Genomic DNA, 72089 nt, shown 5'->3' on the forward strand with positions numbered 1-72089 from the left:
TAATAAAAGCATTTTGATGTCTACTAATGAGCACATCAGAGTAAAGAGCCACCCTGTCGTTTAGAACCTTAGTAATTAGCTTATATGGGCAACGAAGCAGACAAATAGGTCTGTATTGTTGGATCTTTTTAGCTCCATCCAGCTTAGGAAGCAGAGTAATCACCCCATAGTTCAAACGAGCCACATCCAACGAATTATTATGGAACACATCAAACAGTCTCATCAGATCTTTCTTAACAAACCCCCAACAGTGTTTATAAAATTCGACAGGTATATTATCTGGACCTGGAGCTTTATTACTTTCCATAGAAAATAAGGCTTTCTTCACCTCCTCCTGCGTAAATTTACCAGTGATAAACTCATCATCTTCCATACCAATTTTTTCCCCACTGGACCAAGTATTAGGATCCAGGTGGAACATATTACCATTCGCAGGACCAAATAGCTCTTTGTAAAAGTCTGTTGCATGTCTCATTAGGTTTTGCGTCCCCTCAATCACCACATCTCCATTAACAAGAGAATGTATAGTATTTTTCCTCTTTCTACCATTAGCCACTCTATGAAAAAAAGTTGTATTACGATCCCCTTTTAACAACCATCTCTCATTAGATTGCTGGAGCCAAAAAATCTCATCATTATAAAGAATCTCATTATACTCAGCATATAATGCAGTTCTTTGCTCATAAACCTCAGGATCCAAAGGTCCAATCTCTTCCATCTTTTCAATCTCTTCCAATTCTTTCTTAATCTCATCTTTTCTTTTCCTACTATGACCAAATCTGTTTGATCCCCACCCATTAAAATATTTCTTGATACGCTTCAATTTAATATTGAGAATATCAATAGGATCATCTGCCCTAACCGCTTTATCCCAGATGCTCTTAGCCTTAGGAAAGAATTCCTCATTCTTAAGCCAAGAAAGCTCAAAATCTAAATTCTCTCTCCCCCGGAGCACTTCTCACCTCCATTCCAGTGGATAACAGCAAGGGATTATGATCCGAAACCTCCCTCACCAGCTTACGGACAGAAACCAAAGGATACATATCTTCCCAACTAAAACTCATCAAAACCCTATCTAATTTTTCCAAAGTAGGGTGATGTTGCTTATTAGTCCACGTATACTTCCCTCCTCCCATATCAATCTCTCTTAGGCCCAGGGAGTTGATAACATCATTAAATTTCGCCACAAACTTGAGATTACCATGTTTTTTATTCTTCTCCTGCACCCCTCTAATGATATTAAAATCTCCCCCAATAATGTAAGGGACATCAATATTACTACATGTGGCAAGCATTTCATCTAGGAAATCGTCTTTACGATCATCATGTGCCGCACCATACACCACAACCAACACCCAGATGCATTTGTTTCTTACATCAAAAACACGAGCCTGCATCATAAAGTTCCCCAACGTCCACGAAATCAATTCCAAGCTCTCTTTCTTAACCCCACAAAGGATACCTCCAGATCTTCCCACTGAGGGTAAAAAATTCCAAACAAAAAAACCACCAGGGTCCACTCTACTTAAGTATTTGACAGGAAACTCTTCTCTCTTGGTTTCTTGAAAACCAACAAAATCAAGAGAATGATCTTTAATAATATCAGCAAAACAGGAAGCCATCCCTTTTCTACCCGCCTCCCTACAATTCCAAAAGACCCCTTTCATATAACACCTTTAGAATTTTTCCTTCCTCTGGGGCCCCTCTTAGGAATCTCATTGGGGGCACCCATCTTCTGATCCAAGGATGTACCATTCTTCTGACTCCTAGTAACAGGTCTAGCTATCACCACGGGTTTCTTAATTCTATTCTTTTTTCTAGATCTCACAATAGTAAACTCATCCTCCTCCATATTGCCTTCTTCCATCCATCCCAACTCCAAAGGAGTAACTACCCCATTAGCATTGATCAAAGACATATTATTAACATCTTCCTCACCTTCCACTACATCCTCTCTTTTCACCCTAGCATTATTATTTCTAAATTTCTCCAATTCCCTAATAATATCAATATTAACAAAATCATTATCAGGAATAATCACCCCCATCTTAGAAGCAGCTAACATCATTTTTTGATTGGATAAAGCATCAAAAGAGTTGTGAGAATGTAGTGTACCTTCTGCATTCCTTTTCTTGACAGCAGCAACAGCCTTCAACTGCACATCCTCCATCTTGCTTTGCACATTACGAAGATTGAATCTCAAATTTTCCTCAGTAGCCAAGGGAGGAGTAGGAATCACCTCCACTTCCACAGCATTGTCAGGAGATTCCACCTTTCCAGTATCACATTCCCCCTTCTCAGCATCAACAGGAGTCACCTAAGGAGCAATTCTCACCACATCAGCAAAGGATTTTATTTCACTCACAGGAGATCTCATTTTTTTGTTCATATCACCATCAGGAATATTACCACTTACAAGTTTTTCATCTTCCATGAATTCCATAGCCATAGAATCAATTAACGGAGAAGTATGCAAGGATACATCAGATTCTATGCTCTCTTGAGATTCCTGGATTTGTTCTCTTTTACCCCCAAATTGCTCATTCTCATTTTTCTCCTCCACAAACTTCCTGGGACTAGTATCAATTCTAGGTTTTCTATTTTTATTATCATCTACATCCTCATTTTTTTCCTTATCCATGTGCTTACCAGCACTAAGGAGAGATTTACCACGATTAGGATCTCTCACCAGGATCTGATCCACTTCAAAGTAGAAATCATAAAAATGTTCCCCCAAAACAGCCTCAGCTACAGATGGGATCTCATCCACACTCCTGCAACCAATCTTCACCCTAGCAGAAGCAGGACGATGTAAGGTAGCATAGTCAATCTCCAAGGAGACACCAATCAAGGAAGCCACATAAGCCATGTTTCTCTCACTTCTCTTATCCAGAGGCACATTACTAACTTTAACCCATGCTACCTCCATCACTCCCTTAGATCCAACCGCAGAGGACCATTTAGTAACATTCACAACAGCACCACTAGTTTTAAGCACAATGCGACCCACATAACAAATTTGAGCAACAGCTCTAGGATTAGGAAATCTCACTACAAACACTCCTGGTCCGATGGCATGAGCAGAACACCGCCATCCAGTGGCAAGATAATCACTTAAATCTAGCTCCATCTGCCTAGTAGACGTCTCCCCCTCAACTATACTCACAACAATATTGTTGGATCTCTCTTTCATCAAATTCGCAGAGCATGAATCATGTATGTAATAAAATCCCTGTCCCCTTGTTTGGAACGCACACATAGATGCAGCACAACTCCAAGGAAGAAACTCACAGCAAACAGAAGCTAGATGTCCTAAGCGGCCACATCTCTCACAAAATTCTTGAGCACAGAACGCAGGAGCGTGTTCTCGAGACTTGCATATGGGGCATGGATCATGATTACTGGAAGGGTTCACCTGATTAGCTTTTGGGCCTTGATTCCGACGCAGAGGTGTGGAGATTTGTCGCTCTGTTCCCTCACCCGCAGATCCAGAGGACCCCTGGCTCTTGGGAACCCAAATCCCACCCTCAGCCGTCTGCTTCCCCATTGCAGCCTCCTCCCACCATGAGGTGTCATCAGATCCAGAGGCGACATTCGACGTAGAGGAGTTGTTGTTGCCGCCGTCATCCCGCTTCCAGGAGAACTTCCGGTCACCACCACGACCGCCGCCCCTTCCAGGAGCAGGACCAGGCCCGCGTGCCCCGCGACCGGGTTCCCCCCGTCGGCCACCACGGAATTCTAGGTCTCCATCTCCCATCGGCGAAGGAGACGTGGTCACCGCTGCGAAGGAGCGTGGGTCTCCCCCGACTTTCCCTCTCCACCAGCCAAAGGAATCACTCTCGCTCGATCTAGGGTTTCTCGACGGCGCCGACCAGAAGTGGGAGAACGCCTCCTCTAGGTCAAGCCGCGGTGTGGCTCGGGGTCTTATTGTAGGGGAACGTCGCATGGCAAACAAAAAAAATTCTACGCGCACGAAGACCTATCATGGTGATGTCCATCTACGAGAGGGGATGTGTGATCTACGTACCCTTGTAGAATGTACAGCAGAAGCGTTAGTGAACGCGGTTGATGTAGTGGAACGTCCTCACGTCCCTCGATCCGCCCCGCGAACCGTCCCGCGATCAGTCCCACGATCTAGTGCCGAACGGACGGCACCTCCGCGTTCAGCACACGTACAGCTCGACGATGATCTCGGCCTTCTTGATCCAGCAAGAGAGACGGAGAGGTAGATGAGTTCTCCGGCAGCGTGACGGTGCTCCGGAGGTTGGTGGTGATCTAATCTCAGCAGGGCTCCGCCCGAGCTCCGCAGAAACGCGACCTATAGGTAAAACCGTGGAGATATGTGGTCGGGCTGCCGTGGCAAAGTTGTCTCAAATCAGCCCTAAAACCTCCGTATATATAGGGGGAAGAGGGGGAGCCTTGCCTTGGGGTCCAAGGACCCCCAAGGGGTTCGGCCGAGCCAAGGGGGGCAACCCTCCCCTTCCAAACCGAGTCCAACTAGGTTTGGAAGGAGGAGTCCTTCCCCTTTTTCCCTCCTCCTCTTTTTTTTCTCTTTGATTTTCTTCCTATGGCGCATAGGGCCTTCTTGGGCTGTCCCACCAGCCCACTAAGGGCTGGTGCGCCACCCCAAAGGCCTATGGGCTTCCCCGGGGTGGGTTGCCCCCCCCCCTGGTGAACACCCGGAACCCATTCGTCATTCTCGGTACATTCCCGGTAACTCCGAAAACCTTCCGGTAATCAAATGAGGTCATCCTATATATCAATCTTCGTTTCCGGACCATTCCGGAAACCCTCGTGATGTCTGTGATCTCATCCGGGACTCCGAACAACATTCGGTAACCAACCATATAACTCAAATACGCATAAAACAACGTCGAACCTTAAGTGTGCACACCCTGCGGGTTCGAGAACTATGCAGACATGACCCGAGTGACTCCTCGGTCAATATCCAATAGCAGGACCTGGATGCCCATATTGGGTCCCACATATTCTACGAAGATCTTATTGTTTGAACCTCAGTGCCAAGGATTCATATAATCCTGTATGTCATTCCCTTTGTCCTTCGGAATGTTACTTGCCCGAGATTTGATCGTCAGTATCCGCATACCTATTTCAATCTCGTTTACCGGCAAGTCTCTTTACTCGTTCCGTAATACAAGATCCCGCAACTTACACTAAGTCACATTTCTTGCAAGGCTTGTGTGTGATGTTGTATTATCGAGTGGGCCCCGAGATACCTCTCTGTCACACGGAGTGACAAATCCCAGTCTCGATCCATACTAACTCAACGAACACCTTCGGATATACCTGTAGAGCATCTTTATAGTCACCCAGTTACGTTGCGACGTTTGATACACATAAAGCATTCCTCCGGTGTCACTGAGTTATATGATCTCATGGTCATAGGAACAAATACTTGACACGCAGAAAACAGTAGCAACAAAATGACACGATCAACATGCTACGTCTATTAGTTTGGGTCTAGTCCATCACGTGATTCTCCTAATGACGTGATCCAGTTATCAAGCAACAACACCTTGTTCATAATCAGAAGACACTCACTATCTTTGATCAACTGGCTAGACAACTAGAGGCTTGCTAGGGACAATGTTTTGTCTATGTATCCACACATGTATATAAGTCTTCATTCAATACAATTATAGCATGGATAATAAATGATTATCTTGATACAGGAATTATAATAATAACTATATTTAGTATTGCCTCTAGGGCATAATTCCAACAGTCTCCCACTTGCACTAGAGTCAATAATCTAGCCCTCACATCATCATGCGAATTACATTGTAATAAATCTAACACCCATACAGTTCTGGTGTTGATCATGCTTTGCCCGTGGAAGAGGTTTAGTCAGCGGGTCTGCTACATTCAGATCCGTGTGCACTTTGCATATATTCACGTCCTCCCCTTCGACGTAGTCACGGATGAGGTTGAACCGTCGTTTGATGTGTCTGGACTTCTTGTGAAACCGTGGTTCCTTTGCTAGGGCAATGGCACCCGTGTTGTTACAGAACAAGGTTATTGGATTCAGTGCGCTTGGGACCACTCCAAGATCCGTCATGAACTGCTTCATCGAGTCACCCTCCTTAGCCGCCTCCGAGGCAGCCATGTACTCCGCTTCACATGTAGAATCTGCTACGACGCTTTGCTTGGAACTGCACCAGCTTACCGCACCCCCATTAAGAATAAATACGTATCCGGTCTGCGACTTAGAGTCGTCCGGATCTGTGTCAAATCTTGCATCGACGTAACCCTTTACGGCGAGCTCTTCGTCACCTCCATACACGAGAAACATCTCCTTAGTCCTTTTCAGGTACTTCAGGACATTCTTGACCGCCGTCCAGTGATCCACTCCTGGATTACTCTGGAACCTACCTGCCATACTTATGGCCAGGCTAACGTCCGGTCTAGTGCACAACATTGCATACATGATAGAACCTATGGCTGAAGCATAGGGGACGGTGCTCATATGCTCTCTATCCTCATCAGTTGCTGGGCACTGAGTCTTACTCAATCTCGTACCTTGTAAAACTGGCAAGAACCCTTTCTTGGACTGTTCCATTTTGAACCTCTTCAAAACTTTATCAAGGTATGTGCTTTGTGAAAGTCCTATGAGGCGTTTTGATCTATCCCTGTAGATCTTAATGCCTAGAATGTAAGCAGCTTCTCCCAGGTCCTTCATAGAGAAACTTTTATTCAAGTAATCCTTTATGCTCTCCAAAAACTCTACGTTGTTTCCAATCAGCAATATGTCATCCACATATAATATTAGAAACGCCACAGAGCTCCCACTCACTTTCTTGTAAATACAAGATTCTCCAACCACTTGTATAAACCCAAATGCTTTGATCACCTCATCAAAGCGTTTGTTCCAACTCCGAGATGCTTGCACCAGTCCATAAATGGATCGCTGGAGCTTGCACACCTTGTTAGCATTCTTAGGATCGACAAAACCTTCGGGTTGCATCATATACAATTCTTCCTTAAGGAAACCGTTAAGGAACGCCGTTTTGACATCCATCTGCCAGATTTCATAATCGAAAAATGCAGCTATTGCTAACATGATTCTGACGGACTTAAGCATCGCTACGGGTGAGAATGTCTCATCGTAGTCAACTCCTTGAACTTGTGAAAAACCCTTTGCCACAAGTCGAGCTTTATAAACGGTCACATTGTCGTCAGCGTCCGTCTTCCTCTTAAAGATCCATTTGTTCTGAATAGCCTTGCGGCCCTCAGGCAGTTCCTCCAAAGTCCACACTTTGTTCTCATACATGGATCCTATCTCGGACTTCATGGCTTCTAGCCATTTGTTGGAATCTGGGCCCACCATTGCTTCTTCATAATTTGCAGGTTCATTGTTGTCCAACAACATGATTGACAAGACGGGATCACCATACCACTCTGGAGCAGCACGTGGTCTCGTCGACCTGCGTGGTTCGACAGAAACTTGAACCGGAGTTTCATGATCATCATCATTAACTTCCTCCTCAACCGGCGTCGCAACGACAGAGGTTTCCCCTTGCCCTGTGCCACCATCCAGAGGGATGAGAGGTTCGACAACCTCGTCAAGTTCTATCTTCCTCCCACTCAATTCTCTCGAGAGAAACTCCTTCTCGAGAAAAGCTCTGTTTTTAGCAACAAACACTTTGCCCTCGGATTTGAGATAGAAGGTGTACCCAACTGTCTCTTTTGGGTAACCTATGAAGATGCACTTCTCCGGTTTGGGTTCCAGCTTTTCAAGCTGAAGTTTTTTGACATAAGCATCACATCCCCAAACTTTAAGAAACGACAACTTTGGCCTTTTGCCATACCACAGTTCGTATGGTGTCGTCTCAACGGATTTTGATGGTGCCCTATTTAAAGTTAATGCAGCTGTTTCTAATGCATAACCCCAAAACGATAATGGCAAATCGGTAAGAGACATCATAGATAGCACCATCTCTAATAAAGTACGATTATGACGTTCGGACACACCATTACGCTGTGGTGTTCCAGGCGGTGTAAACTGTGAAACAATTCCACATTGTCTTAAGTGAGCACCAAACTCGAAACTCAGATATTCACCCCCACGATCAGACCGTAGGAACTTGATCTTCTTGTTATGATGATTTTCAACTTCACTCTGAAATTGCTTGAACTTTTCAAATGTTTCAGACTTGTGCTTCATTAAGTAGACATAACCATATCTACTCAAATCGTCAGTGAAGGTGAGAAAATAACGATATCCGCCGCGTGCCTCTACGCTCATCGAACCCCACACATCGGTATGTATGATTTCCAACAAGTCACTCGCACGCTCCATTGTTCCGGAGAACGGAGTTTTAGTCATCTTGCCCATGAGGCATGGTTCGCACGTGTCAAGTGAATCAAAGTCAAGTGACTCCAAAAGTCCATCGGCATGGAGTTTCTTCATGCACTTTACACCAATATGACCTAAGCGGCAGTGCCACAAAAATATGGCGCTATCATTGTTAACTCTAACTCTTTTGGTCTCAGTGTTATGTATGTGTGTATCACTATCAAGATTCAATATGAACAATCCTCTCACATTGGGTGCATGACCATAAAAGATGTTACTCATAGAAATAGAACAACCATTATTCTCTAACTTAAAAGAGTAACCGTCTCGCAATAAACAAGATCCAGATATAATGTTCATGCTCAACGCAGGCACTAAATAACAATGATTCAAGTTCATAACTAATCCTGATGGTAACTGAAGTGAAACTGTGCCGACGGCGATTGCATCAACCTTGGAACCATTTCCTACGCGCATCGTCACTTCATCTTTCGCCAACCTTCGTCTATTCCGCAGTTCCTGTTTCGAATTGCAAATATGAGCAACAGAACCGGTATCGAATACCCAGGCACTACTACGAGAGCCGGTTAAGTACACATCAATAACATGTATATCAAATATACCTGATTTTTCTTTGGCCGCCTTCTTATCAGCCAGATACTTGGGGCAATTGCGCTTCGAGTGACCCATACCCTTGCAATAGTAACACTCTGTTTCAGGCTTAGGTCCAGCTTTGGGTTTCTTCGTCGGATTGGCAACATGCTTGCCGCTCTTATTTGAATTACCCTTCTTGCCTTTGCCGTTTCTCTTGAAACTAGTGGTCTTATTCACCATCAACACTTGATGCTCTTTACGGAGTTCAGACTCTGGGACTTTCCGCATCGCAAACAACTCGCCGGGAGACTTGTTCATCCCTTGCATGTTGTAGTTCAACACAAAGCCTTTATAGCTTGGCGGCAGTGATTGAAGGATTCTGTCAGTGATAGCTTCTTGCGGGAGTTCAATCCCCAGCTCAGCTAGACGGTTTGAGTACCCAGACATTTTGAGCACATGTTCACTGACAGACGAGTTCTCCTCCATCTTGCAAGCATAGAATTTATCGGAGGTCTCATACCTCTCGATCCGGGCGTTCTTCTGAAAGATAAACTTCAACTCCTGGAACATCTCAAATGCTCCATGACGCTCAAAGCGACGTTGAAGTCCCGGTTCTAAGCCATACAAGACTGCACATTGAACTACTGAGTAGTTCTCCTTACGCGCTAACCAAGCGTTCTTAACATTCTGATCAGCCGTAGCGGGTGGTTCATCTCCTAGCGCAGCATTAAGGACATAATCCTTCTTCCCAGCTTGTAAGATTAGCTTAAGATTACGAGCCCAGTCTACAAAGTTGCTTCCATCATCTTTCAACTTAGCTTTCTCTAGGAACGTATTAAAATTCAGGGTGACTGTCGCGTGAGCCATGATCTACAACACAAATATATTCAAAGTGAACTTAGACTATGTTCAAGATAATTAGAGTTTAAGTTAATCAAATTACTCGCAAAACTCCCACTCAAAAAGTACATCTCTCTAGTCATTTGAGTGGTTCATGATCCACTTACACTAGCTCAAGTCCGATCATCACGTGAGTTGAGCATAGTTTCAGTGGTAAGCATCCCCATGCTAATCATATCATCTATATGATTCATGATCGACCTTTCGGTCTCATGTGTTCCGAGGCCATGTCTGCACATGCTAGGCTCGTCCAGCTTAACCCGAGTGTTCCGCGTGCGCAACTGTTTTGCACCCGTTGTATGTGAACGTTGAGTCTATCACACCCGATCATCACGTGGTGTCTCGAAATGACGAACTGTAGCAATGGTGCACAGTCGGGGAGAACACAATTTCGTCTTGAAATTTTAGTGAGAGATCACCTCATAATGCTACCGTCGTTCTAAGCAAAATAAGGTGCATAAAAGGATTAACATCACATGCAATTCATAAGTGACATGATATGGCCATGATCACGTGCTTCTTGATCTCCATCACCAAAGCACCGGCACGATCTTCTTGTCACCGGCGCCGCACCATGATCTCCATCAACGTGTCGCCATCGGGGTTGTCGTGCTACTCATGCTATTACTACTAAAGCTACATCCTAGCAAAATAGTAAACGCATCTGCAAGCACAAACATTAGTATAAAGACAACCCTATGGCTCCTGCCGGTTGCCGTACCATCGACGTGCAAGTCGATATTATCTATTACAACATGATCATCTCATACATCTAATATATCACATCACATCGTTGGCCATATCACATCACAAGCATACCCTGCAAAAACAAGTTAGACGTCCTCTAATTTTGTTGTTGCATGTTTTACGTGGTGACCATGGGTATCTAGTAGGATCGCATCTTACTTACGCAAACACCACAACGAAGATATATGAGTTGCTATTTAACCTCATCCAAGGACCTCCTCGGTCAAATCCGATTCAACTAAAGTTGGAGAAACTGACACCCGCCAGTCATCTTTGAGCAACGGAGTTACTCGTAGCGATGAAACCAGTCTCTCGTAAGCGTACGAGTAATGTCGGTCCGAGCCGCTTCGATCCAACAATACCGCGGAATCAAGAAAAGACTAAGGAGGGCAGCAAAACGCACATCACCGCCCACAAAAACTTTTGTGTTCTACTCGAGAAGACATCTACGCATGAACCTAGCTCATGATGCCACTGTAGGGGAACGTCACATGGGAAACAAAAAAAATTCTACGCGCATGAAGACCTATCATGGTGATGTCCATCTACGAGAGGGGATGTGTGATCTACGTACCCTTGTAGGCCGTACAGCAGAAGCGTTAGTAAATGCGGTTGATGTAGTGGAACGTCCTCACGTCCCTCGATCCGCCCCGCGAATCGTCCCGCGATCAGTCCCACGATCTAGTGCCGAACGGACGGCACCTCCGCGTTCAGCATACGTACAGCTCGACGATGATCTCGGCCTTCTTGATCCAGCAAGAGAGACGGAGAGGTAGAAGAGTTCTCCGGCAGCGTGACGGCGCTCCGGAGGTTGGTGATGATCTTGTCTCGGCAGGGCTCCGCCCGAGCTCCGCAGAAACGCGATCTAGAGGTAAAACCGTGGAGATATGTGGTCGGGCTGCCGTGGCAAAGTTATCTCAAATCAGCCCTAAAACCTCCGTATATATAGGGGGAGGAGGGGGAGCCTTGCCTTGGGGCGCAAGGACTTCCAAGGGGGTCGGCCGAGCCTAAGGGGGGAACCCTCCCCTTCCAAACCGAGTCCAACTAGGTTTGGAAGGAGGAGTCCTTCCCCCTTTTTCCACCTCCTCTTTTTTTTTCTTTTCTCTTTGATTTTCTTCCTATGGCGCATAGGGCCTTCTTGGGATGTCCCACCAGCCCACTAAGGGCTGGTGCGCCACCCCCAAGGCCTATGGGCTTCCCCGGGGTGGGTTGCCCCCCCCCCCCGGTTGAACACTCGGAACCCATTCGTCATTCCCGGTAACTCCGAAAACCTTCCGGTAATCAAATGAGGTCATCCTATATATCAATCTTCGTTTCCGGACCATTCCGGAAACCCTCGTGACGTCCGTGATCTCATCCGGGACTCCGAACAACATTCGGTAACCAACCATATAACTCAAATACGCATAAAACAACGTCGAACCTTAAGTGTGCAGACCCTGCGGGTTCGAGAACTATGCAGACATGACCCGAGTGACTCCTCGGTCAATATCCAATAGCAGGACCTGGATGCCCATATTGGGTCCCACATATTCTACGAAGATCTTATCGTTTGAACCTCAGTGCCAAGGATTCATATAATCCTGTATGTCATTCCCTTTGTCCTTCGGTATGTTACTTGCCCGAGATTCGATCGTCAGTATCCACATACCTATTTCAATCTCGTTTACCGGCAAGTCTCTTTACTCGTTCCGTAATACAAGATCCCGCAACTTACACTAAGTCACATTGCTTGCAAGGCTTGTGTGTGATGTTGTATTATCGAGTGGGCCCCGAGATACCTCTCTGTCACACGGAGTGACAAATCCCAGTCTCGATCCATACTAACTCAACGAACACCTTCGGATATACCTGTAGAGCATCTTTATAGTCACCCAGTTACGTTGCGACGTTTGATACACACAAAGCATTCCTCCGGTGTCAGTGAGTTATATGATCTCATGGTTATAGGAACAAATACTTGACACGCAGAAAACAGTAGCAACAAAATGACACGATCAACATGCTACGTCTATTAGTTTGGGTCTAGTCCATCACGTGATTCTCCTAATGACGTGATCCAGTTATCAAGCAACAACACCTTGTTCATAATCAGAAGACACTCACTATCTTTGATCAACTGGCTAGCCAACTAGAGGCTTGCTAGGGACAATGTTTTGTCTATGTATCCACACATGTATATAAGTCTTCATTCAATACAATTATAGCATGGGTAATAAACGATTATCTTGATACAGGAATTATAATAATAACTATATTTATTATTGCCTCTAGGGCATAATTCCAACACTTATACCCCCTTCCGAAATATGAGCGGCCCGATCTCTCCCCACGTGTCGGGCATCCGCCATTGATGCGCCGTGGGGCTCCGAGCCCACACCGGGCCCACCTGTCGGACCACCCGTCGTTCCTCTCGTCAGGCCCGACGCTACGTCCCCGGCCGCCCTCGTCGGAGCTCCAATCTCCGGCAACCGATCCCGAATCCACGCAAAAAACAAGGAAAGGCCACCATGTCACCGATATCTAGGGTTTCCCCTTCCCGAAGGCATCTCGCATCGATGGTTTCACCCCTCTCATCCTGAAGGACTAACCTGAGTTCCTCTCGACGAAGGAGTAGCTCGCCGTCGGCGAATCGAAGGTGCCGCGAGCCGATGTCTGCAGCGAAGGAAACACGCCATCTCGTGTCCCCTTCATCCTTTGGTCCTCTCGAGCTCGCCATCCGCGTATGTCTGATCTGAATCCGGCGACGCCAACGTCCCGTGAAGCGCGCGCGTTGCGGCGGGGAGGATCGTCGAGGCAGCGCGATGGCGGCGTTGCGGGAGAAGGGCAGTGGCACGGGCACGCCGGTGCGCCCGCCGTCCTCGTCTTGCAACAGTCCGTGTCGCGGGAGAAGGGATTTTCTAAAGGAACCTATTTAGGTATTCATCCACGGTAATGTAATGCACATCCAATATATTCAAATGTCAAAAGGGGGGGTGCTGCCATGAAGAATAGAGGAGGGGGTGATAGGGATCCTTGGGAATCAAAATAGCAATGCCATGGTCCGTGGAGAAGATGGGAAGCAAAGGGGCGCTACGATGGGGAAGAAGAAACGGAGCGTTGCGGCGGGGAAGAAGAAACGAAGCGGTGGTGTCGGTTTCCAGAAGAGAGGAGTCCTCTACGATTCTTTAAAATAGAAAAAGAAATTACATCAGGAGGTGACGTGGCAGCACTACAATCCAGGAAAAATCAATAGTGGGAGATAGCTATTTAGAAATAGAGGATATAGGAAAAGAGAGTGTCAAGTGAAGTCTTTGGGCCAAGCCTAAATTATGACAAAAAATCCCTCCCTTAGGTCAATCCCTCCCTCCAATCATAAATTATTGTTCCTTTGGTCAATCCCTCCCTCCCCCACGCCGCTCGCGCGTCTCTGCGCCCACCAGCCACGCCGACGGCGGGGAGGAGCCACGTCGACCGCCGGCAACGCCGTCACGCCACCGCGCCGCGCGAGTCCCCCTTCTCCTTCCTCTTTTACTCGTGCTGTCAACGGCTCTGTCGTTCTCTCTCGCTCGGCAACGGTGGCCTAGCCGCTCTGCGTTCTCTCTCGCTCGGCAACGGCGGCCTAGCCGCCTCGACGCGCCAATCGCTGGCGACCGCGTTAGGCCACCGCGTCGCGCGAGCCGAGCTAGCCCTTTTCCCCTTCCCTTCTTTCTCTGTTTCTCCACCACCCACGTCTCCTTTCTATGTCATCGAGGACAACGACGGCAGTGATTGAGCACACGACGACGTGAAGCAGCGGTGCCCCCTCTGTCCTCCTTGCCGGTGTGCGCGAGCTCCCGAGGGGGAGCGCGCCGCCGTCAAGCGGTGCGGTGGTGGTGCCGTTTTGCCCCCTTGGGGAGGTTGTGTTCTTCTTCCCCGCACCCCGGCTTGCCGATGCGTGTGGGGATCGAGAGGAACTCGTGCGGCCTTGCGGCGGCGCTCTTTGCCGGCGAGGCCTGAAGCCCTCTCCGGTGAGCTTTTGTTGTTTTTGTTATCTTTGCCCTGCTAGGGTTCTTTGGGGATGGGGAGTACTTTTCTGTTTTGTATCGAAAATCCTAAACCAATCTATGGCTGATACCATTGATTGAACCAGTAGATCGTGTGGGATAGGATTCCGGTAACAATAGTGATAGGTTTTACCTTGTCCTGTATTTGAGGTTCTCCCATCGGCATCCATGATGAGATGGTGAAGGCGGTGATGACAGAGAGATGGAGAGGTGGAGGTGGTGCTTCCCGTGAGCACCGCGCTAACCCTAGATTGGAAGGGAGTGTCGGTGGGATTTGTGGTGATGATAAAGTTTGTCAATCGTGCCCCGGCCCCCATCGTTGTTAATATAGCGCGGGTCACAGGGACCCACTAACCATAACGGATTGGACGCACCCGATCAGGACATGTGGATCGGGGTCCGCTGAGCCGTTGAACCCACACGGGAGAGATCAACCTAACACATAGATCCTGTGAAGAGTCCATCTATCCATTTCGTCGAGTTACCAACAATGGCCGCAATTGCCGATTCTTGGAGAGCAGGAGAGGAGCCCATATGGCCATATCCCGGACACAACCGGCAATGGTAAAAACGGCTGCCGTGTTCCGGCAGTGATCTCAGTGGAGCACGACGTTGCTTCCCGCCATGGAAAACCCCAGGCGTAGCTCAGCTATATGCCTATATTTATGGCCATGGAAAACGCAGGTGCGGCGCTCAACTCAACTCAACTAGCTCGGACTGAGTCGGAGCTCTCGTGATGGTTTGTGGCGACGGAGAAGCTGTTGTCGTCGGCGGTGGCGTCGCACCGGAGGGCCCGGGGCAGTTCCGTGTCGATTCCCGTCATTGGCCGACCGGGCGGCCGCGACGAGGTCCGTTGGCCGTGCTCAAAGTACCCGGAAACGGGAAACGGTAGGCCGTCCCTCGATCCCGATTCATCGATCCGGAATCGGATTCGGGAACGAGGCCGGTTTCACTATGATTCGATGAAGATTCAGCGTCCCCACAACCTGCACCTCGTTTCAGGTTCGACGATCCAATAGCCAAAACACCATATATAACTTACTCAAGCAACTGTTTCTTTTCTCAAGGACTTCTAGCTCTCCCTCCAGTCCATTAACTACAAGAGATCCATTAACTACAAGAATGCTGACCGTGAGGGAGTCTTCGTTCTTGATTGATTTATCCCTTTATGTACTCGCCATGAGCCCAATGAACACCACTAGACTCCTCGAACCATGGTACTGTACCAGGTTCATCGTACCCAAACGGATTGGATCGTGTCCCTGCTGTAAAAGAATCGTTTGAGAGATATATGTTGGAATTATGTGTCCTGCAACTATATTCAAATAACAGGAATTGCTAATATTCGGAATACCTTAGTATGGAATCATACATGTATTTATACATGGAATTACTTTACATGATTATCATGGAATTATTACTTGTTGGAATACTTGAGTTATATACTTATAAGGAAGTTGGTCAATTATCGGTGGAATATAATATATTTTATTTATTGGAAAGACTACCCGGATACGCTGATAATTGGAAGGAGCTAGATCGTATAATTAGATTACGGCCCTAATGTTGATCTACATAATTAGAGGAATTTACACTCTATTATGGCGCGTTGCTCACAAGCGTGTGCTCCAGGGACATAAACGGGTAGAATCCGTTAACAGATAAATATGATCGTGATTGGTAATTTGATCTGGACTCTATCCCAGAAAACTAGTTAAAAAAGACTAGGAATCTTATCTGTATAAGAGGTGGACTCTTTGGAAAGACGGTATAAGAAGGTCCCTACCCCCTAGCCTCAGATATACGATTGTGAGCGGCACCACGGATAAGCGCAGAGGAATAGGGGGTAGACCACAAACCCTGAATATCTAACATTGGTATCTTGAGCAGGTTCGGTTGCGGTCACCCTGATCCTAATCGCCGGCCAAATCCATGCCATCATCGATCCGTTCCGCTGCCAACTCTGCTGTATTGCCGCTGATGGCCTCTGAATCAACCGCAAACTATGTCCAAGCTCCACCCTCGACTCGTCCGATCGGCCTATGATTAGCTGCAACGAGTGCACGTGAACTCTGATGGAAGTTTTCCTTTTTCGCGAGGTTTTCACTCGATCCCGAAGCCGAAGCACATCAATCAATTGGATTTGTTTTTTCATGACGAGATCGAGGAAGATTAGCACTAGTAGTACGTGCTGGCTCGCTGACTCCTTGCCACACACGTGATCATGGAGGGGACAAACAACAGTACTTGTGTGTTGTGCATGAGGAATTAGGAATCAAACAAGATCGATCTGTTCCGCGCTTCGACGAGATACCTTGCTACAGCTCGTTCCATCTAAGCTCCGACGTGCCGTCGACCTTGTCGGATCGACGTTTTATTGCTCCACCTTGTCGTTCGTCGAACTCATGCAGAACCGGCGCCTTGTGCCCAACGAGCTAGCTTCTCGGGGAAGGGAGATAATGCAAGGCTTGACCACGCCTGTTGCTACAGTACTTGGTGTGGGGAACGAGGAAAGTTGTTTGTTGCTGCTGTTAATTCTACTTGCATGGTCAGTCGATTTGACGAATTGAGCATAATTCACACGAATCCAGACTTCAAGTTCTACAGTATCACGGTTTGGACGGTTGTATTTTCTGTGAGAAAATTGGTGAGCATACCGGGAAAGGCCAAATAAAAAGGGCACTATTGAGGAAAAGGAAATATATGTTGAACAATACGGGACTTCAATAATGGATAGCAAATGTCTTGCGGTTGTTTGGGGGGAAGGATGTGATCTGCATGCACGGAATGTTATTTGCTCTATGGAGGAAGACATAAACTCTTTGAGGGAAGGATCTGATCAAATTCTAGTGGTTACACCTCAAGGAGGAAGATGTAATACTTTATTATCAGTGTAATGGGTGAGCAGAAAGGTACGTCTATAATTTATAGACACGGAATTTTTTGTTTACCACTATTTTTTCCAGAATAGTTGTGTTGCACATCCTAGTTATATATTATATACCTCCATGCAAACAATTCCAAGGAACTGCTAAACTTGATAAACTTGGAATTGGAAATAATGTCCTCATACTCCATTGTGGAGGAAAATTATTATTGATTGACACACTATTATACTAATTTGCACGAGACGGAATTCAAAAAAAAACATATATATTATTGAGCATCACTTGTGTGTGGAGGAATACGAGAGTCACTCCTGGGACAAGGAAATTTTCTCTTCATTTGCCGGTATGTCTAATGAGAATATTTGCACTATATATGTTATTTGTGGATACTCTTTCAAATAGTTGGATTAAGGTGTTGGTTCATATGCATCTTTTATTGTTGGAATATCATAGTAACTTTATTGGCATGCAACAATCTCAAAGAAAATTGATGTACTTTGGATTGGAAATTATGCCATGAAACTTCCTTGTGAAGGAAAACTATTATTGTTATACAACACTTTGTGCAACTTCCATGAGAAGGGATTTCATTTATTTTTATCTTGGAATCTATTGATTATGACATACTATTTGGAAAAGGAAGAGAAGAAATATTGCTCAATGGTTAAATTAGTGCATTATGGATTTTCACACAATAGTCTATCTTTCTTGATGTCCATTGGAAGTTGGCAAACAAATTTGTTTATTTGGAAAAGATAACTCTATATAGAGGAATACTGACAATGGGAACACATGCTTGGAATTTTATTATCTACGTCATCAACGACTTGGTCACATATCTTGGAACTAGATGAATTAGCTTATTGATTCTGGAATTCTAAACTTTAGTGGGAGGACTTTGGTATTTTGTGAAGCATATATACTGGACATTTTTACTGGCACACCTTTTATTAAGGTGGAAGGAGATTACAAAAGGAAACTTCACATCATTTTTTTTAATACAGTTATGGTATTCTTTTCCCACTCCCACTAGAGGCTAGATTACTTATTTTGTCACATTCATTGATAATTGCACTTGATATGGTTATGTTTATACTAATTGAAATACAAGTCGGAGTGTTTTATTGTGCTTGTCACATTACGTACTGAAGTGGAAAATCAGTTGATTAAAAGATATAAAAGTTTTGACAACTGATTGGTGGGGGATAGTACACTTCAGGAATATGCCAATTGAACATGAAAAAAGAGCCTGGAACTATTCACCATTGTAATAGACCGCACACTCTGCAATTAAATGGAGGAATTGAATACTTTTTACTACCATTTGTTTTTTGGAAGAAGCATCGCATATATACTGTTGGTTGTCAATATCGCACAGTCACTTGGCAGAGAATTCCTAATTACTACAAAGCACACACCAGTAAAAAAAAATTCCCATGGTTATTCTAGTGGATGAAAGGGTGTTTTCTTTTTAAGGAAAACTGGTGGAAAGGAGGAACACAGTTATTTTTATGATCAAGTGGAATCTATACAATCATACTGGAATATAATCTTGACCCCAAGGAAACTACAAGTGACACTCCCAACACCGACATGCTTAGAATAAGTGGGAGGAATTAACTTGGAATGCCATCTATGGATAATTGTTATGTGTTTTTGGGGAAAACTCACTCTATATTTTGGAGGAAGTCTCTTGAGAAGGCTCAGTTTTTTTTTGTCAATGTCAACTATGGGTGGAAGAAATGAGGGAAGGAATAAACTCATTGAGGAATTATATAGTTTGGGAACTTATTATCATACCATATATCGCAAGCCCATTGTTTGTAAATGTTTTTATTCATTTGTGAGGAAATTTGACTCACTGGAATATTATAATGTCACTCTTGTTATTCACTTCTTCACACAAAGGGAAATATACTTTGTGGAAACTCTTTCTCCTGGAATTTTGGGAAAGAGGAACTAAATCATAGTTTGCTAATTGAATACACTATTGTATGATGTTATAACAAGCTTCACATCAATGGAATAGCAGGTCATATGGTTTTCTAAATGAAGCAAGGAGGTCATCTGGAAATGTAAGTGTAAACTATTTTGCATCATTATTGTATACATTAACATTGTTTTGTTGTTTGCAATGATAAAATCGCATTGATGGAAGTGAAAGCTTGGTCATGTTTTAACTTTCATATGAAAGGAATGTTTTGAAGCTTCCTATGTTTTGGGAGTGGAACCACATAAGACATGTTTTTTGAAATGTTTCTATGGAAAATTGCAAACTTGTTGAAGTACCTAAACCAAAGTCGGTGAGGAATTATGTTTGAACTCCTGAGGAAAAAGGGATAATACATGGTGTTAAAATTTACTGTATCTTTGTTATACAATCGTACCTTAGCTTCCGGAATTTATGCTGCAGTCAAGTAGTGGAAGGAAATACAAGAAGCTAAGGGAATGTCACACATCATATTAGATTATGGAAAGTGCATCATGACAAGTCACTTTTAAAATACATTGAGGAAGCAATTATCGTATCTACGAGATGAGAAATAAGTCCAGGTACGCATGTTCAATTTTATTATTTGTAGTACTAATATGGTGCAGGTTCACTGACTAAAGTCAGGAATTTCATTAAAACAAGGTTACTTATGGAACTTCATTTACTGATTGGATTTGATATTTACGTGGTTTTGAAAATTTATTCATCATGATTATCATATATTTTGACTTAATGTGGAATTATTCATAGTATTGATATATGTGACTGGAAATAATTAATGCGGAATTTTACTTGAGGAAACAAAATACTTAAGGTGCCTCTAAAGGTGGAATTGCACTCGAGGAAATAATACTCGAGACGCCGAAGACAGCTATGCTGGAATAATTAGGCGAAAACTAAGGTCTCTAGTGATCTTAGGGATCACAACAAGGAAACATATTAAGGGGATATATCACAATATATTTATGGAGTTTTCAACATAGTGTTAATATGATTGTTGGTCCCTTGACTAAGCTTCTTACTCAGGAGGTATTTGGCAAACATGTTTAGGCTATGGATTTATGTATATTTGAATGATCGTTTTGGACAAGTGGGAGATGTTGGAATTATGTGTCCTGTAACTATATTCAAACAATAGGAATTGCTAATATTCGGAATACCTTAGTATGGAATCATACATGTATTTATACATGGAATTACTTTACATGATTATCATGGAATTATTATTTGTTGGAATACTTGAGTTATATACTTAAGGAAGCTGGTCAATTATCGGTGAAATACAATATATTTTATCTATTGGAAAGACTACCTGGGTACGCTGATAATTGGAAGGAGCTAGATCGTATAATTAGATTACGGCCCTAATGTTGATCTACATAATTAGAGGAATTTACACTCTATTATGGCGCGTTGCTCACAAGCGTGTGCTCCAGGGACATAAACGAGTAGAATTCGTTAACAGACAAATATGATCGTGGTTGGTAATTTGATCTGGACTCTATCCCGGAAAACTAGTTAAAAAAGACTAGGAATCATATCTGTATAAGAGGTGGACTCTTTGGAAAGACAGTATAATAAGGTCCCTACCCCCTAGCCTCAGATATGCGATTGTGAGCGGCACCACGGATAAGCGCAGAGGAATAGGGGGTAGACCACAAACCCTGAATATCTAACAATATATACCCCGTTATATCCAATTTTTTTATTTCAGCCACCGACTCTCGTTCCTCGTTCCCACCGTACCGGAAACATGACAACTATGGTCGTTCTCCGCGCCGGCAAGGAGCTCGTCTTCTTCCAGGTGGTCAACCACGAGGTGCCGAAACGGACCATGCGCGAGCGAGCTGGGGGCGGCATGCGCCGACTTCTTCTGCCTTCCGACGGCGGACAAGGCGGCCCTGTACTCGGAGGACACGGAGCAGACCAACCGGCTCTTCTCCACCACCATGTACGTCTCCGGCGGGCGAGAGCTACTGGCGCGACAGACGGAGCCCGCTACCCTGTGGTCCGTGGAGCGCACCAAGCCGGGCTGGCCGGAGAAGCCGGCCGCATTTTTTCGAGCAACTAATTAGCAAGCATTTTTTTTATCGTGAGAGGCGTGGTTTTTCCGACCGGTTTTTCCGTCTGATCTTTTTCATGAAAAAAAGTTTGTCACAATCTATCAACATGAGATCTAATTTTGAAGAACCAACAATGAAAACGGGTCGGGATTTGGACGCATGGTTTAAGAGATAAAATATTTTAAAAATACGAATCTACGAAAAAGAATAACTCTTAGGTTATCACAAGTGACACACACACAGTGCGCCACTTGTTCGAATCTAAGAAGGTGGAAGTGATCTTAGAAAGAAATACTTTTCAATTAATAATTTCGTAAAATGAAAGCAAAAGAACCGGAAGGCTATGTCACATTGTAATGGATTTGGTCCATTAAAGAACCGACTGAGCGAAATATGTAGTCAGTCAAAAAAACAACACACAGCCCAGCCCATAAAAAGGTACACGAATCTTAAGTATAAATCAACGGCCCAAGTATTTGAGTAACCCACAATTAATTTCCAGGCGACTTACATATAGCTAAAGTACATTTATATACCAAGTTAAAATAACATACTTATATATTTGTAAATTCAAACTTGTTTCCAGGATTCTAGCCTTCGAAGGCACACCGGATCTATGTACAAAACATGATGGTGCTTACGTAGAAAAAGACATAACAAACTACTAGTCAAACAAAACAAATGGTTAAATTTCATTAATTCATTATCTCATGCGTTGTTTTGAAAAATAAATGACTCCAAAAATGCAATGTTGCATCATCGCCTTGCATGTTTATACTTCTGGTCACAAACGACGCAGGCACAAAACAGAGAGGTAGAATAACCAGTACAATAAGCCTCCTTGACAATTTTCCCTTTGTAGGTATTCATGCAGTCCTGTCTACAATGATCAGTTATGCACGATGCACTTGATGTAAGTCGTGTTTTGCATTTCTCTGCAACAAAAGAAAATATCGGTCAAACAATGCAATATCAGAAACGGTAAGGCTTTGAAGGAAGATATAGGCGCCCCACTACGAGTGGTTCAATGACTACTTTGTAGCACATACTAGTTTTAGTCATTGGATTTGCTGGCTTGGTCCACTTATATCATCATGTCATTTGATCACGAGCCTCTCTATCTTGCAACATGCATAGTCAATTTCAAATTCCACCGCATTTTTATGAAATAATAAACTTTATATATTTATATTTCATTTGGCCTTTTGTTTCTACAGAGATTATCGCATAGCTTAAATCATAAGGGTAAAATTATGGTGTGCACAATATTTAGAAATCTATATCCACATCACAGTAGTTTCAACTAAATGGGAACACGCGCAGTTGAAATGTATAATATATTTCTGTTGTTGGAAAAGAATAAGAAACTAATCCGTGCACAAATAGTACTAATATCTTGGGTTAACAAGTCAGGAATTTCTCATGAGACAGAGCTCTAGGGTTAACACAGCTAAAGTGGTAATATCTTGCACTATTTTTAGACCAAAAACTGTACATTGTTTCTCTTGGCAAAAACGAAGAGCACGCGAAGGGAGACAATAGGGAGGGAGAGGCATTGGGCGGTACCAGCGTGAGTGCAGTTTCCTAGCAGCAAAAGCGCCAGCAGAAACCAAAGAGTAGCTTTCCCCTCCATGTGTAGATTGCATAAACTTGTTCTTCCACCTTGTTCGTGTGTTTCCTTTCAACTTGTGTGTTGAGCAGTATTCCCCCGTCCACCAATCTCAGACTTTCCAGACGCTAAGTTTTCTCACTTTAAACGTGCATTACCTGCAGCACTAAGCGCGTCATGCAAAAGATCGAGGCATTAATGGTGCACTAAGCGGGTCATTCAAAGGATCAAGGCATTAATGGTCCCACAATCGAGCATTAATCTACATATACTTATATGGGAGGCTCTACAAATTTTAGTTTTAACTTGCTCAATTATCACATGATCATACAGATTTTCTTAGATTAATATTGTCATGCGGATTTATGAAATTTGACTTCAGACAAATTTTATATGCGGACTAAAAGTAAACAGAGGGAGTATCACACTATCATTGAAATTTGAATTCCAAAATTAGCTTATCTTGCCAAGACATGATTTAGGTGCATCAATTCGAGGTTTGTGAACTACTTTTACCCAACTAAGAGTCCGGCTCCTCCGAATCCTGAACTCCTGCTTCTCCATGCAAAATGCTGCTCCTTGTAAAAAATTGAGCTAGGAAAAACTGTTTGGCATGCAGCTTCACTCCTGATTCACGGGAGAGGCAGAAGCGAGTGAGTCGAGCGCTGCAGCTCGAACCGTTTTTCACTTCGCGTTGGCAATTTCTTTGTAAATCTTACCAACTCTGTGATGTGAAAGATTTGAGATCCTGAAACCGATCGCTCTGTAAAATTACACCGTATCCCGCTCCGCTCCAGATTTTCAACTCTATAGAGTTTGAGCGTTCGGGCCGCTCCACCGGCTCCAGCAGTGGAGTTGAGGAGTGGAGAGAGTCCGAACATGCTCTAAGTTGGTGGTTTTGTGAACTTTCATCTGTTACCCCGTCCCAAAATTCTTCTGTTGTTGGTATGTTGTCCCATGGGCGGCCTGTTCACCCGCTTGTGCTAGCTTGTTTTTCTTTCTTCTGCTGTTGCTTTTGCCGCTAATTTTCAAAAAATGGCAGAACTTGAAAAGTTTCCCGTCGTAATTTTTTTTCAAAATGGGTATGAATTAAAAAATGTTGGCAAGTTTTAAAAAACCCAGAAATTCAAGAAAGTTTGCAAATTTGAAAAATATTCACGATTTTGAAAAACAAAGTCACTCCAGAACATGTAAGCCCACGTGAAGCCTACTAACCCAACTCCGGCCCATCTAACATGGACAGACCGGCAGTTCTTCAGCTAGGTCGCGAGCGGCCGCTCCCATGGACGACGAGGGCGGCGCCTCCCCGTCCCACCACGGCGGCGGCGGCGGCGGCGGCGGAAGCATCCGCCTGCAATGCGAATGCGGCTTCAAGGACGACTACATTCTCGACGACACCGACGACGGCCGCTTCTACTGCGTCCAGTGCTCCGTCGACCACAACACCCAGGCGACCGCCGTCGATGACGCCGATTTCCGAACCCCGGGCAACATGTCCTTTCACCGAGTTTCCCAACCCTCCAAAACCCCTACCAGAGCCATCAACCCCCCCGTTGCCCCTCCCTTCGAGGAAGAAATCGACGAGCTGGGGGCTCAGGTACGGCGGCGCTACGTGGAGGGCCTGCAGGTGTTCCTCTACCAGCAGCTGTAGGTGCTGGTCGAGAGGTGCCGGGTGAGCGCGCTCGTCTGCGGCGTGGCCCGAACCGTCTGGCTGCGATGGGTGGCCGCCTCCAAGGTGTTCGACGGAATGTGGACGCGGAAGGTGCTCGCCGAGGATGCGTCCGCGCAGAGACCGAAGCGTTCTGCCAGTGGAGGTGGTGATGTTCAGTTATCACAACTGAAAGACAAGAACAAACTTGATCAACATATGTGGTTTCTTATGTGTGCAGGCGAGCAGAAACCTCAGGGGGTGAAGCGTGAACGGGCGGATGAAGCCTCGCCTCGTAGAGACAGGCGAAGGGTCGAGTTCATCTATCTGCGCTCGTCGAGGAAGATGCTGCCGCTCTACTCGACATTGTCTGTCTCTTTCCTGGCCTGTCATATTGCCCGGGAAGCCATCCTACCGACCGACATTTATAAGTGGGCGATGGAGGGTAAGCTTCCTTACGTGGCAGCATTTACCGAGGTTGACAGGCTTCTTGGGAGCCCTGGAAAACACTGCCCTCTGAATGCGAGGCAACTCTTCAGGCCAGTCCGAGTGATTGGAGCGTGGCAGCTGGAAGCTGCAGCTGGGTCCATAGCGCAAAGAATAGGCTTGCAGCTTCCTTCAGTTAATTTTTATGCTATTGCTCAACGCTACTTGAATGAGTTGTATCTGCCGGTAGAAAGAATCCTTCCCCATGCTTGCCGCATCTATGAATGGGCAATGCCTCCAGAACTCTGGTTGTCTAGTAATCCAGCTAGGATCCCTACACGGGTCTGTGTAATGGCTATACTAATAGTGGCCTTAAGACTTCAGTATAACATCAATGGTCAAGGGATATGGGAGGTGGGTATTCAATATGGAGTCACTCTCTTAAGTCATGTAAGATCTGCCATAAATATGATGGGCTGAACTTCTTTTTTCTTCAGGAGATTTGCGAGGCGGCAAGAAATGCAGGTGGGTCTGATCGTGATGCAAATTTATCACCATCAATGAATCTTGATGGCGGTACCAGTGCGGAGTTTGGCACAAGAGAATTGCTATGGACTCTGGTACATGGCTATGATAAAATTGACGTTGCACATGGTAATTGTTTGACCATTGCTTTGCATCTACATCAAAAAGAAAAAATATTGTAATATATTCATGTCAGCTCTCATCCTTATGTTGTCCCTTAGCGATTTATATACTTACCTCTTATGTGCTCACTAAAAACATATTCTCATTCTTTCTTACACAAAAGCTCTGATAAAGAGTATTCTAAAACATTTTATTATGTTTCAAGGGATCCAATGTTTCAAAAATTCAACCAAGATAGAGCTGCACTTCTCTCTTTCTTTTGTACAGATGGTGTTCAGTAACTCCCCTTTAGTGAGAACGGAGCATCTATCTGTTGGCATGGCACGTCCGTGCGCGGCCAGCCCGACTGCGTTCGAGTTTTAGCTCTATCGCCTTATGCTCAAGGATGCTCCTTCTATTGAATAAAGGCCCAATGGATAGTCCTGATTGGTCTGGTTTGTTATATCTTGTAATATGTCAAGGAAGCTTAGAAGTACAATAATGTTTAAGTATATTGGACAAGAAAAATGTGCATTCCATTCTCATCTGTTAAATATAAATGTTCACAGTGGTATATTTTCTCTGATTATGATTGTTTGTTTCGGAGTGAATGCATTCTAGGGTATACTTTTTACTAGACCAAATGCTTAATAGTGGTACAAAATTGACGAAGTTTTCTTATTCTACAGACTATTCGAAGGACCTTCACTCATATCTCAGATATTGCAAAGATGTTGTTTTTCCTGGGATTGCATGTTCAGTTGAAGAAGAGCACTTAATAGGGATCTTCCAGGATCTGTACAAAGGACGAGAGGTAACACACCCAACTTAATGTTGTTGTGAACTCTTATTCCTTTTTCGCATCAAGTGATAAAATTGTGGTGTCTCTTTCGAAAAGTCCATCATGATTACTGTTGATCTTATTGGAGTCATCAAATTCTTTCCGTAATCCTATTTTGTCTTGCCCAATCACTTTACTTTGAGCTTGTGAGCTGTATGGACATATGATAAAACTCTCACTATATATGTAGTGTAACAAGGTTAAAAATTATGCCCCTAGGTGCCCGCATGTGCTCGCCTACATGCTCATAAGCGGTGAACAAGTAGCCTTGGCACTAGGTGGTGGTCTAGCCAGCCAGCCAGGAATTGACCTCTTTGGTGGGGAAGCGACCTCAGTACGGAAGGAGAAGGGAACTGCTGTTACTCAGGCCTGCCTAGACAGGGTAGATGCTAGGCGATCACAAAATGAACGCCTAGCGCCTAGTGCCTTTATGTACCTTTTGTGCAAACAATTAACAAGGTTCTATGTATGCATATTATTTCAGGAACAAAATCACCATGAAATAAATACACAAATGATCTTAGAATCAAACGCAATTGGTACGTGTCTTTTGTCGGCGATTGTTGTTGATTTGATGTCTAAACCTGTCGCATTGTAGGATGAGAATTCAAAAGGCCACACCAGAAATGGACTGAATAAACGAGGTCGGGACGGGACTTCTGTTGGTGCAAGGTACTTTTCTGCATCATCATCATCAGGGATACAAAGTATCAAGTCAGAAATGGAAGACCATGGATTTTGTTATATGCCGCCAAGGAAATGGCCAAGATCAGATGGCTACCTTCACTATAGAAGGAAGACAATGACTGGTCGTCTTGTTTGTGCCGGACATGCTGATTATTACCTGTTGATACGCTCATTTGCCAAACTTGCGGAAGTTGATATTATGGTTATGCATGCTAGTGTGTTAAAACTTGAGAGGAGACTTGGCTGGATAGAGGAAAGAATAGGCAGAAGCTTGGATGCCTTGCAGAATCTACCTACCTAAGCAAATGATGCGAAAATACATGTTTCAGGCTGAAGTTTTTGATGGATTGCCACTTTGCCTAGTCAGTAATTGGTGATGAGTTATGGTTCTTATATCGGGAAAAGAGATTATGTTTGTAGTTTGGATCTCATGATCCTGGACCAGACGATGAGGATCCAAACAACAGACTCTCTTGCAAGATCCTGCTGACAAAGTGAACAGTAATCCGTATCTCAACTTGTGCTAACGATTCCCATGGAGATGTTCTTAGACCGTAGTTCACTTTGGTGGCAAGTTATAGTCATCCTCTGCGAGATTTATCAGCTCAAATGTAAAAAGTTACCAAGGGCACTATGGAATTTATTTTAGTTGACAAGTTTTCACCTTTTTTTATTTATGAATTATCCACCTCACCGTTTGCTTGTAGGAAAATATGTTGTTGTACCAGACTTTTTCGCCTCATGTCTATGGAGCCTGTTTGTTTCTTAGGTTATTGATTTCTTTTGTACTACTGGATTTAGCTAGGAAAAACTAATGTTAGAAAAAATAATTGTAATGTCTACATAAAATAATTCTTCACTGTTGTCATGCGGAAGTATGTGCTCTTGAGAGCTGCTTTGAATTATCCGCTAAATAACATCACCATTTTGACGATGGAGCCCCCACATGGCATGTTTCTTTACTCCTCCACAAGAAAAGACCCCAGCCTTTCTTCCTCCTCCAGTTGGTGTCGCGGGTCGGTCCGCCCTATCTTGCCTTTGGGCCATGGAGATGCGGGGGATCACACCCCCGCTCACCCTACCCCCCCCCCCCCCCCCCCCCCCCCCCCCCCCCGCGGTCAATGGAAGGGTTCAACTTTTTGGTTGGGGTTCTGTGGCAGTGGCGGTGTCCCCTCACTAGGAATAATGTCTTCCACGTTTGATCCAAATCCTGAAGGTGTGTCTAACGTTGTCGGAGGGTGTGTGGAGGTGTGCCTCGCGAGATCTTCGATGAATTTGTTTGGATCAGATCTTCGTTCATCTTTGTTTATGCATTTTACAGGTTTGATGTCTTTATATCGGCGATGGTCGTTGCTCTGCTGTGTTGGTCCTATGGGACCTTAGCAGGGTGAGTTCCTGACTGTCTACTATAACAAGGTTTATCCGATATCGGCAGAGGGAGGGACGATGAGGACGGCGCGCCTTCGGTTCGCTCCCGTTCTTGTTTTGTCATTAGGTGGTCCATGGACCTGGTTGTAATTTCATTATTTCTGATGTCATCATGATTAAATATATGAATAGATCAATTTTTTCTTCAAAAACATCCCCATTATGAACATGCTAAATCCTTTTTTAATGCATGATATATGCTAAAATGTTGTCCCATCATTGAATCCGTGAGGGAAAACAATGAAAAGCACAAACAAAAAGATGTTTTCCTCCTTCCCACAAGCGACTCCTAGTCGATTAGGTTTTTCTTTTGGCCTTCCGTTGGTCTTGCCTTTGATTTGTCTCTAAGTATGTGCTCCTTGAAGATGGAATAAAAAAATTGTCGTCCGTGCATAGTATTACCGAAGGGCGTGTGAAAGATGTGGATCTCGCGGTATTCGGTTGATGTTTATCTTTGATGTTCTTTGTCCTGTACTATTGATATGAATGCTTGATGAAGCTATTTAAAGAAAAGGGAAAGTTTTACCTTCCACCGGCTGATCCGCGCGATCCATCCGTCGGGCGCTCGTCCGTTGGATCTCACCTCGACCTAATAACCGTTTTCTGAAACTGGACCGTCTTTTCAGAAACTGGGCAGTTGTTTCAGAAACTGGAACAACGTCTAATCGCGAATTGTTTCCTGAAACTGGATCGTTGTTTCAGAAACTGGACAGTTGTTTAAGAATCTGAAACAGCGTGTGACCAATTTCCCGAAGGTCGGGAGGCGACGGAGGTCGGCGTGGGAGAGGTACTCGAGGAGGACGTGGTAGCGAAGCACGTCGGCGAGGTCGGACCCGTGGCGGCCGCGAACGCCGAGGGCGACTGTGGAAGGTCGGCGTTGTGCACGGCGAGCAGCGTCAGCAAGGACTGCCTGGACGTCGACGGCAGCGGGAGGAGCGCTAGCAGCAGCAGCCCCGCCAGCGCGAGGAGGACGAGGCAACGCGAGATCTGTCCCCGCATCTATTGTTTCTGCAACTCGACCTCTGTTTCAGGAACTATTGGCTGCGGAAACGTCGATCGGACGGCTGCACCGATACAATGGTCGTTGAGGTGGACGCGTAGCAGCCCCTAAAGAAAAACACGCGGAAAAAAAAAGACCAATACTGTGTTACGCTGATCAGTGGGCCATACAAGTGCTTCTTTCTGATCGCCGTCTCCTCCCGCTCAGGCGCCAATCCCCCACCAAAACCTTCCTTCCCATCCCCACCTCCTCCGCGCAGTGCCGCGCGCGCGATCCCTCCCGCCGGCGAGAGCTCCGGCACCGGAGATCCGCTCCGTCAGCCTCTCCTCCAGTCGCCTTCGCCTTCGCGCCCCCCGAGGTAAGGCTCGCTCACCCGCGCACCCCGATTCCTCCGCCCCGCGCGGAACCCTCGCCGCCGCGGGAACCTAACCCTAGCTCTCCCCTCTTCCTCCTCAGCCATCTCCAGGTCCCCGCGAAGGAGTCCCAGACCTCAAGCCGCAGCGCCGCCACCGCCGGCGTCGTCTCGTCGTCCCTTCCATCACAGATGCATCAGGAGGTACCTATTACCTGATAATGCCTTTCCCTCCCCTCGAGGCTTAGTATTCGTCGCCGGATGCATTGGGTAGGATTTTCCGACCCGATTCAATCTAGAACGGGGCGGGGGATCGAATTTTCGAGCTCAATTTGCCGCGGCAACCAAAGCGTATACTGTCTGCGTCTGTGCTTTCGTGCATTTCGCGCTGATGAGTTTCGAGCTGTGCTGCGGGGATTGCTACCTGAATTAGTTAACTTCAGAACTTCAGATTGATTGGAGGGCTGCACTGCGAGATGCATAGCAAGCACTAGGGGAGGGAGGCTGACCACCCAATCCACTGAACTGAGTAAGAGTGTCAAGCCATCTTACAACAAAAGGAACATTCACCGCTTGTTATTCACTATATATGCATGCATATGTGCAATGAACCGTACCTTGTGATCAGGATTCAGGCATACTGCTATTTGGCACGGCAGCAACTCCACTTTCAGTGTAGTTAGAATCAGATAGAGATTCCAACTTCCCTACACCGCTGAGAACTTGGTTGGTCTTCAAACTGCATCCGGCTGCAGAGTAAAAAAATTAGAGCAATATTAGTATGGAAGTAATTAGACATCCGCGGAGAACTTGGTTCTTCTTCAAACGGCAAACGCCTGCAGAGTTAAAAATCAGAGCAATGTTAGTACAGAAGTACAAGTACATACCAGGTAGCTATCTTGCTGAAATTTCATAATATTACATTGTCCAGGACCAAATACTTCCAGTCAACTGAAGGAATAATCATGGAACACACATTTTGCCAAAAGCGAGATGGTGTATACAAAGGTACTCGTGCATAAAATAAAATTAGTTTGGAATACAAGCAAACTGACAAATAGCAATATACAGGTTGGATGTCTGTCAATAAATACATTTATCTCCGCCTCTCTATCCAACTTTCCATCAACTATGTGATAACTTAATACAAATGAAGTTACATCATAACACAAAACAGTTGTAAAAGGGGGAGGGAAACTTTACCAGGTTTCTGCTTTTGAGAAGAAGAGAAGTAATTAGATCATTGACTTTCTTTTCAGCAGCTACAGTCTCAGATGATTTTGTAAAGTTGTCTACTAGTTTCCTTGTTAACATGCTCATCCTTTTGTTATCAATTTGTTTCGGTTGACCTAGTAGAGGAATCTGATTTCAGTTATTGTGTTTCTCTAGATATGCTTCCAGGACCGCCACCACCTCTTCTTATGGGATATCCCGCTGTGCCGAGCGCGTCACCCTCAGCTACACCGTCATCGTCCATAGGTGCCAGCATCGCCATTATCGTAATCGTCATCATTGCATCGACCTTGCTGATCTGTTTCATTAAGGTCCTTTGCCGTATCCCCCATCGCCCTCGCCCGTCGTGGTCATCATTCTCTCGCCACAACAGCATCTCTCGGAGGGCCTCATCGTCAGGAGAGTCTGACAGGAAGCGTGCGGTGGCATCAGCTGTTCACCCTTCCCCGAGGGCCAGTGCTTCACCTAAAAAGCATGCAGAAGGTTTGCTGTTTGGGTTGGAGGTCTCTGTGCCATCAGCGCCCTCTCTACCAGAGGTGGAGCTGGTGATCTTGGGGTTGCTCTCGCAACCTCCCGTGCTGTTGCGGAAGGGGATGTTTTGCTGCATCTGCGCCCAAGAGTTTGTGCCTACCGATAGGATCCTGGCCCTTTCGGCGTGCTTGCATAAATTCCACGAGCTGTGCATTATCCCATGGATTCGTTGCCACACACCTTACTGCTGTCCGTTCTGTGATGCTTCCATCACTATCCCCCGCGCTGACCCTGACAAAACCTACAGCTCAGATCAGTATGATGTCGAGGCACATACAATGGTTGTGCCAGCTCCGCCTGGAGAGAAGGTGGCAGAGGCTGTGGGGGGCTCTCGCGGATGGCTGCGATCTTCACTGGACAGACTCTCAGGCAGCTGGAGGGGATGCTCCAGCAGTCATGCCACTGCCGTTGTAGTGCCGGTGTCCTCACGGTGTACCACTGGAAGCTGGAGAGTCGACACCTCTGACAAGGAGAACGTAGAGGCTGTTGAAGGCTCTCATGGGTGGCTGCACTCTTATCTGGCTACACTCTCGAGCGCCTGGAGTGGACGCTCAGACAGCTGTTCCACTACGATGGTGTCAGCAGTGTCCTCAGGGTGCACAACTGGAAGCTCAAGCCTGGTACCGAGTGGCTGCGGCAGTACTGATTTGGGTTCCAGGAGCTGGGATCCTGAGGCAGCCATGCAGAAGACGAGCTGGGATCCTGAGGCAGCCATGCAGAAGACGTAGTTCTTCGAATTCTATCATGCCAGAAACCAGGCAAGTTTTTGTTCTGAAAACTCTTAGCTGCACTACACCACCAACCGTCTGTTTTGATACATGCTAGACAATTGCCCCTTGTGCCAATGCAGGTATGTAAGATTCATTTCAAGTTCTAATCCAAGTTCTACCTTTGTCTTTGCAGGATGAGATATTGTCATACCCTTGCAAATACTAGAAAAGAAGAGAAGAGATACAAGAAAAGTCTGTGTAGGATACACAATGACAAAATATATCATAAAAGAATGGTATCATATCTTCGCAACAGAAAATAGAGATATCTGACAGAGGGCTCTGTCAAACTGTATGTCGTCCACGAAGAATCAAAGGTATAGGTGTGGTTGTACCTGTTCTCCTCTGCATCTATGTGGATTTGATTGTTTTTCGTACCCACTGCTCGATGATTTTTGCGTCATTGTGATGTTGCAACGAGAACACACTAAATTTGGTCTTCTTCTTTTTTGTGAATGCTTCTGTAATACTGACTTGAACCCGCAAATGTTGTCACTATATATGGTGTGTTTACTGAAGGCTTAGTGACTATGCGGTGTCCATCTGCAAGATCATGATGGATGATGCTATCTGGTTTTACGCAGTTTTTGTTGCCGCTGAATGGTTTCAGCTTTTAATATGTTTCTGGGCCTCAACTATTTTCTGCGGCTGGCTTATGCTTTTGTCGATGACCTGCTCTGGAGTTGGTTGCTTGTTGTACTGAAAACATCACAGCTTGTAACGGCTGTTAGTTACCTCTGTCTCGTCATCTCTGCAATTACAGTGTCTGTTCCATGGACCATACACCAGAAATGCATGAACAGCAACCACTATAAGCAGGTGCCTCGAAGAAGATGATCAAAAACTTTACAACCTGCCATGACTCATGAGGATGTGTTCTTCTGTTTCGTAAACCAAATTGCCGCCCGACGCAAGGCCATACTGATCAAGGGCCGGGGGTCCATGGTCAAGGAGGTTATGGTTCTGTATTATCCTCCTTGGATTCTTGGTCCTTGTGGATATATGTAGAAGCGACTTGTTCAAGCATATATATTACAGTAATTTTATGCTGCCGTCCAATGTACATAGATATATACATATGCGTAGCAGGCTGTCCAGATCTATGCACACGCTGAGCAGCTGCAGGCTGCCCACATCACAAGACTTGTTCCTACCCAACCCAACCATGCATATACATACATTGATACATATACTCCCTCTGTTCCCAAATAAGTGTCTCAAGCTTAGTATAATTTTATAGTAGAGTTAGTATAAAGTTAAGATACTTATTTTGGAACGGAGGGAGTACATGTTAGGATCTCCCTATAAATACTATCCTCCATTATTGTCAGCTATCACAGTTCAAGCAGCACAGCAACCAAGTCCCTCGCCGAGTTCTCCTCACAGGTTCACGAGTTTGCGCAGATGGTGCCCCAGTTCATCACCGAGGGGCTCGGCCTTGATGGCGGCTTCTTCGCGGGCGGCCTCAGTGGCGGGGACACCCAGATGAACGTCAACTACTACCCGACGTGCCCGGACCCGAGCGTCACACTGGGACTGCTCCGGCACTGCGACCGCCACCTCCTTACCGTGCTCTCCCAGGGTGACGTGGCCGGCCTCCAGGCGAGGTCCAACTGGTCCCCGGCGCCTTCGTCACCAACTTCGGGCACCAGATGGAGATCGTCACCAACGGTGTGCTGGCGAGCATGGAGCACCGTGCCCTCACCAACTCCGTCATGGCGAGGATGTTCGTGGCCACCCTCATCATGCCCAAGATGGACTGCCTTATTGGCCCCACGCCGGAGATGGTGAACGAGACGAATCCTCCCAAGTTTAGGGAGTTCGTGGTCAGGGAGTTAATGGCGGCGTGAGGCACAGCTGCTGCTAGCAGGGAGGACGTGCTGGAGTACTTCAGGATTGAAGAACCCTAGATCGATGGTGATGAACCTATGATCTATGCCTAGCCTTTCTTCCTAGTTAGCTGCTTGTTCTGCTACCAAATAAACAGAGCTTGGAAGCGTCGAACTCTCGTGTGGTTGCATCTTGTTGATGTCAGGCCACAAATTAATGAAGCTTTTGTATGTGGTTTTGTCGTATGGTTATGTGCATCAATCGATGAAGGAGGGTTATCCTCCCTTTCAAGGAAAAGAAATGTGGTTGCTTAAACACAATGCTAAAATTCAATAATGCTTTCATCATCTTTTTTTCTTTCAAAATACCAAATAAAACCAAGGGAAACAACACGTTGTATGGAGTATCTTGCAATGGTGTCTGTATCTTTTTGCTTCAAAATACCAAATAAAACAAAGGAAAATGACACATCAGTAAATTTACCGGTTTCGGTAGGTACAGGTTGAGAATCGACTATCATTAAATTTCATCTAGATTGGTGAGACCTCCTCGGGTATAAAGATGCAAAGCATTTCACACAACTATACTGGGTAATACAGGCTGACACAATTTTTCAGAGGAAAGAGTGCATGAGGTTGGATGGTTGCATGAATGCAATACTCTCTCTCTAGGACAAATGTTTCCTATAATATAGTGTATCAACATACTTACAATGATAACATAGTACATATACCACCACATAAGAGTATATGAGACATGTAGGGTAACTACACCTAGGTGGTAGGATGTTTCTTTCATATATATATATGTGTGTGTGTGTGTGTGTGTATGTGTGTGCGTGCGTGCGTGCGTTTGTTCGTGCGTGCGTGCATGTGTGTGCACAAATATATTGAAAATCACTACTAGATTCACCATATAGCTCAAAATCTTCTAGCGGCCAACTTGCTTGTTGCCCCGTCCAGTACTTCAGCATTTCCGAGTTAATTGAGGGTATACACAAAAAACTACTCGTGAACTACAAGAACTAGTAAAAATACCCGTACGTTGTCATGGGCTTTCAAAATATTTTGCTGAAGTTATATAAATATAATGTATGTAAATTTCACATGTAGAGAAAAGATAGCACATGCATAATCGAATAATAATTGAAGTCCACTTCACTTGCAACGTAAATTGATAACAAAAATGCAATTTGACAATGTATACATATATAGTGATTATTCATGAATGTTGTCTTCAAAAATTAATATATACTTGATGCCCTTAAGAAATTCCCGTACAATATCAAGAATGTTGTCTTTAATTCCATTCACACGATATTTAAGCAAGTATAATAAAAACTTCTTCCTCAACTCATATCCATTATGCACAAGCAATATATGTAGTCTTGAAATGTGTAATGGAGAATACTCATCGTGCAAACCGGTTGAACCAATTCTTTACCATTACACCAGAGCATAAAATAAAAAACATAATACCCAGACACATACCTGCAATTTCCAAAGTTATTATTATCTTGAATATAGTAATAAAAATGCTTGTATTTTGAATGTTATGATAATGAAATATATAAATTTACCCTTCTATGTTCGTTGGAATAACGAGCGGAAATAAAAGTTGTCATCTAGATATGTCGGAATTCGAGCTGAATTGCTTTATTTCGAGTGCATTTTTAAATTCCCTCGCAATCTTGTGTGGCCAACCTCGGCCGTTGGAGATGCCTTAACTGCACTAACCAAGAATGTAGGTGCCTCTACGCTCTCTTTTGTAGCAAATCAGTGATCAAGGCCTTAGAGAGGCGGGTTTGCACCGGACGAGATAAAGGATTTGTCGTGTTTTTTTGCGATAACATAGAACTGCAGATAATTCTTTTGTTTTCCTGGTGAATAAATACTATGAGGTTCATATGAAAAATCATCTGATCAAAGAACAATGGCACAAAGAGTGTTAATTCAATAAATATAACATACCATGACACCATAATTCGAGCATTTTTGCTCCTACTTCTTGTACCCTCATGTATAGATTTGGTCATGTCCTTCGCTTTCCTGGTGAGAATAACAGGGAGAGAAAAAATGGATCATTCTAAGTAACAAAAGCCTTCTTTGCGAATTGTGACCTGGGCCATGAATGTTTAAAGAAAATCTGCAAGGCAAGAAGAATCAACCACTACTTCTGATCAATTCACCATTCAATTAAAATTATAGAGATGAAATACATTTTCTAGTCAATGGGGTAAATCATATACTATGTCATAGACTAAAATCATTGACTAAATCATTGAGTAATTACAATGGTACACGTCATGACTGAAAATTTCATAACAAGTAGATTATTATGCATCTATTCTCACAAAAAAGGAAAAGAGATAACCGTAGATCATGCGCAACAAGGTCACAAATTTTGAATCTTTGGCCCATTATAAAATTCCTTGAGCTTCCTTCTGGTTGTCGACTTCACCGGAATCGAATGGAGATGAGGGACAAAAGGGGCAACTCATCTACCGAGTACTGAAATCAATGAGACCTTATTTTTGAGCATGGGGCCGCAAGCGCATGAACAACACCTACAACATCCGCATCAAGATGACCTCCCCGTTAGCAGCCTCAAAGCGGCACCTGGCAAAGGCATTGACGACATCCCGCAATGCAGATCCTAGAAGGGTTGAGCACCATGAACTCAAGTATTACGGTGATGGAGTTCAATGTGACGACGGCCCTCCCTCTTTAGAGATCATGGCGTCGAGGAAGGACCGCAGCATGGTGGCCGAGAGAGAGGGTAAGATGGCAACGAGGAGGGAGAAGTCGAGGTGGCGAAGAGCATTAAGGACCGAAGACACGAATGGGCGACCTGCATCATTATATCATGCAATCAAAACCGCGATATGATTTTCTAGGACAAACTTGCCTTTCATGAAATGGGGCAGGTGGACAGGGAAAAGGAAAAGGTGGCATGCAATCAAATCAGATCGGAACTTTCCTTCCGTGAACCACACAATATGGGGAAAACTCGAGGGAAGAGATGGATGATAAGAAAGAACGATGTACCATGACCATAGGCTCCCGCTTTAGGAGTAGAGATGATAAAAAATAAATATTATAGGAGTGGTGATATTGGTTGTTAGGAAAGACAGGGATCCATGTGTTAGGAAAGTTGGGGTTGAAATTGATTGCCATGAAAAGTAATATCGCTTCCTGCTCATTTGTAATGTATCAAGTTAGGAAAATCCCTACGCTAAGTAAACTTAATTGATTGCACACACAATTAGTTATATGCTTATTAATTGCATTAATGTTTTGATTTCCAAATTGATGTTGTGCTCGGTTTCATTATTGTTTTTGAATCAATGAATCAATTTCCTAATTGGTTTGGCATAAAAAAATCCCTACTTAAACAGAGTTAATTAATAGCATGTCTAATTAATTGTCTTCCTATTAATTGCATTGATGACTTGATTTTCAACTTGATTTTATGTGAGAAAATCTTTACTGAAATAGACTTAATTAATTGCTTGTGTAATTTATTGTTTGCCTACTATTTGCATTAATGGCTTGATTTCCAAATTGATTCGCTGCTTGGTTTCTTTATTATTTTTGCATTAATACCTCGATTTCCAAATGGATTCGGCATGAACAAACCACAACTTAAACAAATTTTATTAATTGCATACGAATTAAATGTCTACCTATTAATTGCATTAATGACTGGATTTCCAAATGATTGGGTGATTGTTTTTTATTATATTTGCATTAATGGCTGAGTGCCAACAAATACAAACTCCTCCTTTAGAAGTAGAGATGCTTATTAATTGCATTAATGTTCTGATTTCTAAATTGATATTGTGCTCGGTTTCATTATTGTTTTTCGTCAATGAATCAATTTCCTAATTGATTTGGCGTCAAAAAATCCCTACTTAAACAGAGTTAATTAATAGCATTCTAACCAATTGTATTCCTATTAATTGCATTGCTGACTTGATTTTCAACTTGATTTGATGTGAGAAAATATTTATTTAAATAAACTTAATTAATTGCATGCGTAATTAAATGTTTGCCTATTATTTGCATGAATGGCTTGATTTTCAAACTGATTGCTGCTTGGTTTCTTTATTATTTTTGCATTAATACCTTGATTTCCAAATTGTTGATTCGGCGTGGGCAAATCATAACCTAAACAAATTTAATTAATTGTATGCACAATTAATTATCTACCTATTAATTGCATTAATGACTGGATTTCCAAAAGATTCATGTCCGTTTTTTATTATATGTGCATTAATGGTTGGGTACGAATGAAGTACAAACTCATTTTTTAGGAGTAGAGATTCGACTATATATAAGGAGGACAAAAGCTACCTGACACACTCCACACTACCCTGTTAGATATCTAAGACACTGGAAGCAACCACTTAGTACTTACAATGCCAAGAACAAATGTAATGATATTACTCATGGCCGTCGTGCTTGTTGCCACTACGCCGGCGACACGCCCCATGGACATCACGGATAGGGACTTGGCGTCTAAGGAGTCCCTATGGGCACTATATGAGCGCTGGTGCAAGCATTACGATGTGGGACGCAACCTCAGCGACAAGGCCCAGCGTTTCAAAGTGTTCAAGGAGAACGCTCGCATGATCCATGATTTCAACCAAGGTGACGCACCCTACAAGCTAAGCCTCAACCTCTTCGGCGACATGACTGATGAAGAGGCCGAACACATGTACGGTCGCTGCTCCAACAGTAGGCCGGAAGGCGGGAAGCAGAGCCAAGGCCAGTTCACACACGGAGTTGTTGTCGCGCGTGAAAACTTACCAATGTATGTGGACTGGCGCATGACAGGCTATGACCAACGCCCGTCGGCGGTGACAAGCGTGAAGACACAAGGAAGGTGCGGGGCTTGTTGGGCCTTTGCGGCGGTAGCAGCAGTGGAGGGCATCAACTCCATCAGGACGAGGAACCTCGTGACGTTGTCTGCGCAACAATTGATAGATTGCGACAAGGGAAGTTCCGCTTGTGTTGGCGGCGGTGCACTAGTAGCGTTAAAGTACATTTATAACCACGGCGGCATCACCACGGAGGCTAACTACCCATACGTTGCCTATAAGCACAAGTATTGCTTGGTCTCGAAACGTAACCCTGTCATCACCATTGATGGCATCAAAGAGGTGCCGCAAAATGATGAGGTGGCATTGATGAAGGCGGTGGCGACCCAACCCGTTGTTGTGGTGGTTGACCCAAACGCCTTTAGGCGCTATGAAGGAGGCGTCTTTGTGGGTCCGTGTGGTACAGATCGAACTCATTCAATGACGGTGGTGGGCTACGGCACCAACGATGACCATGACCCAAAGAGACGCATAGACTATTGGATCATAAAGAACTCATGGGGGCCGAAATGGGGAGAAAATGGCTACATCCGCATGGCGCGCGGAGCCGGTCCTACCAAGGAGGGCTTATGTAGCATCCTGATGCAAGCGTTTTACCCAGTGAAAAATTAGTATGAAACGTGGGAATGATATCATAAAAATAATTTGATGACAATCTATCTGAGAAAGTAAATTAGTACACATGTATCCAACTTCTTCTTTGATTCACCGCTACCTCAACTACGGCTACTTAATATTGATTGTATTTTCTTTTTATTTCTCTCTATTTGTCATCTTATATATGATTTCTCTAATATCTAGCTATCTATATCTATATCTATACCTTTTATCTATACCTATATCTATACCCTCTTTTTAGGGAATGCCATCATGGCTAGCTTTATTTATTTGGTAAAATAGTCATCATTCACTAAATTGGTAACAAGGAAATCTAGGGGTTCATCAACCCAACTACAGAAAACATCATTATCGTAAGCAAATTTAGCTAAGGCATGAGCAACCACATTAGCTTCCCTTCGACAGTTTAAGAATTCAACATTCCCAATTAGACCAGTGAGAACAACGCAATCCGCATAAGTAGCAGTGGATTCACTCCATATTCTATCTTGGCCGGAGCATGCGTTAATCACCTCCAGTGAATCTGCTTCAATCTGTACTGTGGTGTACCCCAAAGATTCAGCCAACCGTAGTCCATTTTTCACTGCTATAGCTTAGAAGCCTCGGCCACGTATGGAATGGTTTCACATGAAGCTGCTATGAAAATTCCTGAAGAGTCACGTACCACAGCTCCTGTTGCTCCTTTCCCTACATCGGCGTCGTTTCCTTCTTGAAAGCATCACCGAGGAGAGGTTCTAGACCACTATCTGCTATCTTTGGGGGAAACCCTAGATCGATAGATCAGAAGATGACGACGCGCTTGTGTCGTCTCCCCCTTGGGGGCGTCATTCTTGGAGGTGTACACAGGCTCAGGGGACCAGTGGATGTTTTCTTCGGTGGAGCGGTGCTTCATCTTGCACATTGAAGACGACGGATCTCGATGGCGTGGCGTCCTGGTGATTAGGCGTCTGATGTGCGAAGATGGACTCGTGCAGGAGGGCGACGCTGTCTGGCGTCGTGGTGGCGTCGACGACGGCTAGACCGGGCAAGTTGGATGCGTTAGTACAGTTCTGAAGATGGATTGGTGGCAGTTGGCGGCGGTGACCTCTCGGTGTGCGCCAGACCAATGGGTGCCCCATACCCGGCAGGCGGCTTGGTTGGGGCCTGAGGTCTTAGATGTTAGGTTTGGCTGCGAGGTCTGTTTGGTATTAGGCCCAGACTATCCCTTCATCAACTGTATAGAAGTAGCGGCATATGTTGCCTATGTTGGCTTTTGAACGTGCGTATGCAGCTGTACAGGCGTGCCTACGCGATTCTTGCTTTGGTCGGCTACTTGACGGAACTTGTGTAACTAGCGACACGAATAAAACTGATCGATGGATTTGATGGCTAAAGGCCCATGTCGAGCCTTTGCTTTGTATTGCTTTTCGTTTTTCTGGTGTTACAATCAACACCCCTAGAGTGTCTTTTATACACATCCACAAGGGACTATGGAAATAGACTAGGACTAGGAATCCTAATACTACTAGGACTCGGTTTGGCTTTCTTTCCTAATCCTACATGAGCAACATGATTAACATCTACATTCACCTCCTTAATCTTGTTGCTTGACTTCACTTCTTGCACTCCGACTTTCCTCCTCATCTCGATGAACTTCTGTCGACCGAGGGACTTGGTGAAAATATCGGCAAGTTGGTCTTTCGTGTTCACATGTTGAACCTCGATCAACCCTTCTTCAATGCACTCCCGGATATGGTGGAACCGGGTATCTATGTGCTTGCTCCTTTCGTGATGAACCGGATTTTTGCACAACGAGATTGCAGCTTGGTTATCGATCTTCAGTGACACCTTCTGCACCTCCCGCTTTGCAAGAATAGCTAGGAGTCTTCTCAGCCACACTTCTTGACAAGCCGTCGTGCTTGCCGCTATGTATTCTGCCTCGCATGAAGACAGTGCCACCACCTTTTGCTTCTGAGAATTCCAGCTAATCGGATTCGGGCCAAGGTAGAAAACCATGCCCGTTGTGCTCTTTCGGTCATCAACATCACCTGCCATGTCACTATCTGAATATCCACGAAGGATCAATCCTTCCTTTCCCTTTCTGTACGTGCAGCCAAGATTAATTGTGCCTTTCACATAGCGTAGAATTTGATTGACCGCGCTCATGTGTTCGGTTGTCGGATTCTTCATGAAACGACTCACGATCCCGACTGAATAAGCCAAGTCAGGTCGGGTATGCACCAAGTATCCTAGGCTACCCACAACGCTTCGATACATTCTGGTGTCCACCGGCGGATTTGAGCTACGCTTGCTCAACTTGTGACGTTGGTCCATTGGAACTTGTGTCGCGTAGCAATCTGACATGCCGCACTTGTCCAATAAGTTGACCGCGTAAGCCGATTGACATAGGGAAATCTCTCCGGAGCTTTGCTTCACTTCGATGCCCAAGTAATAGCTGAGTAATCCCAGATCACTCATGCTAAACTTGTTCTTCATTTTCGCCTTGAAACGTTCAATTTCTTGTACGCTATCTCCGGTGATAATCAGATCGTCGACATAAACTCCAACTAGCAGGTTTGAGCCTTTGGAGTTCTTTGTATAGACTGCGTGCTCGAGGGGACATCTCTTGAACCCGAGCGAGACCAGACTTCGGTCTAACTTTGAGTTCCAAGCTCTTGGCGCTTGCTTCAACCCATAAAGTGCCTTCTTGAGCTTGTAAACTTTCCTTTTTTCGCCTTTCTTCTCGTAGCCGAGGGGTTGTTCCACGTACACTTCTTTTGTGAGATCGCCGTTGAGGAAAGCGGATTTAACATCCATATGATGAACCTTCCAATCCTCTTGTGCTGCCAAAGCTAGGAGCACTCTCACCGTCTCGATTCGAGCAACCGGTGCAAACACCTCATCATAGTCAACTCCTTGACGTTGAATGTAGCCCTTTGCAACGAGTCTTGCCTTGTACTTCACAATGGCACCCTCCGTGTCCTTCTTTAACTTGTAAACCCACTTCAAACCTATCGTCTTTTGGTTTGGAGGTCGGGTTACCAAAGTCCACGTGCCATTGCTCTCAATTGCCTTCATCTCCTCATCCATGGCGTGCGTCCAGCTAGGACTTTTGCTCGCCTCTACGAAGTTCGCCGGCTCCTCAACTCCGAACAGACATAGTTCGGAGTACTCGAGTGTAACTGGCTTTGTGTACTTGTAGACTTTCTTGAGGGTCTTGTAGCGACGAGGCCCTGAGGAGTCTGTTGTGGCTTGCGAAGCAGGCGACACAAATTGTGTCGGTGTTGATGCACTTGAGGAAGACGGCTGAGACCCTGGTGTGTCATCGACATCCGTGTCGTCGGCGTAGTCGTCGTGACCGTGACCATTATCTTGATTGTCGTCGTCACTATGCGCCTCGTTGTCGATGTTGTCGTCGAGATCTCCGCCTGTGTCATGCGCGGCGTTGTTGCTATCTCCTTGCGACCTATGCGCGTCGTCGTCGGTGTCGGCACCATGATGATCACTACCATTGTGGTCACCTTGGTTGGGCATCTTGCCAACCACCTGGACATCCCCCCCTGCATCATCATCAGTTGGAAATTCAACCGTGAATATGTTACCGTTTGGAGCACCGTCGGCTGCTGCACTCCAATTCCACGCTTTGTTTTCTTCAAACACGACGTCGCGTGAAATCCGTAGACGCTTGGTTTGTGGATCATAGAAGCGGTATGCCTTGGTGCCGGAACTTCTCTCGTATCCAATGAACACCATCTTGGTGCTACGATCGGCAAGCTTTGAGAGGTGCGGCTCCGCCGTCTTCACATGTGCCACGCACCCGAATGTCCGTAGATGAGACACATTCGGCTTACGTCCGTAAATTGCTTCATACGGAGTCTTGCCGATCACCGCCTTCGTTGGAGCCCGGTTGAGAAGATAGACCGCCGTCGAGACAGCTTCTCCCCAAAAAGTCCCCGGCAGGTTCTTGCTCTTGAGTAAACTCCTTGCCATGTCAACGACGGTTCGATTGCGCCTTTCAACGACCCCATTCTGCTGCGGCGTGTAAGGTGTCGTGAGGAACCTCTTTATGCCAATCTTCTCGTAGTAGTCGTTGAACTCATTCGACGTAAACTCTCCGCCGCGATCTGTCCGTAGAGCGCAAACCTTCAGCTTGTGTTCCATCTCTGTTGCAGCCTTCAGCTTCTTGAATGCTTCAAACGCCTCATCTTTAGACCGTAGGAGAACGACCCACATATATCTCGAGTAGTCGTCTACCACAAGGAAGAAATACTTCTTTCCGGCGTGAGTTGCGGGGGTGATAGGGCCACATAGATCACCATGGAGCAGCTTGAGTGCATCACTTGCACGATAGGTAGACTGAGCAGGGAATGGCCTGCGGTGCTGTTTTTCAACCAAGCACCCGTCACATACTCGATCAACATGGTCGATAACTGGCATCCCGGATACCATATCCATCTTTGACATCTTCTTCAAGGCGTAAAAGTTAACGTGTCCAAATCTAGCATGCCATAACCACGAATCATCATCACTCTTGGCGAGCCAACACTCCGGTTGAGATTGATCAAGGTTGAGGATATATAGCCTATTCCGTGTGCGATTAACACGAGCTAGCACGTTTCGGAGGTTGTCGAAGATCGTCATCACTCCGCTCTCGATATTCACCTTGCATCCATTCTCGTCAAGCTTCCCAATAGAGATGATGTTGTTGCGCAGCCGTGGGATGTAGTACACTCCGGTGAGTATGCGATGTTCGCCTGTGAGACCCTCAAAGAGGACAGACCCTTGCCCGCAAATCTCCACAGCTGAACCATCACCGAACTTGACCGAGCCTTCAACATCGTATTCCAGCTCGAAGAACTTCTCCTTGCACCCCATCATGTGGTTACTGGCACCCGTGTCGAGATACCACGACACGTTCAGATCACCGGATAACTTTGGTGTCACTTTTTCCTCATGAAGTAGCACCTTCCGGCTTGGTTTCACAACCACCGTTTCAGCGAGATCACAAACTTCGGCCATCAGAAGACCTGGACCTTCGTCTTCCTGCTTTGCCAAATTTGCCTTAATCTCCCGCTTGTTAGGCTTTGGACAATCCTTCGCAAAGTGACCCATCTTATTGCAGTTATAGCACTTGACCTCGGACAAGTCCAAGTTCCGTGGTTTCTGCTCTTTAGATTGGCCCGCCTTACCACGACCTTGTGGTTTGCCTTTTCCTTTGCCTTTTCCGGTTTGTCCATCGCCCTTCGTGTTGCTTGAGCCTTCACCACCGTCACGCCTTCCTTTGCTACTTGGCGCCTCCCAATCTGCGCGCGAGTACATGAGTTGGTCACTACCTCCTCCTTTGCCTTTTCGACAACCACGAGTATTCTCTTCCCACGTCCGCAGGCGTCCGATCGCCTCCGTTATGGTCATGTCATCGATGTCGTAAATCTGCTCGAGCATGCCGATGATGTACGTGAATTTGTCAGTCACTGAACTGAAAAATTTCTCCATGATCTCGGTCTCATCGAGCTTTGCACCAAGCGCGCGGATCTCTCCCACCAAAGTAGTAAGACGCATGGCATAGTCGTTCACCGATTCAGTTTCCTCCATCTGCAACTTGTGAAATTGGCGCTTCAGCACTTGTGCCCGAGCCTTGGTGACACGATCTTCTCCGATCCTCATCTCCTTGAGTGCGTTCCACGCCTCTCTTGCCGTCTCGAACTCCGCCAATGTCATTAGCACGGAATCCGGCACAGACTGGGCTATGGCGGCCATGGCACCTTCGTCGCGCTCCTTGTCGACGTCGTCGTCCGTGATGGCCTCCCACACTCGAAGGGATCGAAGAATAATCTTCATCTTCACCGCGCACACGCCGTAGTTGGCGTCGGTGAGCATCGGGTACTGGATGGGGATGTTGCGATGCGCCTGGACGTTGGCGCCGCTCGTTCCTCCACCACTGGTTGCTGACTTGACGCCCTTCTTCACCTTGTCGCCGTTCTTGTTCGCCTTGGCACCGCCGCTGCCGGACTTGACCGACTCAGCGTCGCTGTCCGTCATCGTAAATCGTAGATCGTCGAGGCTCTAGATACCAATTGTTGGTTTTGAACCGTAAATTAAAACACCCACAAGCTACAACGTGTACTTGCAAGCTAGCAAGCACACAAGCAGCTGGATGGATTGTGTGGCTTGCTTGCCGTACGTCCTTTGCTTAGGACTGGCTACGATCGTATCGATCTCTCTCGGCGGAACGGCTTCGTAAACGCGAAAGCAAACACTAAATCGATGGATTACCGCAGGCACGTCTTGTGCCTGTTAAACTTTATTGCGTTTTCTTGTTTTTCTGGTGTTACAATCAACATCCTTAAGATGTCTTTTATACACGTCCATAAGGGACTACGAAAATAGACTAGGACTAGGAATCCTAATACTATTAGGACTCGGTTCGGCTTTCTTTCCTAATCCTACATGAGCAACATGATTAACATCTACAGCCGGTAAAATCTTACTGATGTATTACTTTATATTGTTTTTTATAAATAATTAATAAAATGGTTGCATGCATCGCTCAGATGCAGAGGCCATGGATCTTCCTTCTTTTCTAAAAAAAACAGCGTCAACATTAATCTTTACTTGCCCTGGGGGTGGTTTCTTCCAGCACTGCACTGGTCCCTTCGGGAGGTACAAGGTAATTTTGTTGCTGTTTTTTGGGAGTTAACGCAGATCGCTTGAACAGCAAAGGCACCTCTAGTAATCGGGACAATAATTAACATCATGTGTCTACCTTCTACGAAGCCACCACAAATACCAACACGCTGTTAATATGCCTTCCCTAATGGCAGATTGGGCATCTCTAGTGTTCCGGAACAACCGACCCAGATCGGTCGGCGTAGTCTCCTCATCTCTTCTGCTCTTACACATTTAAGAAGAAGATGAAGAGTATCCTCAGCCCCCTAATGGCAGATTGGGCATCCACTCTCCGTCCCTATGTGTCTAATTGTTAAAATAGACTTCAAGGGAATTAGACCATGAAGTGTTCTCCATCCAAATATTTTTACCTTGCCCGATACTCCCTTCGTCACAGTTTAGAAGGCATGGTTAAATTTACGTGTATTTTTATAATAGATAAGGTTTAGGGCGCATTGTATTTACTCCTAACAGCTAATTAGTACTTCATTGTATTACTTTTATATGCATACATAGTCTGAATGTAATTTTTCAGTCCATCTCATAGCCAATCAATAACCACCTACTCACCTAGGTTTCGAAAAATCTCAAAACACCCCTTCTAAACGTGACGGAGGAAGTACATTTAATTTCCATATGATATTCCAAACTAGATTAGGCATTGAGGGGCCCACCGTTGACAGGAGAGATCTTGAGCCAAACTGATGGTTCCATTCATAATGGTACGCAACTTCGCAAAAAAAAAATCATAATGGTACGTAAAACGGACTGAGAAGATACCAATACCATTTTTATTTCCATGCCAAGCAATAAAATCATCAAAAGCATTATAGCTCAGTGGGATACGAAGAATACGGCCAACATCCATAAGTTATTACTATACTAAAGGGGCAAGCCTATGATTTTCTGGTTTATTTGACTTTTTTTACTGCTTCATAGAGACTTTATCAAGAGGTAAGCGGTTAGGCCCATATGGGCGAGAAAATTGGATTTTTGCCACTTTCAATACCTGGCTTCTCAAAATTGCCACTTTCAACGTTGGCTTTGCAAAATTGCCACTCTGTTCGTTGACTTGTTGATTACCATACCACTTTTCTCCTTTTAGTGATTTTCTTTTTCTTTTTACATTTGTAAGCACAAGAAAAGACCAAACTGCCCCTGACTGTATATACTCACATCTTATCTGTATGGCTTATCCGCTCGAACAAGCTGCCGTCGCTACCTCCGCTCGACCGCCGTGGTCGCTCGCCCCGCCCGACCACCATCGTTGCCGCTCGCCCCGCCCGACCACCGCCGTCGCTACCTCCGCTCGACCGCTGTGGTCGCTCGCCCCGCCCGACCACCATCGTTGCCGCTCGCCCCGCCCGACCACCGCCGTGGTCGCTCGCCCCGCCCGACCACCGTCGTTTGCCGCTCGCTCCACCCGACCACCACCGTCGCTACCTCCGCTCCACCGCTGTCGCCGCCCGCAAGTGTGCTCGCGTCGCTCGTCCCGGTCGCCTGACCACTCGACTGGGATGAGGGGCAGGAAGGAGCGTCCCAGGAGGATGAGGAAGTTCAGCTTTTGCTAGCTTCAGCTTCTCCTTCAGCTAATGGGGACAAAATAAGGAGGTATTCTCATGATGTATGGTTTCTAATTTAATCATAGGATTAATGGTCAAATTTCACATGCCTCGATGCTGCATGATTGCTGAGATATTGCTAGTACGAGATAGAAAATATTGATATCCCAATTAGGGGGTGCCAAGTTAATAGCCTAGTTCAGCAATATGTGTGTGAATGCCAGAAACTTGATTTTATCAGACTGCGAGATACCTGCTCAACGGTAATTTGGTGACTATCAGAACTCAGAAGTGGTAAACTGGCAAGGCAGTGTAGACAGAAACATTTTGTGTTGTTATGGACTGATAGTCATTTTGTTCGGATTGTAGTTTTTTGTTCACATGACAAGAATAATAATGAGACATAAATTGTTGCATCTCAAAACTAGCTTAAGTTTTCAGTTCCAAGCTCATGGAAATTATGAGTTCACATCTCAGAGTGAATAAAACTACTAGTGAGTTCATTTCTCCCATAACAAGCATATTTCAAACAGATAATTCATCCAACCAGTAGCTTCCTCTTTGGAGTCATCTTCTTTGGTGGAGCTGCTGTTGGCATCCTCCTTGGGGTCATCTTCTTTGGTGGAGCTGTAGTTGCCATCCTCTCTGGAGTAGTTCTAGTGGTTTGTGAAGAAGTACCCTCCCCCAACAAGATAGCAAGGCGGCTGCACACATATATGCTATCACATTTAGATAAAATATTTTTCTCCCAGTTGGACATTGCTGAACATAGAGATATTGGTCATTGTAGCTTACCTTCTAGTGACCATGCTTGGACTATCATGTAGTATTTGTTCTCTAGTAGGTCTTAGTGGGCTGCTAGGTTCAGCTGGTCTAACCTTTGTACTGTTCTTTCTAGGCTTCCTCTTCCTGTAATTCATTTTTTTTAATTTTTTTTGGAATGATGTGATAATTTAAGGTTTGAATAAAATAAAAACACTTGCCTTTTTTTGGTTCCATTGAGTGGACACTTGTAACTAGCTTGCCTATGACCCTTTTCACCACATTTCTTGCAAGTCACTGGCCCTCTAATCATTTTCTTCCCCTTATAATTGGTGGTAGCAGTACTATTATCCTTGGTAGTGTCATTGACACCTTTCTTCTTGTGTCCACCTTCAAGACATCCTTTGATCCTCAGTTTCCTTTGTCTTCCTTTATTTCTTTTTGCAAGTGGTGCCCCCACAACAAAAGGTAGATCCACACGTGGCCATTGTGATTTATCTGTCATTGGCTCAATCTCTGTCCCATAAGCAGCCTTGAATCTACCCACAGAGTATACTCATGCACAAATTGTTCAAGGTTTACTCTCTTTTGGGATGTCACAAAGGCCAAGACATGTTGACATGGCTTACCAGTGTGCTGCCATTCAAGACAAGTACACGTTTGTTGATTTAGCTTCACGACATGCCTTTCACAGTTCTTGCTATTATCCCACACCTCTGCACTCCAATTAGCAGATTCCACAACCTTCAAGTGCCCCAAACCTCTAGTATTTGCTCTCAGTTGAACCATAACTGCCGGTAGTATCCTTCCAGGTGGTAGCCTTTCTCCAATCCTTCTCCTCTTCCTCCACAAAAGCATGATCATCTCTCTAATCTTATCAGCTAGTTCAGCAACAGGTAAATCCTTAATGTTTCGGATCCAGTTGTTAAAAACCTCTGCTACATTATTAGTGATATAGTCACACTTGATATCTGGATTGAAGACACACCTCATCCACTTAAGCTTGTGGTACTGACTTAACCATTTCCATACCTCATCTGATTGTTTAATGATTTTTGTCATATGTTCAGTGAACACGTCTTCCCTATAAGCCCTTGCTGCAGGATACATCCTTCCAAATCCGTGGAACCTTTTTGAAAAATTCTTCATAAGATGGTAAAAACATTCCCTTTGTTCAACATTGGGAAACACATTCTTCACCGCATTTTCCAAGCCTTTGCAAGCATCTGTGCACACTGCAAGAAGTGGAGGATCTCCTATTGCCTTCTTAAGTTGATTCATAAACCAAGTCCAATTGTCTTCTGTCTCAGATGCTATGAACCCAAAAGAAAGTGGATACATCCAGTTGTGACCATCAACTGCCGTTGCTGAGGCTAAATGGCCATTCCATCTTCCATTCAATGCAATAGAATCTATACTCAGGTGTGGCCTACATCCTTCCATGAAACCATCAATGCATGGTTTAAGTGCACAAAAAAACCTATGAAAATACACATTACCATCTATTTCCAGTACTTCAATCTCCACAACACTTCCAGGCGACCTCTTGAGTACCTCAGCCTTCCATTTATATAACATCTCAAAACTCTCTTCCCATTTACTATAAACCTCTGCAAGAGCTTTTTCTTTCCCCCTCCAGACTGTGTCATATGTAATTGTGAGTTTGTGTTGTTCTTGCAACTTTTTTTGTAATTCTTTAGCGCCCATATTAGGTGAATTCCTAAGGATACTCACAGCCTTGCTGGCTACCCAGTCTTGCGATGGCGTTATGGTCTTCACCCTGCTGCTTGAAACACAATCATGTTGATCAACTAAAACTGTGACCTGCACATATGGAATTTAAAAATGGAGTAAATTTATATAGTAAATAGACATGAACAGAGATACAAAAATTAAATGATGAATGGATGTTATATAGTTAGCCATGTATCACCTTTGCAGTACTTTTATCATCTTGTAGGCTGCCAACAATCCTCCAAGGACAATCCTCACTTGACTTGCAAAACCCTCTAAATCTCTTCTTATCCGACTTCTCCGTGCCTAGATCAAACTCCTCATTGATGGCAAATTGCCTCACTGCTAACCTGAATTCCTTCATTGATGGATACATTGTTCCAAGGTCCATTTTTGGACGGTCCTTATCATACGTAATCACTACCTCATTTGGTATGGCATCACTAACAGGAATGGCAGCACCATAATTATCAGTACTCTGCTCAACCATTCTACGACCCTTTGGTTCACTCTTATATTTTTTCTCTTCCTCATCCTGCAAGCCCAAAATATCACATAACTGATCATCACTCAGTAGTTCAATTCGACCTTCGTCATCATGTGTCTCCACTATCTGCAAGTTATCCCAATCGACTTCTGGGATAGGTGATGTTAGTTGCAGAGTACTACTCCCCATAGCGACCTCCGAATCATGCCTACTCGAAACAGTTAGGAAAACATGACCACAAGATTGAGTTAGTGGGAGTAAACGAAAAGTTAAAGTAGTTATTGCAAACTGTTGGATTTAAAATATGCTCCCTCCGTCTCAAAGAGTTAATTTTTTCAGTGTGCCTACTACAGTATAGATTTCTGGTAGGTATACTGCTAATTTTTTATATAAGTATAAACGCAAAACTAATAAGAAATAAAGGATCACTTGTGCATTCTATTTTGTCATTTCTCGTTTCAGGATCTGTAAGAAAAGAGAGACCAAGTACTGTAGATTTTGAACTGGAGATCAAACGAACAAAGCATAGGAAAGGAATCTCATATTACCCTCCAAGCCAATCAGGTTCCATGTCGCCACTTCGATAGCTGATGATCTACAGAGCACACCGTGCAGGCACTCAGCAGTCCAAGACGTCCAGCCGGCGGCACGCGACTTCCAGGCGATCGACGGCGCAAGACGTCCAGCCGGCGGCACGCGGCGTCCAGGCGATCGGCGGCGCAAGACGTCCAGCCGGCAGCACGCGGCGTCAAGGCGATCGGCGGCGCAAGACGGCGAGAAGAGTCGCTCGAGCGCGACGTCGAAGGACTCGTAGTATGGCAGTTAGCTTTATTATTGGCAGCCAGCGCAAGCCTTGCCGTTGTAGCGCTGATTCTTTGCCAGATGCAGTTGTAGCGTTGATTCGTTGCCATGTACGTACATGTACATAACTAAGGGGCAAGCTGGTCTTTTCACTAGCCAATTAATGTAAAAAATAATTTAAATGGGGCTAATGACATGCTAATGAAGGATGCAACGACTTAAGTGACAATTGTGCGAATCAAATCTCTAGAGTGGCAATTGTGCGAAGCCCAACGAAGAAAGTGGCAAAAATCCAATTTTCTCCATATGGGCATATACGTGGCTATTTCTCCCTCGAGCGCAACTTGAGATGGTTCTCACAGCTTCCCTTCGCCAATCGTCTCAGCCAGATGTTTCTCTCCCTCTCTCTCTCTCTAACATCCCATCCAATGTATCTCTCTGTTTTTCTCTTCCTCCTACCTCGCCGCTTGATGCCGCGTTGGTCAACCTGCCGCCGCTCATCCTCCAGTCCCTGAGGAGTTCGACCTCCTGCCGGAGATGGATTAAAATGCGAAGAATACGGCCAACATCCATTGGATTAAAATGCTCCTGGTTAATTCTTCATCCCATTGTTTACTGTTCGGATCAATAAACTCATTTACCTTCGTGACAATGGCACCTCACCTTGGTGTAATAATTTGTCTCGATGGGCCGGAGGGAATCCAGTGGTCCTCCCATATAATACTAGTGCTGGCAATCCCAAGTATTTAATCAGATAATGCTTCAGTATCAATATTCAAAATTGACAGATTTCTCCCTTATACTAACTTCCGTGTTAGGACTAAAGAAAACAATGGATTTTGCTACACTCACCAGTTGTCCTGAATTTGCACAATAAGATTCAAGCACATGTTGTAAGGAAGTTGCGTTGTCCATATCTGCTTTCATGAAAATCAAGGAATCGTCAACAAATAAAAGGTGTGAAACTAACGGTGCGTTCCTGCACACCTTAATCCCATCTATGCCACCAGTTGGGAGAAGATACATTGCGCCAGTTTGGGCCAGCCCAAGTCCGCACGGCCTGTTTATTTATTTATTTTGTTTCCCTTTTTCTTTTCCATTTGTTTACTTTAAATAGGTTAGGACTTTAAAAATTCCGAAAATGAAGAAAATGAAACTTTATTTATAGAATGTTTTCTAAATCATAAAATGTTTCTGCATTACAAAAAATGTTCGCGGTTTTGTAAAACAAAATGTTTGCTTATTTAAAAAATAATTGCACAACTGAAACAAATTTTTGCAAGATTGAAAATAAATCCCCAGGAAATAAAAAGTAATCATGATTTTTAAAAAATTCATGTATTAAATAATGTTAATGAAATTGAATAGAATTTTCCGATTCAAAAAATGTTCATCAATCGAAAAATATCCTAAAAATTCAAAAACTGCTCGTGACTTACGAAAGAGTTTATTAACTCAGAAACTTATTACGTATTTCTAAAAAAATATTAAATTGAAAATATGTTCATGAATTTTAAAAATGGTTCCACCAATTTCTCAAAAAATGTTGGATGATTTTAGAAATGTTCGTCAGTTCAGAAAAAATTGTATTTTTTCACAATTTTAAAAAGAATTGCAAATAATATTAAATGTTCATGAATTAGAAATAGGTGTTGATTTTAGAAAATGCTCGCAAAATTGTACAAGTGTTCATAAATTTAAAAATGTTCAACATTTCAAATATGTGAATGAGATTAAAAAAAAATCACGAAATTAAAAGTGATACTGTATGTCGGTGATGCAGCAAAATATGTTCATGACCATTGAATATTATGAAAAACAAATCTCCCATTGCAACGCACAAGCCATTTGTTAGTTATTACTTATAAAAGCATGGGTTTGATAAATCCAAATGATCTGAGCCATCCAATCACCTAGTATATCCAGCGTCTCACCATGCACCAATGATGTATACATCACATAATCAATAATTCAGAAATACGTTAATTACATTAATCATAATTTTAAAACAACATTCAATATTTTGTGGGGGAAACAACATTAATTTGCATTAAGCTCAACTAATCATGGAATCAATATTAATTGCAAATGAACTTCGAAATAATAGTATATTAAATATTTGGAAGCACCAAATAGAGCCTCCACATTAACCCTAAGAAAATATATAAATTATCCGCTAGATCTACTAATAATACTTTTATGGCCGTCCAATGGCCTCAAAGAGCCCTTGCCATCTATATCCTGCATTCACGAAAGAAATCTCTCCATCAACCTCTCGAAAAAAATCTCTAGCAATACTCAGTTACCCCGTCTCCTCCTCAGTACGCTCTCCCAGTCGCCGCTTGTTCCTGTTTGTGCACGGCTGCTCTCCTACGATCGCTTGTTGATGCAAATACCAACGCAGCGAGGTTCCTGTAGGACATGCACGCCTATCAATCCCTTCTGTCCGCACGCAAAATCAATCCCTCCCGAGTGAACAAAATAAGAGAGGAAGAAACGGGATGGGAGGGTTGTGCTGAGGTGGCAAACAAAGAAGAGCCTCAAGCAGTAGTGCAATCATCATGGACTCTTCTTTTTTGCTTCATTCTTTTTTGTTTTCTTTCTTCTCCGTTTTTTGTTGGGTTTTCCTTTTTCTTCTCCATTTTTTATTTTGTGTTTTCTAATGTTTGTCTTCATTTTTCTACATATCAAAAATATTTTTATAACAAGTCATACATATTTCCAATACATGTTCAACATTGTCCCGATAGTATTTGAATATTTTTAAATAGTTATTCAACATTTTTTCAAAATACATGTTCAACATTTGTTCATGTACTCGTTTAACAATTTTTAATAACTGTTTCAAAAAGAATCAAATATATGTTCAACATTTTTATAATTATTCAACATTTCCAAATACTTGCTCAACATTTTTAATACTTGTTCCACCTTTTTCATATACTCGTTCAGCATTTTTATAATAACTATTCAACATTTTTACTATATTTTTTAATATTTTTCATACTAATTCAACATTTCCAAATATTTATTCATAAAAACTTATATACTCGTTCAACGTTTTTTAACACCTATTCAATATTTTTGACAACTTGTTTCAGTATTTTTAATACTAATTCTACAATTTCAAATATTTGTTAAAAAAATTCAAATACTTGTTAAATATTTTTAATACTAATTCAATACTTTCAAATATTTGTTCAACATTTTTTAAATATTTGTTCAACATTCTATAATAATTATTGACATCTTTTCAAATGTGTTTTTAATAGAGTTATTTAATATATACTCCCTCCGTCCCAAAATTCTTGTCTTAGGTTTGTTTACAAATGAATGTATCTAAATGCTAAAATGTGACTAGAAACATTCGTATCTAAAAAAAATTAAGACAAAAATATTGGGACGGGGGGAGTACATACATAAAGTACAAAAACACAAAAATGAGAACAAAAAACAGAAAAATAAAAGGAAAAACAGACGATGCCTCCCGCGCAGCTGCGCCAACCCTTCAGGGGCTCGCCCCGACACTAATGCATTGCCCCTGTCTAGCTTAAAGAGAGACATAGGGGTGATTCCTATTTCTTGCTCGTTGCGACAAGCTGTAAGTACGACACACAGGGGGGTATCCACGCGCATTCGGATGGGTCTTCCGGTTAAAACATTACAGCGATTCCAATTGTAGGGAACTTCTAGGTGGTTTTCAGGGCAAATCTTATTTGACGCTGCAGGCGCCCGTTAATGTGTATTTTTGCTAACGGGCGCCTGCAGCATCGCGTACTGGGCCCCTCCATATAATTGTTTCAGTGGTTATTCTTCTGTATTTTTAATACGTAAAAATAATTGCACGCCTTTGAGTTTCGAACCGAAGACCTCCTCACTTGTGGAACCACCAGGCCATGCAACAAGATGACGATCATTTGAACCCTTCCTTTCCTTTATTCTATCCCTTCCGTTTTCTCTTTCTTTCATTTTTTTTTCGTTTGGCTTTTGCCCTTTTCTTTTCTTTCTTTTTACTGGGTCAATAAATTATCTTGCAAATACGTGAACTTTTTCTCCAAATCTTTGAAAAGTTTCAAATTCAATGAAGTTTTTTCAATTTGAAGAATGTTAAAAAAAACTATTTCATTTTTATTTAAAATCCGTTATATTTTCTTCATTATTTTATGAATTGTTTTCAAATCGATGAAACTATTTTTCAAATCTGCTGAACTTTTTTCAAAATCGATGAACTTTTTTTGGATCCAATGAACCTATTTTCCAAATCCGCTGAACTTTTTTCAAAATCGATGAACTTTTTTTGGATCCAATGAACCTATTTTTCAAATCTGCTGAACTTTTTTCAAAATCGATGAATTTTTTTGGATCCGCTGAACTTTTTTCAAAATAGATCAATTTGTTTAGGATCTGATGAATTATTTCTAATTATGATGAAATTTTCTCAAATTCAATGAACTTTTTTTCAAAATCTATGAAGCTTTTTCAAATTGAATGAACTATTTCAAAAAATTGAAGAACTTTTTTCAGTTTCGTGAACTTTTTTTAAAAATTGTGAACTATTTTTTAAAATCTATGAACCTTTTTGAATTTAATGAACTAATTGAAAAATGATGAACTTTTTCTAAAATTGATGAAATGTTTTTTCATATTTTTATGAAAACTTTTCAATTTTTTGTGAACTTTTTATGAAAACTTTTTAAAATTGATAGACCTTAAAAAATTTGATGAACTTTTTTCAAACCCGAAGAAGTTTTTTCAATTAGGTCCACTTTTTTTAAAATCCGATGAACGTTTTTCAAATCTGATGAACTTTTTGAAAAATTCGAGAACTTTTTGAAAATTCGATCAACTTTTTTAAGAGTAGATGGACTTTTTACTAAATTTATGAAGTATTTTTAAATTGGATGAACTTATTTTTTTCAAATATGAAGAACTCTTTTAAAAACCGATGAACCTTCTTTTAACGTCGATGGGCCTTTTTCATTTCCACGAACCTTTTCCAATTTGTATGAAACTCCTTCTCAAATTCGTTGCTGTTTTAAAAAAAATAGAATTATTTTCTTAATCTATACTTTCTTTTGAAAGTAATATATATTTTAACTAAAGGAAGAGTCAAATAGTACTGTGTCCTGCTTGTAGTCAACGAAAATTAGCTTGATCTGATGGTTAGGATCTACAGCCATCAGCGTTCGTGTGGGGAGTTTAAATACTGCTATTCTTAGATTATCTACACGATGAATTAACCTATGACCTTTTTCTGCTTTGTTTTAAAAAGCTACGGATTATTGGAACATTTGTGTAAAAGTTTTGGCCGGCCGAGCAGCATGGAGCGTGAGCACCAGTTACAGGAGGTCCCGGTTTTCAGCCGGGTTAATTTTGGGTTTTGAGAATCTTCTAGGAGGTTACGGACCCATTTTTCTTCTCTTTTTCCTCTTTTTTTCTTTTCTTTCCCTTTTTTCTGTTTCTTTCTCTTTCCATCTTATTTATTTTAAGTTTTTTTTCCTTATTTAAAGTCATTTGCGTTTTTTAGAAATATTGAAAACTTTCAAAACTATTTAGTGTCTCTAAAAGAATTTCCAAAACTTTTACACAAATGTTCTTGCTTTTAATTTGTTTCCCAAATTTCAATAATTGTTCAGAATTTCGAAATGTGTGCCTATTCAAAACAATTATTTATAAATTTAAAAACATTTAACGATTTTCAAAAATTGTTTGTCTATATGAAAAAATGTGTTCCTTTTCCAACTTTTGTTCTCAGTTTCCAAAAATTCCCAAATGTTCAAAAAATTCTCAAGTTTTTATTCATAACTACATAAAACTTTACAATTTTCATAAAAAGTTTGCATGTTTGAAAAAATAATTAATTTTTGCAATTTTTGTATGGATTTCTTAAAATATTGAGAATTTGAAAAATGTTCCCCATTTTTCAAATTTTGTTCACAAATTCATAAAATGTTCGCAGTTTTTAAAAAACAATATGCAAATTTAAAAAATGTTTTCTTTTTCAGCCGGGTTAGTTTTGGGTTTTGAGAATCTTCTAGGAGGTTACGGACCCATTTTTCTTCTCTTTTTCCTCTTTTTTCTTTTCTTTCCCTTTTTTCTGTTTCTTTCTCTTTCCATCTTATTTCTTTTAAGTTTTTTTTCCTTATTTAAAGTCATTTGCTTTGTTTAGAAATATTGAAAACTTTCAAAAATGTTTTGTGTTTCTAACATTTTTTCCAAAACTTTTACACAAATGTTCTTGCTTTTAATTTGTTTCCCAAATTTCAATAATTGTTCAGAATTTCGAAATGTGTACCTATTCAAAACAATTATTTATAAATTTACAAACATTTAACGATTTTCAAAAATTGTTTGTCTATATGAAAAAATGTGTTCCTTTTCCAACTTTTGTTCTCAGTTTCCAAAATTTCTCAAATGTTCAAAAAATTCTCAAGTTTTTATTCATAACTACATAAAACTTTACAATTTTCATAAAAAGTTTGCATGTTTGAAAAAATCATTAATTTTTGCAATTTTTGTATGGATTTCTTAAAATATTGAGAATTTAAAAAATGTTCCCCATTTTTCAAATTTTGTTCACAAATTTATAAAATGTTCGCAGTTTTTAAAAAACAATATGCAAATTTAAAAAATGTTTTCTTTTTCAGCCGGGTTAGTTTTGGGTTTTGAGAATCTTCTAGGAGGTTACGGACCCATTTTTCTTCTCTTTTCCCTCTTTTTTCTTTTCTTTCCCTTTTTCTGTTTCTTTCTCTTTCCATCTTATTTCTTTTAAGTTGTTTTCCTTATTTAAAGTCATTTGCTTTGTTTAGAAATATTGAAAACTTTCAAAAATGTTTTGTGTTTCTAACATTTTTTCCAAAACTTTTACACACATGTTATTGTTTTCAAATTTTGTTCCTAAATTTCAATAATTGTTCAGAATTTCGAAATGTGTACCTATTCAAAACAATTATTTATAAATTTACAAACATTTAACGATTTTCAAAAATTGTTTGTCTATATGAAAAAATGTGTTCCTTTTCCAACTTTTGTTCTCAGTTTCCAAAATTTCTCAAATGTTCAAAAAATTCTCAAGTTTTTATTCATAACTACATAAAACTTTACAATTTTCATAAAAAGTTTGCATGTTTGAAAAACTGATTCGTTTTTGCAATTTTTCTAAGGATTTCTTAAAATATTGAGAATTTGGAAAATGTTCCCCATTTTTCAAATTTTGTTCACAAATTCAAAAAATGTTTGCAGTTTTTAAAAATCAATGTGCAAATTTAAAAAATGTTTGCTTTTTCAGCCGGGTTAGTTTTGGGTTTTGAGAAACTTCTAGGAGGTTACGGACTCCACATTTCTTAAAATATAGTTTCTAAGGTTTTTATTCATAATTACATAAAACTTTACGATTTTCATAAAAAATTTGCACGTTTGAAAAACTGATTCAATTTTGCTTTTTTTGTATGGATTTCTTAAAATATTGGGAATTTGAAAAATGTTCCCCATTTCTCAAATTTTGTTCATAAATTCAAAAAATGTTCACGGTTTTTAAAAAACAATGTGCAAATTTATAAAATGTTTGCTTTTGACAAACACAAAAATTAGTTTCAAAAATTAAGTCAGCTTCCAAAAAATTTCCACAAATTCAAAAAATGTTCTTTTTTCATAAATGTTCTTTTTTCAAAAATTGTTCACAAATTCAAAAAAAATGACCAAAAATATTGTTTCCTTGCTGCCGCTGGTTTCACAAAAGCTAATTAGTCGCAGTGGAAAGCGTATCACCCTCATTTCCGCGAAGGCGGAGCCACAGTGAATGGGCCTCCTGTGTGAAACCGCGACTCCTTGCCCAATGTACTATGGGTCTGTAGCGAACGAGAATTAGTTACTGTAGTGTACTTTTCTTTTCAAAAAATAAGAATATATATTCTGAAAAGGAGCAAACATTTTTTGCACTTAGGAAACAACAACATTTTTAGTATGTGAAGAAAAGGCAAATTTTGTTTTTGAGAAATTTGAAACATTTTTTGAAGTTGTGAACAAATTATGAAATCCAGAAAAGAATTTTAAAAATGAAGAGATTGTCTGAATTTGTGGATAAATATTTATGAAAAGGAACGTATCATGAAATTCCAACCAATAATTTGAAAGCACCAATATTTTTAATTTATGATTTATTTTTCTTAAAATAGAACGTTTCATGAAATTTTGAGAGAAAAATGAAACATTGAACATTATTTGAATTTGAGATGAAATTTTTGAAATGCTGAGATTTTTGAAAATTCTTTCTCTAGAATCATAAATAGTATTTTTATATTCTTGAACATATTTTTAAATTGTGAACAAGTTTCATGAACTAGATTTTTTAAAAACAATCATGTAAAAGGTGGAAACTCGGACATTTTTTATATTTCTGAACAAATTTCTAAATGAGGGACATTTGAAAAAAAATTGAATTTTTCTAAAAAAATAAAAACTTGAAATACGAATAAATAAAAAGTGAAAAAATTATAGATGAAAAAAATAAAGAGATAAAAAAGACAAAAACTCGGTAAAGAAGAAAATCATGAACCTTCGAGAAAGGTCACAAAACCGGTGCCCTTGCACGGTGTGATGTGCCAACCCCTTCTATCGATAGGGGTGTGCGGTCGGTTGAAAATCCATCAATAGGTGATAATGTCCTTGTCTATGCCGTCATCCTGCTCCGTCGGCATGACATACTCCTCCTCCTCTCGCAAGCATACCTCTCCACCATGGCATCCTCTTCATCCAACTCCTTTTCCACGACTTTGTCGTCGTTCCCCACCTCCATGGTTTCATCATCGAAGGAGGATCAGGATTCAGAAATCTCAGTAGTTCGGGTAAAGTTTTTCAGATATTGATAGTTGGGGTCATAATTTTTTTAAAGTATAGACATGCATTTTTCAGTAATTACCAAAAGGTAAGTTTTACCAAACATGGACTTTCCAAAAGAAACCTAACCAAAAAGTGGTCGTTGAACAAGAATCCCCTTCACATGCTTCTAAGATGTGCATCAGAGTAGAAACAACATTTGCTCGTTCTCGATTATCCATCTTTGAAAGCATTTGAGACACGGGTTTGTACTCAGAATGTCCAAGTCCAAAATGAAGTGTGGTTTAGTAGGCATACGTCGACTTTATAGGAATATTTTCACGTTCATTTATGTGTGTCACCGAGGTCGTTCCTAGGATGCACATATCTTGCACTCTCTCAAATGACTAGTACTCCTCCCGAGCTACAAAATATAGATTTGAAAGTAGAAATTAATATAGAAAAATAAATACAAATAAAAACTATCAAAAAAAGATCGGTTGAGCAATTAGCCCCCTTAAACCCTACCTTCAAAAATCTCCATCAATCCCTTTTACAAACCTGAGTGGGTCTAACCGAGCATTCACCCTCGGTCCACCAAGTCCAAACCAATCACCCTCACGCCCGGCGCCGACTGGAAGACAATGGGGAGCACTATGGCCTAGAACTCGATGGCAATGTGGCTCCACCAAAGAAGGAGGACAACATGAAGCCGTCGGTGGATGTAGCAAGGTTGGGAGTGACAACAAAATCTTCCAAACATTCACTATGTAGCGACGCATGCTAGTTCGGCAAGGGCGTGATTGGTGACTCGTCACAAGATTACATCAGTCAAAATAGCAACTTATTGAATATGATATATTTTATCTTAAACAAACTTTGGCTCCGTGGTGATAAATACTTTTATAGAAAAGTATGTTTTTGGTCCTTCAAGTTTACCAAAAGTACATAAGTGGTCCCTCAAGAATCTTTGGATGACATCTGATCCCTCAAGTTTCAAAACCGGACATAATTAGTCCAACTAGATTATGGACAAAAACTGGGCATGTGTTCCCAATTTTCTCTCCTCGCTAAATTTGCTCCCATCGCGTGGGCCTTCTCTTCTCCCGGCGAGTGGGGCAGGGAAAACATGCGCCGATGATCAAGCTTGGGCCCAGTGATTATCGCCGCATGTCCTCCCTGTGACACTGACCTTCCTCCCTAGCGGGCCCTCGAGGATTTCACCAGGATCCCATGCTTGACACCTCCCATGCATGATTTTCATGCTGGATCGAGCATGGCACCGTTGCTCCCCATGGCGACCACCGGATCGAGAGCCTAATAGGGGAGATTGTTAGAACATTATGCCCCCATGTTTTATTTTGGTAATTGATGACAATCCCTATGGACTAATGGTTGCCTTGAGTTATATTTGAATGATTTTTTCATAGATATTTCTTGAAGTCCATTTATTGCTTTCAAAGAGTTTATGTGATGACCAAGGTGGTATTCAAGGATTTATTCAAAGATTGGTCATGTGAGAATTGAGCCTTTGCAAGCATGTCTTGAAGAATAAGATTGTGTGAACATTCATGGTTACCTTCAAGACATCATCTTTATGAAGAGAAAAGATAAGATATAAGGTTAATCAAGACTAAGGCAAAGAGTGATTCAAGTTAATCAACACACAAAGCGTAGAAGATGTATCAAGTAGGATCAAGTGATCTCATGGTATGGTAAGCATTGTCCATTACGGTTTGTGTACTAACCCATGATTTTTATGAGTGGTCTTTGTGGGGTTAGGTACGTTTCCATGGGCATGCATCAAATGGAAGATCCCATACAACCCATGGAGGATGCCATCAAGTGGTGATCATCATCAAGGTTGCGGTGTGCAAGTTCAAGTGAAACATCCCAAAGAGATCACATGCTTGAAGCTTGATGTCCATTGTGGTGTTAATGAACATGTAAAGATGTGACTAAGAAAGGCTCACCCGTACTGGGGTATGGGGAGCAATCTACTAGTCTTCATCGAGTCGGCGCAATCAAGAGAGGTGGCCCATCTTGAGGAGGACAAGATCGTCATCATCTAGCTCGAGTGGACTATACGCAAGGCAAAGGTTTTTCCTTGATATGTTTTCTATTTTACCGATCTCATGGGGTTAGTTGGAAGATCGGGTTATAGGATCGATTGTCGTACTATCAAGGGGGGATCTCAAGTAAGTAGCTTGATCGTATCGTTCGTAGAGAGCTCAAACCGATAAGTTAAATAGGTCATTTAATCAATTAATTGAACGATTTATTGTTTATCGGTAATCGGTGACCCTAGGATTAATCGCTCAATCTGACGAATTCTTGAGCAAGGATTGTCTGAACTACGTTCCATAGAAAACATGGCATTCAGTCCATGCTCTTTACAAACACATTGTTTTCCCATGACATCAGACATTCTCCAGCTCGAATCAAAATTACTTCACATATGATGGAATCGGGTCCAATTTTGGTACGATAGTGCAATCCACCGTGAACCCACCTGGAGCGAGCTTTGATCAACGATTGACATACTTCATCGTACAGAATCCATACTAATTATGTTGTACATGAAGCAACCCTAATCTTGAATTTATGTTTTTTATTCAATAAAGGACATTTCATTAATTAACTTATCAAGATGATACAACCGCATCGAAAGAATGCCCAGCCTCTGCATAACATGATGCACACGGCCAACAAGTCCAAATGACCAAAAAATAAACATTATTTTGCAGCAAAAATGTCTAGGGTGGGGAAGATCCTTGTGACAGCCCGATGCCGACGTTCCAGAAGATTCCCCTTTCTATTCCGTTTTCGTCGTGTGATTAGATTTATTCGTTGCATCGTCATGTAGTTTGCATCATCGCATCATACATGACATCATGTCAACTGTGTTTTGTCGGTGTTGCTTGTTGCCGTGTTGTTGGGTGTTAGTGCCTTGTGAGTGGCGTTGTTTTATTGGAGCGTTGAGAGAGAGTGCGCGAGAGCCACCGCTAAACCCTGTTGCACCGCGGACCTAAAACCTTCTCACCCCTCTTTTATTTGTTTTGCGGTTTGCTAAAGTTTCCGTTTTAACCCCGTCAAAAGATTCGTCTTCTTTTAAAACCCTTTTGTTAAATGTGGGGGCAACCCTTAGGTTTTTATTTTATTTCTCCGTTTGTTTCATTTTAAAACCGTCCCATTTTATTTTCTCTTTTAAAAGGCTTTTATTTTATTATTTAAATAAAGAGGTTTTATTTAATTCTTCAAAGGGGTTTGATTTTTATTCTTTTGTAAACGGGTTTTAAATTTTAATTCTTCAAAGGTTTTATTTTATTTCTTTTGAAAATGCCCAACTATTTGTTATAGTTAGGGTGTGGTTTTAAAGAAGCCAAGAAGTATTTTTGTTTCATTTTTGTTAGATCCTTTTTTTGTGTGTGTGTGGTGATTTCTGTTTTTAAAGTAAAAAAAAAGGTTAGAGGAGCCGGCCAGGCCACTTGGCCCAAGTGCCCACTCGGCCTTCCCCCCTCCCCCCCCCCGTCTGCCCTAGCGCCCAGCCCAACGCCTCTTCCCTCTCCTCGTCCCGTCCCGCAGCGCTCCTCTCCTCCTCTGTCGTTTCTCCTCTGCCGATCCCATCTCGCTGCTCGCCTGCTCCACGCCGCGCCGCCTCGCCGCCTCCGCGCGCAGCCCCCTCCTCCTCGAACCCGGGCCGTCCCCTGCGCGTCGCCGCTGTGCCCTCGGCCTCGCGTCGCCAGCCTCCTGCCCCCCCCCCCCCCCCCGCGCGCGCTAGCTCCGGACGCGCTCGCCGGTACGCCGCCCCTCGCCGTGTCGCCGTGCGCCGCCTCGCCCTGTGCCTCGCCGTGGTCGCCGCCTCCCTGCCCTGCCGCCTGCAGGTCACGTCCCCGTCGAGCCGAGCTCGTTGCCGTGGCCCCAGCGTCGCTCTCGGCCTCGGCCGCGCCTCCCGTCGCCGTTGTGGCCTCGCACCTCCCTCGGCCTCGCCTGCAGCAGCCCCTCCGCCAGCGCCGCCTCGTAGTTGCCGAGCTCGCTGTTTTGATGTCCATGTTGCTGCTGCCGTTTTGCAGCTTGCCTGCGACTGCGTTTGCTGTTGCTGTTTGTTGAGGTTGACTGCTGGCCTGGTGCATGCTTGATGTGCCTGCCGCTGGTGCCTTGCTATTGCTGTTTGTGCTGCCGTAGCTGTTGGCCGATGCATGGTGCTGCTGCGTGCTCTTGCTAGTTGTTGTGCTAATAGCTGTTGCTGATTGCTTGTGCCGATGCTAGGTAGATGTAGTTGCTTGCCGTTGCTTGCTGGTCTGTTGCTGCACGCTGTAGACTGCTTGCGTGCTTGCTGTGTGGAGCTTTGCTAGCTTGCTAGGTTGTTGTTTTAGCCTGTTGGATCTACTTGCTGTTTGCCCCCCTGCTGCTAGTTGCTGTGGCTGCTAGCTGAAGCTAGATGCTGCTAGTTGTGGCTGCTTCCAGCTGCTTTAGGTGATGCTTGCCCTGCCTGCCTTGTGTTGCTGTTGGTAGCTATCGTGTTGCTTGCTAGCATGTTGTTAGCGCTACTTGTTGATGGCCTGCGTGTTGTTGCCGTTGCTATGTTGCTTGCTTGCTGTCGTCGCCGACGACCGTCGCTTGCTTGTGCTACCGTTTGTCGTCGCCGCGTGCACCATCCCCTCCTTCATGGAACCGACAAGATCGGCGGGTACAACGACGTCCTCGTCGAACCCCGAACATCGACGGAGACGTGATCGACTACCGACGCCGAAGACCCGAGAACCACGACGCCGAGCGAACGACTACCATCGACGAGACCGTGTACGACTACTTCCACGACGTCCACGACGACCGTTGGTCTCCTTCTCCGAATCGAACCGCTCCGATGTGCACGCTCCGAAGGTATAACATTGAGACGTTGTCGTGTATCGTGTACAAGTGATGTATGAATATATGTATGTATGCACCGTATGTTGCCCGTTGGCTGTTGTCTTCTTTCGTCGTGCCTCGACACATGGGAACCCGAGATACGGGATCACCCCATCTTTATTTAGCGTTCCCTCACCCGCTCCCTATACGTGGGCACGATATCTCGTTGAGTATTGGGATAGGAACGTTGTCGTGGCTTCGTTACCGTCTTGCCACCATAGTTCCCCTTTCGCTCGCCGTGGCGACATATGTGTCTTCTCTTCTTGCCCGTGTTGTTTGAACTCGCATGCATGACGCATTCATGGCATATAATCTTGTGTTGCATGTCTCTTGTGCCGTAGCGTCCGTTCTAAGCCCCTCGTGTTAACCGACTAGGATGCCATGTAGGATCATCGCTTCACCCCTTGCCATGTTAACCACAATTAATATTGCCGTGTAAAATAATCGGGAGTGAATTAAATAATTTAATCGTGGAGTTTCGTCGATATGCGACCCGTTGCATATCGAGCTTCACTTAATGTGTAGAGTTTGCGTGAGGTGAATTGCCATGACATGCCTTGCATCTTTGAACTGATCACGCATCATAGTAGGGTATGCATCATGTTGTGCATCGTGTGGTGAATATTTGTGTTGATGTTGTTTTTGGTTTGCTCCGTCTCGATAGAGTTCCGCAAGCGTGTCGGAATGTGAGGACCCGTTCGACCACGTTGGTTCGCCGACTTCTCGGAGTCATTCTTCTCCCAAGCGGGATCTCAGGCAAGATGACCATTTCCCCAGATACCATTACTATCATTGCCATGCTAGTTTATCGCTTCTATCGTTTATGTCTCGTTGCATACCACCTATTAAATTCAGCCTCTGAACAATGCCATGATAACCTTCAACCTGTTCAACCTAGCAAACCACTGATTGGCTATGATACCGCTTGCTTAACCCTGTTGTTAGCGTTGCTAGTTGTAGGTGCAGATGCTTCCATGCAAAAGCATGGGCTCCTTGTTATATCACCATATTAATGCTATTTAATTTAATGGACCTATATACTTGGTAAAAGGTGGAAGGCTCGGCCTTTCTAGCCTGGTGTTTTGTTCCACCTTTGCCCCCTTAGTTTCCGACTACCTGTGTTATGTTCCATAAATGAGCGCTCCTAACACGATCGGGGTTGTTATGGGGACCCCCTTGATAATTCGTTTTAGATTAAGACTGGTCTGGCAAGGCCCAACTTTGGTACTACATTTGCCTAATAACCTAATAATAATGCATAGGGACCTGCCGGCACCCGAGGATAATTTAATCAACCCCCGGGCCAGTGCTCCTCATGAGTGTTGGTCCAAAGCAGAGCAGCTTATTAACGCTACCCGGGGCAACTCGGCGTTTGGCGTGGTAACCATCTGTAACGACCAAGATGCGGTCCTTTCCGATCTGGGGGGCGAGGCCCCCGAATAGGAAAGAAGCGCATCTAAGTGTTTTGCAAGCAAGTAAACGTAGCACATAATAATAAATAAAGTAGACCTGGGATTCAACTGTCTTCTTATTAATAAAACAGAGTACAACGCAGATACAATCTATGTAGTTCCGGTACGGACTACAAAACAAGGAAAATGCTATGCTACCCGCTGCAGGCCCACGATCACGACCACGGCTCAGTCCTCTGGATAGTTCACGTAAAGGCGATCTGTCTCCTCGTCGTACTGCCACGTCAGCTGAGCGCCATCGGGATCATCTGCCTCTGGGGTACCTGTACCTGCTGGGAGTTTCGGAGGAATCCGTGAGTCACGGGGACTCAGCAATCTAAGACCTTGGTGCCAGAACTAGACATGTTATTGGGTAAGGAAGGGGTGAAGTGTTTCAGGCTGCTGCATCCTAAGGTTGAATAAGAGGCTAGCTTACGCAAAGGAGAAGTGACAGTGCTCTATACTAACGATCGTGATTACTTGATCAGAAAGTGATCCTGAACACATACCTACGGCATTCATAACCCCACCGTGTTCCCGATCGAAGAGGGATCTTCGAAGGGACAGTCACGGTTACGCACACAGTTGGCATATTTTATTAGTTTATGTTTAAGTTTTCTAATACCGGATGTCAACAAAATATTCCAAGTTGCCACATAACCGCGGGCACGGCTTTCCGAAAGATTAAACCCTGCAGGGGTGCTCCAACTAGTCCATCACAAATGAACACAGGCCGCAAAGGCACCCTCTATCACGAAACTCGTGATCTCGTCGGATTCCTTAGAGGAAAACCTCAACTCTGGGGAAAACCAAAATCTCACCGGGATTCCTATACGCAAGATACACCGCTAAGGCAAGACAAGACTAGCAGGACCTCCCGACGTGTCGACGACCCTGATAAGAGCCGCGTATCTCAGTCTCAGGACACGCCGGATGAGTCACACTACAGGTATACCAAACCTCAGGTTGCCCTGTGGTGGCCCCATAGTCTGCCCAGTTTGGACCAACACTCATGAGGAGCACTGGCCCGGGTTGTTGATTAAGAAACCTCGGGGTAGCTATTCCCTATGCAGCTTTTTATTAAGTGATTAGCAAATAGTACCAATGTTGGGTCCTGCCGGACAAGCCTTAACACTACGCGATTTATCAAGGGGGTCCCCATAACAACCCCGAACGTGTTAGGAGCGATCATTATGGAATCAAACACCGGTAACCGGTAACTAAGGCGGCAATAACGGAACAAGACACCCGGCAAAAGGCTAGGCCTCCCGTCATTTACCAAATATATAGATACATTAATTAAATACCAGAAATTAATATAATGATATCAAGCTCATGGCAACTCATGAGTGAAAAACACCTGCAACTAACAATGCTAACATTAGTAGCTGAGCAAGCCTACCTAGCCATGCAAATTTGCTAGGAAAGAGTAAGGTGTTTGGGCTCATGGCATATGAAGAGGCAATATATTTTCGGTGGTAGGCAGCGAGCAATATGACGTGGAATCGAAACTAACATTACAAGTCTAGATATGGGATCAAGGTCATGTCATCTTGCCTGTGATATCCTCAGCTTGGAATGGTTCTGGATCGTCCTGCAAGTATTCTCCTGACTCCACGTAATCGGTCTCCGCTCCCGGTGCTACCCAACACAAGAATAACAGCCAATGAACAGCAGCTCCACAAAATGCAACAATCACATGATGCATGAGATGAAAGTTGAGCATGCACCACTATTTCTAACACTAGCACAAGCAAGGTAAACTACAACGAGTTCCTGGACAGAACTTTGCACTAAACTATTTGGACATGCATGGTAATGAAATGAACAGATGCATCTCGTAAAAACGGTGCAAAACCATATAAAGAACTTTGCAAACGGAGCTACGGATCAACGGGAAACAACGAAACACGATATGAAGCCCTACGTGAAAGATTCATCACCACACACACAATTGGCACAAATCTGGTGTTCCCAGGTTGCCAAGACATATATGAACCCAACATGAATGAAATGGAGCAAGGTAGAACACTCCAACAACAATTAAACGCAAACTTTGAACAAAATGTCAAAACTACGCAATCTGCCAGTTTCTGCATCTTAGCTGTTTGAGAGCAACATGCAACATAGCTACAGGTCTTCAAACATGACAAATAATATATTTGGCTGTTGCCAACCAAGAACACTACCATATCCAGCAAGAATCACAGCAAAAGGAATTAAACTCTAGAAGATACAAGGCCACAAACTTTCCCAAAACCATCAGTTCTCAGGGACTTAGTGAAAATTCCTGCACCTGAGTTACTGTTTCTGTTCTGAAGCTTTTTGACAGCAATCAAAACACAAGCTACTGGACACCAAATGACTTGAAAATTTACAGGAAGCTTCACAAACATACCAGGTTCAAAACACTAGCAGTGAACTAAGTCCAGTTTCCACCACAATGACCAGAACAACCTTATCTACAGGGGAAGAAAATGTTTTCAGCATTCCAGACTTAGTGAAATTTTCAGGGTTCAAAAATCTGGAATTTTCCAACCACATGCCCACTTTGTCTAGGCATAGTTTGCACACACAAGTTCCCAAGAGGTGTTTGACACCACTATGGTATTGAGCACAAACCCCTACAACTAACACACCAAGATCCATGCTTTTGGGCTCCATCTATATCATGGAAACGAAGCCCAAACTTTCAACAACATAAAAATGCAAATCCATATGGTATTCTTCTAAGAGGACAATACATAGGAGGGTTTCATGTGCACAATGACAAAGTGACATGGGGGTTTGAACCCCATGTTTGTGTCATACACACCAACAACCCCAACGCACATGAGCCAACCCCACACACACAATATGCCCTCTCTCATATGAAACATGAGGAGGTGCACCACTTGTAAAGGTGGGGAGGTCCACACCACCCACATATCTAGCATGACACAAATCTAGTCCTACTAGAACTAGTTAGAGCATACAATAGCTACACTCCCTAAATGAATCCGACAACACCACACACTACCACTCATGAGCACATCAATGCTCTTCAAGCCTTGCCATGGGTGAGGCTCTCACACACATATCTATACTAGAGCTACCACAAGCTAATGCACACACACCACAATCTACTAGCCCCACATGGTGCAAGAGCCCACTCCAAGCACAAGGGAAACACACTCACATGCACATCTTTCACAAGCACAACCACACACACTACATCACCTAGCACAACTATGACAGCAAGGAGAAAAAAAAATACATAATTCCATGGCCACCTTTGGTAGGCACAAGATCAGCAATAGTAAGAAGGGTGTTTTAAAAAAAATGTAGCAGAAGAAAAAAAACAACAAGGACAGAACACAATAGCAAGAGGGGTCAGGATTTGAACCCTGAACCTCCTGATGCTCTCTACTGCGCCCATCCACTCTGCTATGCCCCTGGGCTCGATAGAGAAGGACCCAAACAGAGGTTAACTCTGTTGTGCTGCCCTACTGCAAATCAGAAAGGAAAACAAGCAAGATAAAAAGGGGGTGCAACGCATGGGATTCGAACCCTGCACCTGACGATAACACAAACACCATCTACCACTGCGCTGCTGTTACTGATGTTAACAGGAGAAGGAAAAAAGGACAAGGTAATCCACCTGCAGGAATAAATCAAAAACAAGGAACAAAAGGCGCCGAGGGGGGGACTCGAACCCACGCCCTCCTACAGGCGCACCATGCTAGTTACCACTCGGCTATGACTCGTCTACTGACAGAGAAGAGAGTCTGAAACTAGGTGAGCTAACACTCCCGACTGACTGCTATGCCCTGCGAAATCTGCTGCTCGCCGGTAACAGAGAAGACGCCATGGGGACTCAATACGGCTCAACACGGCGAGGGATCCAGCCTGGCCACGGCAGCTACCACGAGGGGGAGGAAGCCCCTCTGCGCAGCGCTGGCACGCACACACTCTGCACTGCAGAACAAGCCGCGCTACTGCATCCTACTAAACCGCTGCTAGGGAACAGAGAAGCACGCGCCACGCCGGGAACGAGCCGGACCGCGGAGGAGGAAGGAAGGAGGAGGACGCGGCCTCACCTTGGGGGAAGATGGGGCGCCAAACGGGGAGGAGGAGCGCCGAAGGGAAGCGGGCCGTCGACGAGGAGACCCGACTGCAGAACCGAAGGAGATATGGCGGGACACCGCGGGCACGGCCTAGACGAGCTCGGGTCCGGCGATGTGGTCGGCCCCCGGGACCCCTAGCGCCGGGAATGGATCGCGGGGATCCACCCCGTGCTCCCAGGCATGACGACGGCGGCGAACGGAGGCGGGGCGCGACGCCACCGGCGACGCCTTCTGCTCTTTGTCCTGCTTCTCTCTGCTGTCTTACCTGACAGAGAAGAAGGAAGAGAGATGGGGACGAGATGGGTTTGGGAGAGGTGGCGGCGGCGGCTGAGGGAAGGAGAGGAACCCTAGGCTTCGGGCACGGACGCCAACGCATCTTATAGGGGGACCTCGACGTGCTGCTCACGGCGCCGTCATCTCTCTCTCTCTCACACGTTCTGACGGAAAGCAGGCAGCGAGGGGAGGAGGAGGACGCCGTGAAGAAGGAAAAGAGAGGAGAGGCCTCGCGTGGGCTCTCTCTGGAGGGAGCCGCTGGGCCAGGAGGGAGGAAAGAGGCCCAAGCTGCCCAGGAGGAAGGAAAAAAAATTGGGGAGGGGATTCCTATTTAGTATTTAAACACACTCAAGAAAATAACCCACAAAATAATCTACTGAGGCAAAAATCAAAAGGAAAATCCTGCTGGACTTAAGGAATTTTTGCCCAATAGGGAAAAATAGGAATGCAATATTTGGAGAAGTTTGAAATTAATGCAAAACAGTAATTTAAGCTACTGTTTTGAATTTATTTGCACCACTAAAATCAAAGAGT

At 43.6% G+C, this 72089-nt stretch overlaps 4 protein-coding genes, 1 long non-coding RNA gene and 1 pseudogene across 6 annotated transcripts; 5 read left to right on the forward strand and 1 right to left on the reverse strand.

Annotated features, from left to right (window-relative positions):
- Nucleotides 1-22211: 22211 nt before the first annotated feature.
- Nucleotides 22212-23254, reverse strand: LOC123404281. Its single transcript, XR_006611714.1, has 2 exons — nucleotides 23094-23254; nucleotides 22212-22462 (listed from the first exon to the last, which is right to left on the reverse strand). It is a non-coding gene; the product is annotated as an uncharacterized LOC123404281 (long non-coding RNA).
- Nucleotides 23255-24418: 1164 nt separating this feature from the next.
- LOC123404280 (TATA box-binding protein-associated factor RNA polymerase I subunit B-like) lies at nucleotides 24419-24787 on the forward strand. The gene has a single exon (XM_045098207.1). It carries the CDS (start codon nucleotides 24419-24421, stop codon nucleotides 24785-24787), a length of 369 nt encoding a protein of 122 aa, XP_044954142.1.
- Nucleotides 24490-28138, forward strand: LOC123404278 (TATA box-binding protein-associated factor RNA polymerase I subunit B-like). 2 transcript variants are annotated; one of them, XM_045098204.1, is made up of 5 exons: nucleotides 24493-24950; nucleotides 25026-25624; nucleotides 25708-25864; nucleotides 26527-26651; nucleotides 27277-28138. In XM_045098204.1, the coding sequence occupies exons 1-5, from the start codon at nucleotides 24884-24886 to the stop codon at nucleotides 27664-27666; spliced, it is 1338 nt and encodes a 445-aa protein (XP_044954139.1). In that variant the 5' UTR covers nucleotides 24493-24883; the 3' UTR covers nucleotides 27667-28138. The 2 variants fall into 2 exon arrangements, with proteins under 2 accessions (XP_044954138.1, XP_044954139.1); XM_045098203.1 differs by having other exon boundaries at nucleotides 24490-25624.
- A 1859-nt stretch (nucleotides 28139-29997) lies between these two features.
- Nucleotides 29998-33207, forward strand: LOC123404279. Its single transcript, XM_045098206.1, has 4 exons — nucleotides 29998-30151; nucleotides 30250-30349; nucleotides 31535-32667; nucleotides 32813-33207. Exon 3 carries the CDS (start codon nucleotides 31537-31539, stop codon nucleotides 32635-32637), a length of 1101 nt encoding a protein of 366 aa, XP_044954141.1. The 5' UTR covers nucleotides 29998-30151; nucleotides 30250-30349; nucleotides 31535-31536; the 3' UTR covers nucleotides 32638-32667; nucleotides 32813-33207.
- Nucleotides 33208-33537: 330 nt separating this feature from the next.
- Nucleotides 33538-34747, forward strand: LOC123404897 (annotated as a pseudogene).
- A 4145-nt stretch (nucleotides 34748-38892) lies between these two features.
- On the forward strand, nucleotides 38893-40046 carry LOC123403519 (ervatamin-C-like). Its single transcript, XM_045097449.1, has one exon. It carries the CDS (start codon nucleotides 38930-38932, stop codon nucleotides 40001-40003), a length of 1074 nt encoding a protein of 357 aa, XP_044953384.1. The 5' UTR covers nucleotides 38893-38929; the 3' UTR covers nucleotides 40004-40046.
- Nucleotides 40047-72089: the final 32043 nt, after the last annotated feature.

The sequence above is a fragment of the Hordeum vulgare genome, chromosome 6H (genome assembly GCF_904849725.1).
Source record: "Hordeum vulgare subsp. vulgare chromosome 6H, MorexV3_pseudomolecules_assembly, whole genome shotgun sequence".
NCBI lineage: Eukaryota > Viridiplantae > Streptophyta > Magnoliopsida > Poales > Poaceae > Hordeum > Hordeum vulgare.

What these genes read in the sequence shown, in the direction of transcription:
- LOC123404280 (XM_045098207.1), top strand. Translation starts at nt 24,419, where the DNA reads ATGGACGACGAGGGCGGCGCCTCCCCGTCCCACCACGGCGGCGGCGGC.
- LOC123404278 (XM_045098203.1), top strand. Translation starts at nt 24,884, where the DNA reads ATGTGGACGCGGAAGGTGCTCGCCGAGGATGCGTCCGCGCAGAGACCG. An exon ending in ATGGTCAAGGGATATGGGAG is followed by an intron (nt 25,625 to 25,707) that starts GTGGGTATTCAA and finishes TTTTTTCTTCAG; the next exon opens with GAGATTTGCGAGGCGGCAAG. An exon ending in TAAAATTGACGTTGCACATG is followed by an intron (nt 25,865 to 26,526) that starts GTAATTGTTTGA and finishes CTTATTCTACAG; the next exon opens with ACTATTCGAAGGACCTTCAC.
- LOC123404279 (XM_045098206.1), top strand. Translation starts at nt 31,537, where the DNA reads ATGCTTCCAGGACCGCCACCACCTCTTCTTATGGGATATCCCGCTGTG.
- LOC123403519 (XM_045097449.1), top strand. Translation starts at nt 38,930, where the DNA reads ATGCCAAGAACAAATGTAATGATATTACTCATGGCCGTCGTGCTTGTT.